The 60948-nt window shown below is 55.0% G+C and overlaps 2 protein-coding genes across 2 annotated transcripts in view; both read right to left on the bottom strand.

Moving 5' to 3' along the window:
* Positions 1 to 1163: 1163 nt before the first annotated feature.
* Positions 1164 to 26527, bottom strand: LOC134338663 (protein FAM83E-like). The gene is given in 7 exon segments (XM_063034670.1): positions 1164 to 1347; positions 1350 to 1446; positions 1865 to 2648; positions 9579 to 9703; positions 11283 to 11450; positions 24115 to 24795; positions 26244 to 26527. Coding segments are annotated over 6 exon segments (1704 nt in total). The 5' UTR covers positions 24607 to 24795; positions 26244 to 26527; the 3' UTR covers positions 1164 to 1309.
* A 31581-nt stretch (positions 26528 to 58108) lies between these two features.
* Positions 58109 to 60948, bottom strand: part of LOC134338992 (basic proline-rich protein-like) — a 7009-nt gene continuing 4169 nt past the window's right edge. The window contains exons 3-8 of the mRNA XM_063035213.1: positions 60349 to 60534; positions 60198 to 60282; positions 59607 to 59741; positions 59207 to 59341; positions 58815 to 58949; positions 58109 to 58297 (exon numbers count right to left, since the gene is read on the bottom strand). Of these exons, the coding sequence (XP_062891283.1) occupies positions 58109 to 58297; positions 58815 to 58949; positions 59207 to 59341; positions 59607 to 59741; positions 60198 to 60282; positions 60349 to 60534 (865 nt within the window). The remainder of the gene's footprint in view (positions 58298 to 58814; positions 58950 to 59206; positions 59342 to 59606; positions 59742 to 60197; positions 60283 to 60348; positions 60535 to 60948) is intronic.

The following is a 60948-nucleotide window of genomic DNA, read 5'->3' as shown; positions in this document are numbered from 1 at the left end:
ATTTAAACACACCATCTCTCTGAATTTACACTCACATCTTCACTTGTTCAGATGCTCACACTTGCTCACTCTCATAGTGAGCGCACTCACACTCCCATGGTCAGATCACATTTCTTTTCCCCTTGGAATTTCCAATTTATTTCAAACTGTAAAAAGATTTAAAAGTATATCATGCACAGTTCCCATCTCCATATCCCTGTGTCAAACCCAAACCAGGAGCAGCGTGTACAGTTCCCGTCTCCATATCCCCCTGGGTCAGACCCACACCGGGAGCACCGTACACAGTTCCCGTCTCCATATCCCCCTGGGTCAGACCCACACCGGGAGCACCGTACACAGTTCCCGTCTCCATATCCCCCTGGGTCAGACTCACATCGGGAGCACCGTGCACAGTTCCCGTCTCTGTATCCCCTTGGGTCAGACCCACACCGGGAGCACCGTACACAGTTCCCATCTCCGATTCCTGGGTCAGACCCACACCGGGAGCACCGTACACAGTTCCCATCTCCGATTCCTGGGTCAGACCCACACCAGGAGCACCGTACACAGTTCCCATCTCCGATTCCTGGGTCAGACCCACACCGGGAGCAGCATGCACAGTTCCCGTCTCTGTATCCCCTTGGGTCAGACCCATACTGGGAGCACCGTACACAGTTCCCATCTCCGATTCCTGGGTCAGACCCACACCGGGAGCACCGTACACAGTTCCCATCTCCGATTCCTGGGTCAGAACCACACCGGGAGCACCGTACACAGTTCCCATCTCCGATTCCTGGGTCAGACCCATACTGGGAGCACCGTACACAGTTCCCATCTCCGATTCCTGGGTCAGACCCACACCAGAAGCACCATGCACATTTCCTGTCTCCATATCCCTGGGTCAGACTCACATCGGGAGCAGCGTGCACAGTCCCGTCTCCGTATCCCAGGGTCAGACCCACACCAGGAGACTGTGCGTGGTTCCCGTTCTTGGATCTTGTAGGCCGCACCCATGTTCTCTGCTTGTGTTCCACCCAACCTTTTGACACCCACCCTGTTGCCCCTGAGTGGGGATTTCCCATGTAAACATCGACCTGTCACGTCACATTATGTTTGCGGGGGGCATGGTGGACGGAGGGCAGCACCTTTCCCCTTCTGACCTCCCACCTTCCCAGCACTCGGACCGTGCGGTGATCCCGCCAAATCCTCACAGTCCGCACTCTGTTGCTCCAGCTGTGCAGGAGGTCCTGGGAGACGAAGGCGGTCTCCTCCCTCTGCTACCGGACGTTCAGCCCGCTGGCTCTTCGCCCTTGCAGTCTCCTGCCGGCGGCTAGGGTAGAAGTTCCTTGGCTCCCGCACCGGCAGGGGCTGAGTTTCTCTTCCCTCCTCCTCCTCCTCTTCCTTCTGTACCCGCCGGTGCCTCATCAGAGTAGCCGCAGGTGTCGGGAGCGCTTTCTTCACGCGTGTCTGAGAGTGGGGTTGAATGTGGATGGAGAGGCAATTAGATACTGTGGCAAACTGTTTGCCCGCTGGGGACTCACGGTGCTCTCTCACCTCCCCTCGTGCATGTACCCACACTCGAAGCTCCCCTCTGCATTCCCCTCCACACATTCCTCACCCCCTCCACCCCCCACCCCCTTCTGCTCCTGAGCCCAGCACCCCTCGCACACTCATTCTGAATTTCCGGGCTGCCGTGCCGTCTTCTGTCCCTACATTTCCCTCCATTCCGCCCCCCCCACCGCGCAATCCTTCAGTGCCCTTCCCCCCCTCCTCTCCCTAACCTTTCCCACTCTCTCTGCCTCTGGCCTTCCCAAGCCCTCTTCACTCTTTTTTCTCCTCTCCCTCCCTCACCCCCTCTCACCAGTCCCTGCCCCTCCTCACCCACCTTGGCCTCCTCCCCCAGTTCCAGAGGGTCCACGGACGAGACTCTGCCCAGGCTAGGTGCCCCTGACAGTTGGCTCAGGGCACTGAGGTCCCACAGCGACCGGCTGCTCTTCGACCTGTTTTCCATCGTCGTCCTAGCCCGCCGCAGGTTGCGTAGGATGTCGCTGAGCGCGGGAGAGACCCCTGGACGGCTGAGGGGCGGGCGGTGACCAGCTAGGGGGGCCCTCGGAGGTGGGAGGGGCTCCGGATGCACTGTCCGGCGAGACGCCACGCGGTGAGCAAAGGGGGAGAGATTTCCAAGACTTACGGGATTCTGTAGGGGCCCGGAATTTCTGAGAGGCCCAGTGGGGAGAGTGACAGAAATCCCAGAGTCCACTGGATTCCCAGGCATCCCCGGGGGGTGGGGAAACTGACTTCCTGCGGTCCCAGTCTTTACAAATGCTGCAGGGATAAATGGGGAGGGATTTCCCAGGCTCGTTGGAATCCAGAGGGCCCCAGAACTTCCAGGAGACCCAGGGAGGAGAGAGGAGGGATTCCTGAGTGTCCCATTGAGAAGGGCTTCCCGGGGAAGGAGAGAGGAGGGATTCCTGAGTGTCCCATTGAGAAGGGCTTCCCGGGGGAGGAGCGAGGAGGGATTCCTGAGTGTCCCATTGAGAAGGGCTTCCCGGGGGAGGGGCCAAGATGAGGCGTACAGGGTGCGGAACTCGCAGTCGAACGCATCAACCACCTGGCCGGTCAGGAGGGTGGCGAGGTGTCGATGGAGGCGAGCATCTGTCCAGGTGAAACTGTAGGAGCCGGAGGGAGAGTGAGGGGGAGAGGAGGGAGAGAGTGAGAGAGAGGGAGGGAGGGGGGAGAGGGTGAGGGAATGGGAAGATTGAGAGGGAGAGGTGGAGAGAGAGGGAGGAGGGGAGAGGGGGGAGAGAGGAGGAGGGGGAGGGAGTGAGAGGGAGGAGAGAGGGAGTGAGGGAATGGGGAGATTGAGAGGGAGGGGGAGAGAGAGGGAGGAGAGGGGACGAGAAGGGGAGAGAGGAGTGAGGGGTGAAGGGGAGGAAGGAGGGAGGGGGATGGGAGATTAGTTGGACATTTCGATGATCTGGTGCCTCCCAGCACACCTCTAGAGTCTCTGCTGACCCCTCACTTGCCCACTTCCTTCCTCCCTCCTCTCCCATTCCCCCAGTCCCCAATGTAGCTCCATCCCTCTAACCCCCTCACAACCTCATCCCTCTGTCTTCCCCAAATTCTCCATCTGTCCATCTTCAGTCCTCCCTATTCTTCTCACATCCTCTCCCCACACCCATCCATCACCACTGCTTTAAACCTTCCTCCTCTCCTTTCCCTCCCCCATCCCTCACTCAATCTCCTCTGCCCCCCCGCACCCTCTCCTCCCCATCTCCTCCCCCTTCTTTCCTTCCTGTAGTCACTCTCTTCCCTCCCACAGTCCCACCTCATCTCCCTCACCTGTAGGACCCCGTCACCACCTTCCCTCCCACAGTCCCACCTCATCTCCCTCACCCGTAGGACCCCATCCCCACCTTCCCTCCCACAGTCCCGTCCCATCTCCCTCACCTGTAGGACTCCGTCACCACCTTCCCTCTCACAGTCCCACCTCCCTCACCTGTAGGTCCCATCACCACCTTCCCTCCCACAGTCCCACCTCATCTCCCTCACCTGTAGGATCCCGTCACCACCTTCCCTCCCATAGACCCACCGCATTTCCCTCACCTGTAGGACCCGTCACCACCTTCCCTCCCACAGTCCCATCCCATCTCCCTCACCCGTAGGACCCGTCACCACCTTCCCTCCCACAGTCCCACCTCATCTCCCTCACCTGTAGGTCCCGTCACCACCTTCCCTCCCATAGATCCACCTCATCTCCCTCACCTGTAGGTCCCGTCACCACCTTCCCTCCCACAGTCCCGTCCCATTTCCCTCACCCTTAGGACCCGTCACCACCTTCCCTCCCACAGTCCCGTCCCATCTCCCTCACCTGTAGGACCCCGTCACCACCTTCCCTCCCACAGTCCCGTCCCATCTCCCTCACCTGTAGGACCCCGTCACCACCTTCCCTCCCCCTACAGTCCTGTCCCATCTCCCTCACCCGTAGGACCCCGTCACCACCTTCCCTCCCCCAGTCCTGTCCCATCTCCCTCACCCGTAGGACCCCGTCACCACCTTCCCTCCTGCAGTCCCACCTCATCTCCCTCACCTGTAGGACCACATCACCACCTTCCCTCCCACAGTCCCACCTCCCTCACCTGTAGGTCCCCATCACCACCTTCCCTCCCACAGTCCCATCTCATCTCCCTCACCTGTAGGTCCCGTCACCACCTTCCCTCCCACAGACCCACCTCATCTCCCTCACCTGTAGGTCCCGTCACCACCTTCCCTCCCACAGTCCCGTCCCATTTCCCTCACCTGTAGGACCCGTCACCACCTTCCCTCCCACAGTCCCGTCCCATCTCCCTCACCTGTAGGACCACATCACCACCTTCCCTCCCACAGTCCCACCGCATCTCCCTCACCTGTAGGTCCCGTCACCACCTTCCCTCCCACAGTCCCGTCCCATTTCCCTCACCCGTAGGACCCGTCACCACCCTTCCCTCCCACAGTCCCGTCCCATCTCCCTCACCTGTAGGACCCCGTCACCACCTTCCCTCCCCCAGTCCAGTCCCATCTCCCTCACCCGTAGGACCCCGTCACCACCTTCCCTCCTACAGTCCCACCTCCTCTCCCTCACCTGTAGGACCACATCACCACCTTCCCTCCCACAGTCCCACCTCCCTCACCTGTAGGTCCCCATCACCACCTTCCCTCCCACAGTCCCATCTCATCTCCCTCACCTGTAGGTCCCGTCACCACCTTCCCTCCCACAGACCCACCTCATCTCCCTCACCCGTAGGACACCGTCACCACCTTCCCTCCTACAGTCCCGTTCCATCTCCCTCACCTGTAGGACCACATCACCACCTTCCCTCCCACAGTCCCACCTCCCTCACCTGTAGGTCCCCATGACCACCTTCCCTCTCACAGTCCCATCTCATCTCCCTCACCTGTAGGATCCCGTCACCACCTTCCCTCCCATAGACCCACCGCATTTCCCTCACCTGTAGGTCCCCGTCACCACCTTCCCTCCCACAGTCCCGTCCCATTTCCCTCACCCGTAGGACCCGTCACCACCTTCCCTCCCACAGTCCCGTCCCATTTCCCTCACCCGTAGGACCCGTCACCACCCTTCCCTCCCACAGTCCCGTCCCATCTCCCTCACCTGTAGGACCCCGTCACCACCTTCCCTCCCCCAGTCCTGTCCCATCTCCCTCACCCGTAGGACCCCGTCACCACCTTCCCTCCTACAGTCCCACCTCATCTCCCTCACCTGTAGGACCACATCACCACCTTCCCTCCCACAGTCCCATCTCATCTCCCTCACCCGTAGGACCCCGTCACCACCTTCCCTCCTACAGTCCCGTCCCATCTCCCTCACCTGTAGGACCACATCACCACCTTCCCTCCCACAGTCCCACCTCCCTCACCTGTAGGTCCCCATCACCACCTTCCCTCCCACAGTCCCATCTCATCTCCCTCACCTGTAGGTCCCGTCACCACCTTCCCTCCTACAGTCCCGTCCCATCTCCCTCACCTGTAGGATCCCGTCACCACCTTCCCTGCTACAGTCCCACCTCATCTCCCTCACCTGTAGGACCCCATCACCACCTTCCCTCCCACAGTCCCACCTCCCTCACCTGTAGGTCCCCATCACCACCTTCCCTCCCACAGCCCCATCTCATCTCCCTCACCTGTAGGACTCCGTCACCACCTTCCCTCCCACAGTCCCACCTCCCTCACCTGTAGGTCCCCATCACCACCTTCCCTCCCACAGTCCCACCGCATCTCCCTCACCTGTAGGACCCCATCACCACCTTCCCTCCCACAGTCCCACCTCATCTCCCTCACCTGTAGGTCCCGTCACCACCTTCCCTCCCATAGATCCACCTCATCTCCCTCACCTGTAGGTCCCCATCACCACCTTCCCTCCCACAGTCCCACCGCATCTCCCTCACCTGTAGGTCCCCATCACCACCTTCCCTCCCACAGTCCCACCGCATCTCCCTCACCTGTAGGACCCCATCACCACCTTCCCTCCCACAGTCCCACCTCCCTCACCTGTAGGTCCCGTCACCACCTTCCCTCCCACAGTCCCGTCCCATCTCCCTCACCTGTAGGACCCGTCACCACCTTCCCTCCCACAGTCCCACCTCATCTCCCTCACCTGTAGGTCCCCGTCACCACCTTCCCTCCCACAGTCCCACCTCATCTCCCTCACCTGTAGGACCCCGTCACCACCTTCCCCCCTACAGTCCCGTCCCATCTCCCTCACCTGTAGGACCCCATCACCACCTTCCCTCCCCCAGTCCCACCTTCCCTCCCTCAGTCCCACCTCATCTCCCTCACCTGTAGGACCCCGTCACCACCTTCCCCCCTACAGTCCCGTCCCATCTCCCTCACCTGTAGGACCCCATCACCACCTTCCCTCCCACAGTCCCATCTCATCTCCCTCACCCGTAGGACCCCGTCACCACCTTCCCTCCTACAGTCCCGTCCCATCTCCCTCACCTGTAGGACCACATCACCACCTTCCCTCCCACAGTCCCACCTCCCTCACCTGTAGGTCCCCATCACCACCTTCCCTCCCACAGTCCCATCTCATCTCCCTCACCTGTAGGTCCCGTCACCACCTTCCCTCCTACAGTCCCGTCCCATCTCCCTCACCTGTAGGATCCCGTCACCACCTTCCCTCCTACAGTCCCACCTCATCTCCCTCACCTGTAGGACCCCATCACCACCTTCCCTCCCACAGTCCCACCTCCCTCACCTGTAGGTCCCCATCACCACCTTCCCTCCCACAGTCCCATCTCATCTCCCTCACCTGTAGGACTCCGTCACCACCTTCCCTCCCACAGTCCCACCTCCCTCACCTGTAGGTCCCCATCACCACCTTCCCTCCCACAGTCCCACCGCATCTCCCTCACCTGTAGGTCCCGTCACCACCTTCCCTCCCATAGATCCACCTCATCTCCCTCACCTGTAGGTCCCCATCACCACCTTCCCTCCCACAGTCCCACCGCATCTCCCTCACCTGTAGGACCCCATCACCACCTTCCCTCCCACAGTCCCACCTCCCTCACCTGTAGGTCCCGTCACCACCTTCCCTCCCACAGTCCCGTCCCATCTCCCTCACCTGTAGGACCCGTCACCACCTTCCCTCCCACAGTCCCACCTCATCTCCCTCACCTGTAGGTCCCCGTCACCACCTTCCCTCCCACAGTCCCACCTCATCTCCCTCACCTGTAGGACCCCGTCACCACCTTCCCCCCTACAGTCCCGTCCCATCTCCCTCACCTGTAGGACCCCATCACCACCTTCCCTCCCCCAGTCCCACCTTCCCTCCCTCAGTCCCAACTCATCTCCCTCACCTGTAGGACCCCGTCACCACCTTCCCCCCTACAGTCCCGTCCCATCTCCCTCACCTGTAGGACCACATCACCACCTTCCCTCCCACAGTCCCACCTCCCTCACCTGTAGGTCCCCATCACCACCTTCCCTCCCACAGTCCCACCGCATCTCCCTCACCTGTAGGACCCCATCACCACCTTCCCTCCCACAGTCCCACCTCATCTCCCTCACCTGTAGGTCCCGTCACCACCTTCCCTCCCATAGATCCACCTCATCTCCCTCACCTGTAGGTCCCCATCACCACCTTCCCTCCCACAGTCCCACCGCATCTCCCTCACCTGTAGGACCCCATCACCACCTTCCCTCCCACAGTCCCACCTCCCTCACCTGTAGGTCCCGTCACCACCTTCCCTCCCACAGTCCCGTCCCATCTCCCTCACCTGTAGGACCCGTCACCACCTTCCCTCCCACAGTCCCACCTCATCTCCCTCACCTGTAGGTCCCCGTCACCACCTTCCCTCCCACAGTCCCACCTCATCTCCCTCACCTGTAGGACCCCGTCACCACCTTCCCCCCTACAGTCCCGTCCCATCTCCCTCACCTGTAGGACCCCATCACCACCTTCCCTCCCCCAGTCCCACCTTCCCTCCCTCAGTCCCACCTCATCTCCCTCACCTGTAGGACCCCGTCACCACCTTCCCCCCTACAGTCCCGTCCCATCTCCCTCACCTGTAGGACCCCATCACCACCTTCCCTCCCTCAGTCCCACCTCATCTCCCTCACCCGTAGGACCCCGTCACCACCTTCCCTCCCACAGTCCCACCTCATCTCCCTCACCCGTAGGACCCCGTCACCACCTTCCCTCCCACAGTCCCACCTCCCTCACCCGTAGGACCCCGTCACCACCTTCCCTCCTACAGTCCCGTTCCATCTCCCTCACCTGTAGGACCACATCACCACCTTCCCTCCCACAGTCCCACCTCCCTCACCTGTAGGTCCCCATCACCACCTTCCCTCTCACAGTCCCATCTCATCTCCCTCACCTGTAGGATCCCGTCACCACCTTCCCTCCCATAGACCCACCGCATTTCCCTCACCTGTAGGTCCCCGTCACCACCTTCCCTCCCACAGTCCCGTCCCATTTCCCTCACCCGTAGGACCCGTCACCACCTTCCCTCCCACAGTCCCGTCCCATTTCCCTCACCTGTAGGTCCCGTCACCACCCTTCCCTCCCATAGTCCCGTCCCATCTCCCTCACCTGTAGGACCCCGTCACCACCTTCCCTCCCCCAGTCCTGTCCCATCTCCCTCACCCGTAGGACCCCGTCACCACCTTCCCTCCTACAGTCCCACCTCATCTCCCTCACCTGTAGGACCACATCACCACCTTCCCTCCCACAGTCCCATCTCATCTCCCTCACCCGTAGGACCCCGTCACCACCTTCCCTCCTACAGTCCCGTCCCATCTCCCTCACCTGTAGGACCACATCACCACCTTCCCTCCCACAGTCCCACCTCCCTCACCTGTAGGTCCCCATCACCACCTTCCCTCCCACAGTCCCATCTCATCTCCCTCACCTGTAGGTCCCGTCACCACCTTCCCTCCTACAGTCCCGTCCCATCTCCCTCACCTGTAGGACCCCGTCACCACCTTCCCCCCTACAGTCCCGTCCCATCTCCCTCACCTGTAGGACCCCATCACCACCTTCCCTCCCCCAGTCCCACCTTCCCTCCCTCAGTCCCACCTCATCTCCCTCACCTGTAGGACCCCGTCACCACCTTCCCCCCTACAGTCCCGTCCCATCTCCCTCACCTGTAGGACCCCATCACCACCTTCCCTCCCTCAGTCCCACCTCATCTCCCTCACCTGTAGGACCCCGTCACCACCTTCCCCCCTACAGTCCCGTCCCATCTCCCTCACCTGTAGGACCCCGTCACCACCTTCCCTCCCACAGTCCCACCTCATCTCCCTCACCTGTAGGACCCCGTCACCACCTTCCCCCCTACAGTCCCGTCCCATCTCCCTCACCTGTAGGACCCCGTCACCACCTTCCCTCCCTCAGTCCCACCTCATCTCCCTCACCTGTAGGACCCCGTCACCACCTTCCCCCCTACAGTCCCGTCCCATCTCCCTCACCTGTAGGACCCCGTCACCACCTTCCCTCCCACAGTCCCACCTCATCTCCCTCACCTGTAGGACCCCGTCACCACCTTCCCTCCCCCAGTCCCACCTTCCCTCCCACAGTCCCACCTCATCTCCCTCACCTGTAGGACCCCGTCACCACCTTCTCTGCATCCACCAGCAGGAATCGCTCCTTCACTGACCCGTCCACGGTGAGGCCATTCCGGGAACAGAAGGAGCAGCCTGCTAGGACTCGCACCCGCATGTGCTGTGGGGAGTGCAAGGGGAAAAGGCGATTCATCTGGGCACACCATTGGAATCTACACCACCACCCCCCGCTTGCCTCCAACAGCCCCTCTCTCCCCATCTGCCTTACTCTGACTCAGTTCTCTCCCTCCACCTTCCCCTTTCTCCCTCCGCTGTTTTGCCAACACTCTTCCTTCACCAAGGTGTTACAGAGGGTCTCTCTGTGTGTACCAGGTTATATGTGCGTGTGTGAGTGTGAGCACGAGTGTGTGTGAGTGTGAGCACAAGTGTGTGTGAGCGTGAGTGCATGTGTGTGGGTGTCAGTGTGTGTGTGTGTGAGCGTGAGCGTGTGCGTGTGTGAGTGTGAGCACGAGTGTGTGTGAGTGTGTGTGTGGGTGTCAGTGTGTGTGTGTGTGAGCGTGAGCATGAGTGAATCTGTGTGAGCATCAGTATGTGTGTGAGTGTGAGTGCATGTGAGTGGACGTGAGCACGACTGTGAGTAACCACATGAGCATGAGCACGAGTGTGTGTAACAGCATGAGCGTGAGCACGAGTGAGTGTGTGTGAGCACGAGCATGAGTGTGTGTGTGAGTGTAAGTACAAGTGTGTGTGAGAGTGAGGGAGTGTGTGTGTGTCTGTGTGAGTGAGTGCAAGTACGAGTGTGTGTGAGCATGAGTGCATGCATGAACGAGTGCGAGCGTGTGCGCTTGTGTATCTGTGTGTATGTCAGTGTGTGTGTGTGTGTGTGTGTGTGTGTGTGTGTGTGTGTGTCCCAATACTCTTAGCTGAGCTCAGAGTCAGACACTCCCTGATAAGCCAGCACACACTATGCAAATATTGGATCTGTCCTCTGTCCCACACCCACACGTTGTCGTGCATCCAGTCCCATTGGTAAACTGTGAGCCACAGCCAAATCTGAAAAACCCTCACACCATTCACTGACACCCGCAGGAATCCTGAACCCCTTCCTGGCCCCGCGAGACAGAAGCCCCTCAAGAGGGGCTTGTCAGCCAGGAAGTGGAGTCACAGGTAGACAGGGACCCTGGGGAGTGTTGTAGAACAGAGGGACCCAGGGGTACAGGGCCATGGTTCCCTGAAAGTGGAGTCACAGGTAGACAGGGACCCTGGGGAGTGTTGTAGAACAGTGTGACCCAGGGGTACAGGGACACGGTTCCCTGAAAGTGGAGTCACAGGTAGACAGGGCGGTGAAGAAGACGTTTGCCACGCTAAGGGCACTGAGTACAGGAGTTGGGACGTTATGTTTCAGTTGTACAAGATGTTGGTGAGGCTGTACGGTTTTGGTCGCCCTGCTGCAGGAAAGATGCCATTCATGAGTACTGATTACTCAGCCCTGGGGAAAAAGTCTGTGCACATTTAGCCTATCTGTGCCCCTAATGGTTTTATGCATCTCTGTAAGGTCACTCCTCAGTCTCCTACACTCCAAGGAATAAAGTCCCAACCTGTCCAACCTCTCTCCGTAACTCAGTCCCCAAGCCCCAGTAACATCCTCGTAAATCTCCTCTGCATCCAACCTAGCTCAATGGCATCTTGACCATAATGTGATAGAAGTTAACTCCGACTCTGACATCTGCTGTCCTCACCTCCATCAGCCAGAGATTGGTGTTGGTAGCCTGAGCCATGGCCACGAACAGTGGGACGTTATGTTGGTCCAGCAGCACATAGACCGGAATCTTCCGCAGTCGGGAGGTGTCAACCAGGTCTAGGAAAATATCCACGTCTGTAAACTGGTCCATGACGATGGCGATGACCTGAGGTAGGGGAGTATGTGGAAATGGGGAGGCAGGAGAATGGGGAAGGGGAGGAAAAAGGAGTGGGGGAAGATGGGGAGAGGGGAACGTGGGGACGTGGGGATGGGGAGTGGGAACGTGGGGATGGGGAGTGGGGACGTAGGGCAGGGGGGGGAAGAGACAGGGAAGAGGGTGAGGACAGGGAAGGGGGTGAGGACAGGGAAGGGGAGGACAGGGAAGGGGGAGGGGGAGGACAGGGGAAGGGGGAGGACAGGGGGAGGGGGAGGACAGGGGGAGGGGAGGACAGGGGGTGGGGGAGGACAGGGGGAGGGGGAGGACAGGGGGAGGGGGAGGACAGGGAAGGGGGAGGACAGGGGGAGGGGGAGGACAGGGAGGAAAGCAAAATGAGGCACGATGCTAGGAGTCCTTCTCTCCTCTCTCTCTCGCCCAACATTACCTTCCTGAAACAGAACCTGTACATAGTACACTGAACTGTACATCCTACTCTGTGCGGCCTGACCAGAGTTCTTTTATAAAGTTACAACAGAAGATAGGGTTAAGCCCTACCACATTATAATCACTCTTTCCCCCCAATGCACACACACACCAAATGATAACGAGATTCTCACAGAGATGGAAATAGGCCCTTTGCCTTATCTGGTCCCTGCCAGACAGGATTACCACTTGTGCCAATATCATTTGCCTCGTTTGCCCCTTATCCCTCTAAACCTTTCCTATAATGCGCCTGTCCAAAGCTTTTCAAATGCTGTTAAAGTTCCAGCCTCAACCACTTCCTCTGGCAGCTCGTTCCATAGACAGACCCCCCTCTGGGTGACAAAGTTACCCCTCGGGTCCCTACTAAATCTCTCTAAACACAATACTCCACGTGCGGCCTCACCAACGTCTTGTACAACTGAAACATAACGTCCCAACTCCTGTACTCAGTGCCCTGACTGATGAAGGCCAGCGTGGCAAACGTCTTCTTCACCGCCCTGTCTACCTGTGACTCCACTTTCGGGGAACCATGTCCCTGTACCCCTGGGTCACACTGTTCTACAACACTCCCCGGGGTCTCTGTCTACCTGTGACTCCACTTTCAGGGAACCATGTCCCCGTACCCCTGGGTCGCTCTGTTCTACAACACTCCCCGGGGTCCCTGTCTACCTGTGACTCCACTTTCAGGGAACCATGTCCCCGTACCCCTGGGTCGCTCTGTTCTACAACACTCCCCGGGGTCCCTGTCTACCTGTGACTCCACTTTCAGGGAACCATGTCCCCGTACCCCTGGGTCACACCGTTCTACAACACTCCCCAGGGTCCCTGTCTACCCGTGACTCCACTTTCAGGGAACCATGTCCCCGTACCCCTGGGTCACACCGTTCTACAACACTCCCCAGGGTCCCTGTCTACCCGTGACTCCACTTTCAGGGAACCATGTCCCCGTACCCCTGGGTCACACTGTTCTACAACACTCCCCAGGGTCCCTGTCTACCCGAGACTCCACTTTCAGGGAACCATGTCCCCGTACCCCTGGGTCACACTGTTCTACAACACTCCCCAGGGTCCCTGTCTACCCGAGACTCCACTTTCAGGGAACCATGTCCCCGTACCCCTGGGTCACACTGTTCTACAACACTCCCCAGGGTCCCTGTCTACCCGTGACTCCACTTTCAGGGAACCATGTCCCCGTACCCCTGGGTCACACTGTTCTACAACACACCCCAGGGTCCCAGTCTACCCGAGACTCCACCTTCAGGGAACCATGTCCCCGTACCCCTGGGTCACTCTGTTCTACAACACTCCCCAGGGTCCCTGTCATTCACTGTGAAATTGCTATCTTGGTTTGTCTTCCTGAAACACAAGCCCTGACAATGATCACAATTACACTTCATTTGCCATTCCTTGGCCCACTTCCCCAGCTGACCAAAATCCCTCTATAAATGCTGAAAACCTTCTTCACTGTCTATGACTCTGCCGATTTCTGTGTCATCTACAAACCTGTGCATTCACATCCATATCATTAAAACATCAACCGTCCCAGCACGGAGCCCTGGCAAACAGGCCTTCAACCTCCCACAGTCAGCCTCCACTTTCCGCCATCAAACTGAATCTGAGGCTGTCACACATACAGAAAGGTGCTGGAAAAGGGCCGGGAACATCGGGAAGGATCCCACACACCCTGCTCATGGATTGTTTGTCCCACTCCCATCAGGGAGGAGGCTACCTAGCATCCACACCAGGACCTCCAGACTCCAAAACAGTTCCTTTCCCCAAGCAGTGAGGCTGATCAACACCTCCACCCAGTAACCCCCAACCACCACTACTTTATCACTTCCTGTCAGTCACCTTATGTACAGACACTCCAGTGTCTAGAGTCACTCTGGGAACATACAATCAATCTGTGTGTATAAGCTATCTTATATATCTATATTTATTGAGTTTTTAAAACATATATTATTTATTGCATTTAATTATTTTGTTCTCCTATACATTTGTGTATTGGAAATGACATTAAACTATCTTGAATTGTGTGTTTGATTAGCGACTTCTCTCTGGATTCCATGTTAACATCCCAGAACAGCCCACTCTTTAAAACATTTTCGGAGGTCCTACTGAAGTCCATGTAGACCTCGTCTACCGCCCTAGCCTCAGCGAGCTTCTTCGTTGCTTCTCCAAGGCTCCAGCACACATTCGAACTCAGTGAGGGACCCGGGAATGAGCAAGGAGAGGTGATACAGTTTGCAATGGAAGGTTGTACTTCAGGCTGGAGGCCTGTGGTCTCAACAGACAGATGCAATGTTGGCCTTCATTGTTTGGCAGATTAAATTTAAGAGCAGGGAGCAGAATTTAAACTGTCCAGGGTCCTGGTGAGGCTGCACCTGGGATACTGCGGTCTCCTTACTTTGAGGAAAGATAGGCTCAGAATTGGTTTATCATTTGAGATGCAGTGACAATTTTGTCCTGCGTACAGATCAGATCATTACACAGTGCATCGAGGTAGACCACGGGAAAACAATAACAGAGTGCAGAATAAAGTGTTACAGTTACAGAGAAAGGGCAGTGCAGGCAGACAATAAACTGCAAGGGTCACGACGAGGTAGATTGTGAGGTCAAGAGTTCATTTTATCGTACTGGGGGACCGTTCAATAGTCTGATAACAGCGGGGTAGAAGCTGTCCCCGTACTGGGGGACCGTTCAATAGTCTGATAACAGCGGGGTAGAAGCTGTCCTCGTACTGGGGGACCGTTCAATAGTCTGATAACAGCGGGGTAGAAGCTGTCCTCGTACTGGGGGACCGTTCAATAGTCTGATAACAGCGGGGTAGAAGCTGTCCTCGTACTGGGGGACCGTTCAATAGTCTGATAACAGCGGGGTAGAAGCTGTCCTCGTACTGGGGGACCGTTCAATAGTCTGATAACAGTGGGGTAGAAGCTGTGCTCGAGCCTGGTGGGACGTTTTCTCAGGCTTTTGTATCTTCTGCCCGACGGGGGTGGGGGGGGAGAGAATGTCCGGTGTGGGTGGGGGTATTTGATCACACTGTCTGTTTTACTGAGACAGTGGGAAGTGTAGACAGAGTCCATGGAGGGGAGGCTGGTTTCCGTGATGTGCTGAGCTGTGTCCACAACTCTCTGAGTCTCTTGTGGTCGGGGCAGAGAATGCAGCCTTGAAGGGCATGTTTAAGGTCAGTAAGGGAGGGGGAGAAACAATGTAAGAACTAGGAGCCAGAAATGGCTGCAACACCCGTACTCAACCTTTCTTTACCACCCTGTCTGCTTGTGGGGCCACTTTCGGTGGGCCCGAGACGCCTCTGTACATCAGCACTGTTAAGGGTTCGGCCATTTACTGTGTCCTGACCCTTTACGTTTCACCTCCCAAGCGGCAACACCTCACACTTGTCCAGATTAAACTGCGTCTACCATTTCTCTGCCCATAGCTGTAACTACATCCCAATCCCACTACTACTTAACATGCCCCCCCACTGCCAGTCCTGAGAAAACGCTGCCGGGTTGTTCCAATGATAGCTCATGCCCTCCAGGCCAAGCATTTTCGTCAAAGTTCAAAACGTGTTTATTATCAAAGTACAACCCTGAGGCAGCTATGAAACAAAGAAACCCAAATGGACCCATTAAAACAAGACGACTGTCAAACACCAATGTGTAGAAGGAAAACACAAATCATGCAAACAATAATCGTAAGCGAATAGTGTCTGAACAGAGAGAGCCCATCCCCGGACCCTCAGTTCAGTGCAGAGTCGAACTGCAAGCTGAATGGGCCCGTCGCTCGCCTCGGGCCCCGTCACCCTGACCTTTTCAATCTGACCCAGTGCTTCAACTGTTGAAACACTGGTACACCCTGCCACCTCCACTGGGCACGTACACAACCTGTCTGAATTGGCCGGGCACTTCAATCGCCCAAACATCGGCTTCAGTTGCATCGATACAAACGTGAGAACTTGGAGAAGCAGTCAGCCATTCGGCCCCTCAAGCCTGCCCCACCATTCAATAAGAAAATGACTGGTTTGGCCAGAGACTCAGCTTCACCTACCTTTTCCCCATAACCCTGAATTCCCTGCCAAGCAAGAATCTGTCCGTCTGTGTCTTAACATATTTAATGAGGCAGCCTCTACCGGTTGCCCGGGCAGAGAATTCACAGATTCTCTACTGTCGGAGAAAAGCCTCTCCTCATCTCTGAATCTGACTCACTGTCAGGTTCAATGTCACGAAACCTGTTGTAATGTGGCAGCAGTACAATGCAATACATAATCATAAAAACTATAAATTATAAGTGTATATATCTTTTAAAAAGTTAAATTAAATAAATATGCAAGAAGAGGGTAAAAGAAGTGGTATAGGAAGGCAGCATTCATGGACTGATGGACCGTCAGAAATCGGATGGCAGAGGGGAAGAAGCTGTTCCTGAATTGTGCCTTCTCCCTGATGGTCGCAATGGGAAGAAGGCTTGTACGCAAGGCCACAAAGGAGCAGAATTCGGCCATTTGGCCCGTCGAGTCTGCTTCACCATGTCATAATGACTGATCCATTTTCCCTCTCAGCCCCAGTCTCCCCGTGTCCCTTCAAGCCCTGACTAATCAAGAATCTACCTTAAAAATACCCAATGACTTGGCCTCCACAGCGGCCTGTGGCAACAAGTTCCACAGATTCACCAGCCTCTGGCAAAGGAAATTTCTCCTCATCTCCATTCTAAAAGGATGTCCCTCTATTCAGAAGCTGCCCCACCACAGGAATTGTCCTGGGTGATGGGGTCCTAAATGCCTTTTTCAGGCATTGCTCTTGAAGGTGTCCTGGACACTGGGGAGGTCAGTGCCCGTGATGGAGAGGACTGAGTTAACGTCTCTCTGCAGTTTATTTTGATTTTGTGCAGTAGCCCCCCACCCCCCACACCAGACGGTGGTGCAGCCAGTTACAATGCTCACACGGTACATCCGTAGAAATTTGCAAGCTTCTTTGCTGACATACCAAATCTCTTCAAACTCCAAATGAAATATAACCACTGTTCTGCCTTCTTTGTAACTGCATCAATATCCTGGGCCCAGGATAGATCCTCAGAGATCCTTTATCCTAAATTGATTCCCCTCAAACTTGAAGCTATGCCCCTGGTTCTAGTCTCACCCAGCAGTGGAAACTTTCCTGCCTCTACCTTATCCATCCCTTTCATAATTGTAATGTTTCGATAAGAGCCCCTCTCATTCTTCTGAATTCCAGCGAGAATAGTCCCAGGCGACTCAGTTTCTCCGCGTAGAGTAACCCCCTCATCTCCAGAATCAACCGGTGAATCTCATCTGCATGAGACTGGGACAGAGAGAAGAGGGGGGGAGGACAGGGGGGAGGGGAGCAGAGAGAGGAGGGGATGGGAGAGAGAGGGGAGGGGAAGAGAGCAGGGGAGTCGGGCAGAGAGAGAGGGGGGAGGGAGAGGTAGTGGGGGAGGGGGAGGGGAGAGGGAGGGGGAGAGGGGGAGGTGGTGGGGGAGAGGGAGGGGGCAGGGGGAGAGGGGGCAGAGGGAGTGGGGGAGGGGGAGAGGAGGGCAGAGGGAGGGGGAGGCAGAGTGAGAGAAGGAGAGATGAGTGACAGCGAAGTAGAGATTTGCCAGCGTGGTGGCAGAGTGCAGCTATGTATAATGTTGAAATTCCCTGCTAAGCCAGTGTTACAGGGGGAGTAGCTGGTGTCATTCCTGAAATGTTTGCGGGACAGGTAGGAGGAGATAGCTTCCACATTTTTTCTCACCACTCCCTGAGTCACATTGTTTGCAAAGTGGGGACGTGTGACTCAGGGAGTGGTGCATTTACAACTGGTTTCCCTATCAGACAGATTTAACCCTCTCATCCAACGCTCCCTGTCTGCACACTGTGCACAGGGGAAGCCCCATTCCTCCACTGGTGTGAACTCAATCCGTTTAGTGGGTTAAGACGTGGCTATATTTCATTAGGTGTCTGAGAAGACTTAGTATATCCCAAAAGAAACTGACAAATTTCTACCGATGTACAGTGGAAAGCATTCTAACTGTCTGGTCTGGAGGGGCCACTGCACAGGATCAGAAAAAGCTGCAGGAAGTTGTAAACTCAGCACCAGCCTCCCCAGCATCGAGCGCACCTTCAAAAGGTGTTGCCTCTAAAAGGCGGAATCCATCACGGAGGATGCCCATCACCCGGGACGTGCCCTCGTCTTACTGCTGCCGTCACAGGGGAGGTACAGGAGCAGCTTCATCCCCTCTGAGTGGACAATGAACCCACAAACTCTTCCTCAGTATTACTATGTTCTTTTTAGACTACTTATCTCTTTTAGTTTTATATATTTACATAATTAACCATATAACCATATAACAATTATGGAAACAGGCCATCTCGGCCCTTCTAGTCTAATTATTACTGTAGTTTATCATTTTATTATGTATTGAACTGTACAGTTGCAAAACAAGAAATTTCATGACATATATCAGTGATATTAAACCTAATTCTGATTCTAGGGAGGGCGAGAGGACTCAGGACCAGAGACCTAAATTTCAGTCCCTGACATCCCTTGGTGCTGGTAAGAGTTTGAAGGTGCAGGAAGGTAGGAAACCGCAGACAGTGTAGGACTCAGCCCAATGCATCAGGTCAGGAGGCATGGGATCCAGGAAAGCCTGGCTGTGTGGACTTGGAATGGCCTTGTCCACAGCAGGCAATAGGTGGAGCGTACTCCAGATCGGTGACCACAGGGATCTGTCCTGGGACCCCTACTCTGTGATTTTTTTATAAATGACTTGGATGAGGAAATGGAAGGGTGCATTAGTAAGTTTGCAGGTAAGATTGAATAGGTTCGGACTTTATTCCTTGGAATGTAGAAGATTGAGGGGAGGTTTGACAGAGGCTTACCAAGTTTTGTGGGGTATAGATATAAAAGCAAGCAAGCCTTTACTGTTGAGTTTGGCTGGGTTAAGAGCAAAGGATGAAAAGTGTAAAGGAAACATGAGGGGAAACTTCTTCACTCAGAGGGTGGTGAGAGTGTGGAATGAGCTGCATGTAAGTTCGATTTCAACGTTTAAGAGAAGCTTGGACAAGTAGATGGATGGCAGGGGTCTGGACGCCTAAAGACCTGGTGCAGGTCGATGGCAGCAGGCAGCTTAAATAGTTCGGCCTGTTTCTACACTGTACCTTTCTATGACTATGACACAAAAGTTGATGGTGTGGATAGTGTAGGTTACAATGGGACATTGACAGGATGCAGAGTTGGGCTGACAAGTGGCAGATGGAGTTCAATCTGGAAAAGTGTGAATAGATGCACCTTGTAAGATCGAATTTGAAGGCAGAGTACAGGGTGAACGGCAGGATTCTTAACAGTGTAGTGGATCAGGGGGATGTAGCACAGCTAGAGGTTCCTCAAAGTTGATGGGTGATTAAGAATGCGTATGGTGTGTTGGCCTTCATGAGTCAGGGGATTGAGTTCAAGAGCTGTGAGGTAATGTTGCAGCTCTGTAAAACTCTGGTTACACCACTCTTGGAGCATTGAGTTCAGTTCTGGTCACCTCATTTATAGGAAGGATGTGGAAGCTTTCGAGAGGGTGCAGAGGAGATTTACCAGGATCCTGCCTAGATTAGAGAGCGTGTCTTATGAAAAACAGTTGAGCGAGCTATAGCTTTTCTCTTTGGAGTGGAGGAGGATGAGAGGTGACTTGGTAGAAGACTACAAAATGATAAGAAGCATTTACAGAGTGGACAGCCAAAGTATTTCTACAACCATCAGGCACAGGAGCAGAATTAAGCCATCGTGTCTGTTCTGCCATTTCATCATGTCTGATCCATTTTCAATTCCATTTTAAATAGTCACCCCTCTATTCTGAGGCTATGCCCTCTGGTCTGAGACTCCCCCCTCTACAGAAAACATCCTCTGCACATTCACTGTCTAGGCCCTTCAATATTCGATAGGTCTCAATGAGATCCCCTCATATTCTTCTAAACTCCAGCAAGTACAGGCCCAGAGCCATCAAACACTCCTTATATGTTAACTCTTTCTTTCCCAGAATCATTCTTGTAAACCTTCTCTGGATCCTCTCCAATGCCAGCATATCCTTTCTCAGCTAACAATACTCCAAGTAAAGTCTCACCAGTGCCTTAAAAACTCTCAACATTACATCCTTGCTTTTATATTCCAGTTCTCTTGAAATGAATGCTAACATTGCATTTGTTTTCCTCACCACTGACTCAACACCTTTAGAGAATCCTGCACAAGGACTCCCAAATCCCTTCACACCTCAGACTTTTGAATGATTTCTTCTTTAGAAAATAGTGAACCCGTTTATTCCTTCTCCCAAAGTGTATAACCACACATTTCCTGACACTGTATTCCATCTGCCACTTCTTTGCCCATTCTCCTAATCTGTCATCTTCCTGCAGCCACTCTGCTTTCTCAACACTTACCTGCCCCTCCACCTTGTCCACCACCTGCCCCACAAAGCCATGCTAACTGCCCCTAGTTAAGCCGTGATTTTTCAGTTCTCCCCAAGTTCCTCAGAATCCACTCCAGTACCTTCCCCACCACTGACAGCAGATTTACTAGTCTACAATATTCGTCCCTGTTTCCCGTCGCGAACAATCGAGGGAGACACAGGAGATCGCAAATTAATTAATTAATGATTACTTTAGTGATACAGCATGGAGTCAGCCCTACCAGTTCTTTGAGCCACACCGTGCACCCCACAACTCTGATTTAACCTTAACTTGATCGGGGGACAACTTACAATGACCAATTAGCCTGGCTGGTACGGCTTTGGACTGTGGGAGGAAACCAGAGCACCCGGGGAAAATGCACGGATTCCACGGGGAGGGAATACAAATACTGCTCCCAGAACAGAATGGTGCCGGAATTGAACTGCGGAGCTCCGGAACGCCCTGAGCTGAAATAGTGTCCCGCTAACTGGGACACCGCTGTGGATGCATCAACACACAATCTGCAGACACTCGGTCTCTACAGTGTCTGCGTGATGAATTCCACAGATACACCACACTCCGGCTAAAGAAATCCCTCCTCATCTCCTTTCCAAATGGCCATCCTTCTCTGCTGAGACTGTGCTCGCCACTCGATCTGGGCCTTTCAATATTCAATAAGTTTCAAAAGATTACCTCTCATTCTTCTAAACTCCAGACAGCACCGGCCCAGAGCCATCACATGTTAACCTTTTCATTCCTGGGTTTGTTTTTGTCAACCTCCTCTGGAGCCCCTCCAATCCCAGTACAGTACATCCTTTCTTAGACAAAGGGCCTAAAACTGCCACAGTACTCCAGATGAGGCCTCACCAGTGCCCTCAGCATTACATCCTTGCTCTTGTATTCTAGACCTCACAAACGAATGCTAACATTGCATTTGCCTTCCTTACTCCAGCTTAGTCTGCAAATTAACTTTTGGGGAATTCTGCACAAGGACTCCCAAGTCCCTTTGCAATCAGATTTTTGAATTTTTGCCCTGTTCAAGAAATAGTCTACATCTTTATTCCTTCTCCCAAAGTGCATGACCATACACTTCCAACACTGTATTCCATCTTTGCCCCGTCCCCTAATTTGTCCTTCTATCGCCTCTTCACTTCCTCAAAACTATCTGCCCCCTATTTTTCTATCGTCTGCAAACTTGGCCACAAATCCATCAATTGCATCATCAAAATCATTAACATACAACGTAAAAAAAATCCGACCCCTTTGGATACCACAGGTCACAGGCAGGCAACCAGAATCTCTGGCGACGGTGGTGGAGGCAGATACGATCAGGTCTTTTAAGAGACTCCTGGACAGGTACATGGAGCTCAGAAAAATAGAGGGCTATGGGTAACCCTAGGTAATTTCTAAGGCAAGGACACGTTCGGCACAGCTTTGTGGGCCAAAGGGCCTGTATTGTGCTGTAGGTTTTCTATGTTTCTACTCCCACTCTTTGCCTCTTGCCAGTCAGCCAATCTTCTATCCATGCTAGTATCTTTCCTGCAATAACCATGGGCTATGCAGCCTCATGTGGGGCACGTTATGTGCAGAGTTTTGAGTCAAAACATTGGCAACTCCTTCCCATCTCACAGATGCTGATCGAACCCTTGAGCAGTTCATTTGTGGTTCTACACTCTATGTTCTAACTCCATGCACAAGTTTGCAGATGACACCACTGCGGTGGGTTGCATCTCAAAACATGATGTTGGAGAACAGGAAAGAGAGAGAGAGCTTAGTGACAGGGTGTCCTGACACAACCGTTCCCTCAAAACAAAAGTTCAAAGTAAATTTATTATCAAAGTGCCACCATTTACAACCTGAGACTCAGTCTCCTGTGGGTAAATACAAAAAACACCACAGGATCAGTGAAAGGCCACACCCAGGATGAACAACCAATGTGCAAAAGAAAACAAGCTGTGTAAACACAAAAGAGAAAGAAAATAATAGTAATAAAAAAAATACTGAGAACATGAGATGAGGAGTCCTTGAAGGTAAGTCCATAGGTTTGGGAACAGTTCAGTGAAGGGGCAAGGGAAGTTATCCCAGGCAACACACATCAAAGTTGCTGGTGAACGCAGCAGGCCAGGCAGCATCTCTAGGAAGAGGTACAGTCGACATTTCGGGCCGAGACCCTTCGTCAGGACTAACTGAAGGAGATTTGAAAGTGGGAGGGGGAGGAGGAGATCCAAAATGATAGGAGGAGACAGGAGGGGGAGGGATGGAGCCGAGAGCTGGACAGGTGATTGGCAAAAGGGATATGAGAGGATCATGGGACAGAAGGCCCAGGGAGAAAGACAAGGGGAGGGGGGGAAAAACCCAGAGGATGGGCAAGGGGTATAGTCAGAGGGACAGAGGGAGAAAAAGGAGAGTGAGAGAGAAAGAATATACACACACACACATATATATACACACACACATATATATACATACACACACACACACACACAATTAATAAATAACAGAAGATGGGGTATGAGGGGGAGGTGGAGCATTAAGGGAAGTTAGAGAAGTCAATGTTCATGCCATCAGGTTGGAGGCTACCCAAGATGGAATATAAGGTGTTGTTCCTCCAACCTGAGTGTGGCTTCATCTTTATAGTAGAGGAGGCCGTGGATAGACATATCAGAATGGGAATGGGACGTGGAATTAAAATGTGTGGCCACTGGGAGATCCTGCTTTCTCTGGCGGACAGAGCGTAGGTGTTCAGCAAAACGGTCTCCTAGTCTGCGTTGGGTCTCGCCAATGTACAGAAGGCCACATCGGGAGCACCGGACGCAGTATATCACCCCAGCCGACCCACAGGTGAAGTGTCGCCTCACCTGGAAGGACTGTCTGGGGCCCTGAATGGTGGTGAGGGAGGAAGTGTAAGTGTAAGGGGAAGTTATCCCCTCGGGTTCAAGAGCCTGGTTGAGGGGTAATAACTGTCCCTGAACCTGGTGGTGTGAGTCCTGAGGCTCCTGTACCTTCATCCTGATGGCAGCAGTGAGAAGAGAGCCTGGCCTGTGTGGTGAGGTTCTCTGATGGTGGATGCTGCTGTCCTGCGACAGGCTCAGTGCAGGGGAGGACTTTCCCCATGATGGACTGAGCCATACCATTACTATCAGTAGGGTTTGTATGAGATGGTCTTGACTCTGGGAGGGGAGCGTGCGGTGCACACACTCCTGTCTACATCAATGGGACTGAGGTCGAGATGGTTGAAATCTTCAAGTTCCCAACTGTGATATCACCAACAGACTGTCCTGGACTACCTGACCAACACCTCCACATTGTCAGGAGGCGAAAGAAATTCAGCATGTCCCTGTCGACCCTCACCGATTTTCAGCCATGCACCACAGAAAGCATCTGATCCGGATGCATCACGGCTCGGTACGGCAACTGCTCCGCCCGGGACCGCAGGAAACCGCAGAGAGTTGTGGACACAGCTCAGCACATCACGGAAACCAGCCTCCCCTCTGTCTACAGTTCACATACTGTGTCCTACACCTCACTCTGTCCGTCCTTGGTCCTAAAACCAGCAGCTTTACACACTTACCCTCCCTCTGCTCCATCAGAGCACTGGGGGGGGGGGCGGGGGGAGAGAGGGAATCCATCCCTCCCTCAGTTTCATTCCATTCCTCCACCTCCATCCCTCCTCCTGCACCACCCACTCCTCTGACTTCCCCTGTCCTTCCCCATTACCAATCCCCCCTCACCTCCAGCCCCTCCTCCCTCGCCCTCCCCGCTCACCTGTTGGGCGTTCTGTAACAGCCTTCTCACCAACTCCTTGATGGTGGGTGCTCCCTCGGCAGGAGGGTGGGTGTACACTGCAGCTCGAGTGATGCCCTTCCACAACCCCTCTTCCGGCCAGCCCAGCGCCAGGCTCGGCGGTGGCGCGTCCGAACGCACTGGCCAGTAGGTGAGGGACGAAGTGGCAGAGGAGGGGCTGGTCAAGTCCCTCCCATTGGGACCCTCTACCTGATCCTCGTCCTCCAGTGGCAGTGGGGTGTCTGACGGGCGGTAGGGACGGGCGCCGGCCTGCAGGCTGTGTGCCTCGGCAGCTGAGAGGAAAGGCCGTAGCCCCTCCTGTTCCAGGCAGCGGGCGAAGGCCAAAGGGCCGTCAGACAGCAGGGCCTCCAGCGCCCTGCGCTGCCCCTCACAGTACACAAACTGCGGCAGTGACTCTGACAGGCGGGGGTTCACATGCTCCTCGTCCAGGCACTGCACCTGGGAGGAGGCCATTTTGGAAACCTCTCCTTTTGGGTCCACACACGCTACCCTTCAGCTGCCGCTGCCCCTCCCTCCCCCTCAGGGGAGGGGAGGTCTGGATGACAACGATGGTGGGTTTCGCTACCCACTCAGTGAGCCTCAAGACCTTCGAGCTATCACCTTTCCTTCATTTCAGGGTGATTACTCCTCCTTGGATCAAAGCTGCTGGCGTGTGTAGGGGAAAGCGAAAATGAGAGAAGGTCAGGGTCTCGGTAACCCCGATAATCCCCGTCCTCCCATTCACACCCCTCCCTATCTCGGTAATCCCTACACTCCCCACCCTCCCGTTCACACTCCTCCATCACCCCCTCCCTATCTCTGTAACCCCGATAATCCCCGTCCTCCTGTTCACACCCCTCCCTATCTCTGAAACCCTGACACTCCCCCGTTCAAACCCCTCCCTCACCCCCTCCCTATCTCTGTAACCCCTACACTCCCCCTCCTGTTCAAACCCCTCCCTCACCCTCTCCCTATCTCTGTAACCCCTACTTTCTCCATACCCCACTCATCCTTTCTCCCTCTTACTGTCTTCCTCCCCTCCCTCTTTAATCCGTCTCCCCCTCTCCTACTCTCCTGCCCCCTCCCCATCCTCACGGCTCTCTCACCCAGGCTCCCATCTCTCCCCCTCGCTCTTCCCCGTGCTCTCTCTCCATCTCTCTTTCTCGCTGCCCACTCACTCCTGTCCTACTCCCCCTCTGAACTCCCTCTGTCATTCCCCCCTCCCACTCTCTCCTAACCTCCTCGTACAAGCCCCACATCCACCGGTGGTCAGCTCACCAAGCCTGGTCTCCGTCTCCCGACCTGTCCAGCTCCCCTCCCATATCTCCCCCACACTATTCCTCTCTCTACCCCACACTATTCCCCTTTCCTCCCTCACTATTCCCCTCTCTCCCCCTCACTATTCCCCTCTCTCCCCCTCACTATTCCCCCCCTCCCCCTCACTATTCCCCTTTCCTCCCTCACTATTCTCCTCTCTCCCCTCATTATTCCCCTCTCCCCCTCACTATTCTCCTTTCCCCCTCACTATTCTCCTCTCTCCCTCACTATTCCCGTCACCCCCTCACTATTCCCCTTTCCTCCCTCACTATTCCCCTTTCCCCCCTCACTATTCCCCTTTCCTCCCTCACTATTCCCCTCTCTCCCCCTCACTATTCCCCTCTCCCCCTCAATATTCCCCTCTCTCCCCCTCACTATTCCCTCTCCCTCACTATTCCCCTCTCTCCACCTCACTATTCCCCTTTCCCCCTCACTATTCCCCTCTCTCCCCCTCACTATTCCCCTCTCTCCCCCTCACTATTCCCCTAACTCTCACCCTCTCCTCCCCCCCACTGTATCCCTCTCACTCACTCCATCTTATCCTCCCTCACTTCCTCCTCTGTAACCCTTTCTCTCCTTCCATGTCTCTCTATCTCTCCCCCTCTCCCTCCCTTTCTTTCTGCTCCCTCTGTCTCTCTCTCTTTTCCCCTTTTCACTTCCAGTCCTCTCCCCCTCCATCCCTGTTTCTCTCTCTCTCCCCCCATCTTTCTCTCTCTCTCTCTCTCCTTCAGTCTCCATCTCTCTGCCCCCTCCCTCTCCCACCCAACAACCGAGGTAGGACAGCCTCGACTCACCTCGCACTCTCTCTCTCCGTCTGTATTTCACGGAACTGGAAAACCAGTCTGTCTTGTTCTGCCTCCAGTCCCTCCACGACAGGTGCCGGCAGGGGAGGGGAAACCTCCCTCCCTCTTCCTCCTCCACTAAACCTCTGCTCTTCCTCAAACGTGGGGGGGGGGATCAAATAAACATTGCAGACAAATCACCCCTCTCTCCCCCTTAGTCTGCAGAGAGACTTGTGCCTGCTGGACAAAACCCCATCCCCTGACGTCCCGGGATCACTCTCACACACACTCGCTGTCCAGGATGCTGGGAGAGGAGGGGAGGGGCATTTGGGGATAACTTCCCACCCCCATCTCACCCTCCTCCCTCAATAGCTCCCTCACTCCACAAACCGGCAGCTGGCAGGTTAAAGGTGCCTCTACTTAAAGGGGTGGTGCTCACACACCTGTGCGGCAGAAATAAAACAGGGCACGGTGGGAGAGGAGTGAGGATCTCTGTAACCCCTACACTCCCCGCTACTGTTCAGACCCTCCCTCACCCCTATCTCTGTAACCCCTAGACTCCCTCCTCCTGTTCAAACTCCTCCCTCACCCCCTCCCTATCTCTGTAACCCCGACACTCCCCCCTCCTGTTCAAACCACTCCCTCACCCCCTCCCTATCTCTGTAACCCCACACTCCCCCCTCCTGTTCAAACCCCTCCCTCACCCCCTCCCTATCTCTCTAACCCCTACACTCCCCCCTCCTGTTCAAACGCTTCCTTCACCCACTCACTATCTCTGTAACCCCTACACTCTCCCCTCCTGTACAAACCCCTCCCTTGCCCCCTCCCTATCTCTGTAACCCCTACACTCCCCCCTCCTGTTCAAACCCTCCCTCACCCCCTTGCAATCTCTGCAACCCCTACACTCCCCCCTCCTGTTCAAAACCCTGCCTCACCCCCTCCCTATCTCTGTAACCCCTACACTCCCCCCTCCTGTTCGAACCCTCCCTCACCCCTATCTCTGTAACCCCTACACTCCCCCCTCCTGTTCAAACCCTCCCTCACCCCCTCCCGATCTCTGTAACCCCTACACTCCCCCCTCCTGTTCAAAACCCTGCCTCACCCCTATCTCTGTAACCCCTACACTCCCCCCTCCTGTTCAAACCCTCCCTCACCCCTATCTCTGTAACCCCTACACTCCCTCCTCATGTTCAAATCCCTCCCTCACTCCCTCCCGATCTCTGTAACCCCTACACTCCCCCCTCCTGTTCAAAACCCTGCCTCACCCCTATCTCTGTAACCTCTACACTCTCTCCTCCTGTACAAACCCCTCCCTTGCCCCCTCCCTATCTCTGTAACACCTACACTCCCCGCTCCTGTTCAAACCCCTCCCTATCTCTGTAACCCTGACACTCCCCTCCTGTTCAAACTCCTCCCTCACCCCCTCCCTATCTCTGTAACCCCTCCACTCCCCCCTCCTGTTCAAACCCCTCCATCACCCACTTCCCATCTCTGTGACCCAGACACTCCCCCCTCCTGTTCAAATCCCTCCCTCACCCTTATCTCTGTAACCCATACACTCCCCCTCCTGTTCAAACCCCTCCCTATCTCTGTAACCCCTACACTCCCCACCCTCTTATTCAAACCCATCCCTCACCCCCTCCCTATCTCTGTAACCCCGACACTCCCCCCTCCTGTTCAAACCCCTCCATCACCCCCAACCTACCTCTGTAACCCGGACACTCCCCACCCTCCTGTTCAAACCCCTCCCTATCTCTGTGACCCAGACACTCCCCCCTCCTGTTCAAATCCCTCCCTCACCCCTATCTCTGTAACCCCTACACTCCCCATCCTGTTCAAACCCTCCCTCACCACCTCGCTATCTCTGTAACCCCAACACTCCCCCTCCTGTTCAAACCCTCCCTCACCCCCTCCCTATCTCTGTATCCCCTACATTCCCCCCTCCTGTTCAAACCCTCCCTCACCCCCTCCCTATCTCTGTAACCCCTACACTCCCCATCCTGTTCAAACCCTCCCTCACCCCCACCCTATCTCTGTAACCCCTACACTCCCCATCCTGTTCAAACCCTCCCTCACCCCCACCCTATCTCTGTAACCCCTACACTCCCCCTCCTGTTCAAACCCTCCCTCACCCCACCCTATCTCTGTAACCCCTACACTCCCCCCTCCTGTTCAAACTGCTCCCTCACCCCCTCCCTATCTCTATAACCACTACACTCCCTGTCCGTCTGTTCAAACCCCTCCCTCACCCCCTCCCTATCTCTGTAACCCCTACTCTCCCTGTCCGTCTGTCCAAACCCTCCCTCACCCCCTCCCTATCTCTATAACCCCTACACTCCCTCCTCCGGTTCAAACCCCTCCCTCACCCCCTCCCTATCCCTGTAACCCCTACACTCCCTGTCCGTCTGTTCAAACCCCTCCCTCACCCCCTCCCTATCTCTGTAACCCCTACTCTCCCCCTCCTGTTCAAAACCCTCCCTCACCCCTCCCTATCTCTGTAACCCCTACACTCCCTGTCCGTCTGTTCAAACCCCTCCCTCACACCCTCCCCATCTCTGTAACCCCTACACTCCCCCTCCTGTTCAAACCCCTCCGTCACCCCCTCCCTATCTCAGTAACCCCTACACTCCTCCATCCTGTTCAAACCCCTCCCTCACCCCTTCCCTATCTCTGTAACCACTACACTCCCTGTCCATCTGTTCGAACCCCTCCCTATCTCTGTAACACCTACACTCCCCCTCCTGTTCAAACCCTCCCTCACCCCCTCCCTATCTCTGTAACCCCTACAATCCCCCCTCCTGTTCAAACCCCTCCCTCACCCCCTCCCTATCTCTGTAACCCCTACACTCCCTGTCTGTCTGTTCAAACCCCTCCCTCACCCCCTCCCTATCTCTGTAACCCGGACACTCCCCCCTCCTGTTCCAATCCCTCCCTCACCCCCTCCCTATCTCTGTAACCCCTACACCCTCATCCTCCTGTTCAAACCCCTCCCTCACACCCTCCCTATCTCTGTAACCCCTACACTCCCCCCTCCTGTTCAAACCCCTCCCTCACCCCACCCTATCTCTGTAACCCCTACACTCCCCATCCTGTTCAAACTGCTCCCTCACCCCCTCCCTATCTCTATAACCACTACACTCCCTGTCTGTCTGTTAAAACCCCTCCCTCACCCCCTCCCTATCTCTGTAACCCCTACTCCCCCTGTCCGTCTGTCCAAACCCTCCCTCACCCCCTCCCTATCCCAGTAACCCCTACACTCCCTGTCCGTCTGTTCAAACCCCTCCCTCACCCCCTCCCTATCTCTGTAACCCCTACACTCCCCCCTCCTGTTCAAACCCCTCCATCACCCCCTTCCCATCTCTGTGACCCACACTCCCCCCTCCTGTTCAATTCCCTCCCTCACCCTTATCTCTGTAACCCATACACTCCCCCTCCTGTTCAAACCCCTCCCTATCTCTGTAACCCCTACACTCCCAACCCTCTTATTCAAACCCATCCCTCACCCCCTCCCTATCTCTGTAACCACGACACTCCCCCCTCCTGTTCAAACCCCTCCATCACCCCCAACCTACCTCTGTAACCCGGACACTCCCCACCCTCCTGTTCAAACCCCTCCCTATCTCTGTGACCCGGACACTCCACCCTCCTGTTCAAATCCCTCCCTCACCCCTATCTCTGTGACCCGGACACTCCCCCCTCCTGTTCAAATCCCTCCCTCACCCCCTCCCTATCTCTGTAACCCCTACACTCCACCTCCTGTTCAAACCTCTTCCTCACCCCCTCCCTATCTCTGTAACCCCTACACTCCCCATCCTGTTCAAACCCTCCCTCACCACCTCACTATCTCTGTAACCCCTACACTCCCCCTCCTGTTCAAACCCTCCCTCACCCCCTCCCTATCTCTGTATCACCCTCTCACCTCCCTATCTCTGTAACCCCCACTCCCTGCCCCTACATTCCCCCCTCCTGTTCAAACCCTCCCTCACCCCTTCGCTATCTCTGTAACCCCAACACTCCCCATCCTGTTCAAACCCTCCCTCACCCCCTCGCTATCTCTGTAACCCCTACACTCCCCCTCCTGTTCAAACCCTCCCTCACCCTACCCTATCTCTGTAACCCCTACACTCCCCCCTCCTGTTCAAACTGCTCCCTCACCCCCTCCCTATCTCTGTAACCCCTACACCCCTGTCCGTCTGTTCAAACCCCTCCCTCACCCCCTCCCTATCTCTGTAACCCCTACACTACCTGTCCGTCTGTTCAAACCCCTCCCTCACCCCCTCCTTATCTCTGTAACTCCTACACTCCCTGTCCGTCTGTTCAAACCCCTCCCTCACCCTCTCCCTATCTCTGTAACCCCTACACTCCCTGTCCGTTTGTTCAAACCCCTCCCTCACCCCCTCCTTATCTCTGTAACTTCTACACTCCCTGTCCGTCTGTTCAAACCCCTCCCTCACCCCCTCCCTATCTCTGTAACCCCTACACTCCCTGTCTGTCTGTTCAAACCCCTCCCTCACCCCCTCCCTATCTCTGTAACCCCTACACTCCCTGTCTGTTCAAACCCCTCCCTCACCCCCTCCCTATCTCTGTAACCCCTACACTCCCTGTCCGTCTGTTCAAACCCCTCCCTATCTCTGTAACCCCTACTCTCCCCCTCCTGTTCAAAACCCTCCCTCACCCCCTCCCTATCTCTGTAACCCCCACACTCCCTGTCCGTCTGTTCAAACCCCTCCCTCACCCCCTATCTCTGTAACCCGTACACTCCCCCCTCCTGTTCAAACCCCTCCCTCACCCCCTCCCTATCTCTGTAACCCTACACTCCCCCCTCCCTATCTCTGTAACCCCTACACTCCCTGTCCGTCTGTTCAAACCCCTCCCTCACCCCCTCCCTATCTCTGTAACCTCTACACTCCCTGTCCGTCTGTTCAAACCCCTCCCTCACCCCCTCCCTATCTCTGTAACCCCTACACTCCCTGTCTGTCTGTTCAAACCCCTCCCTCACCCCCTCCCTATCTCTTTAACCCCTACACTCCCTGTCCGTCTGTTCAAACTCCTCCCTCACCACCTCCCTATCTCTGTAACCCCTACACTCCCCCTCCTGTTCAAACCCCTCCCTCACCCCCTCCCTATCTCTGTAACCACTACACTCCCTGTCCGTCTGTTCAAACCCCTCCCTCACCCCCTCCCTATCTCTGTAACCCCTACACTCCCCCTCCTGTTCAAACCCCTCCCTCACCCCCTCCCTATCTCAGTAACCCCTACACTCTCCCCACCTGTTCAAACCCCTCCCTCACTCCCTCCGTATCTCTGTAACCACTACACTCCCTGTCCGTCTGTTCGAACCCCTCCCTATCTCTGTAACCCCTACACTCCCCCTCCCGTTCAAACCCTCCCTTACCCCCTCCCGGTCTCTGTAACCCCTACATTCCACCCTCCGGTTCAAACCCCTCCCTCACCCCCTCCCTATCTCTGTAACCCCTACAATCCCCCCTCCTGTTCAAACCCCTCCCTATCTCTGTAACCCCTACACTCCCAACCCTCTTATTCAAACCCATCCCTCACCCCCTCCCTATCTCTGTAACCACGACACTCCCCCCTCCTGTTCAAACCCCTCCATCACCCCCAACCTACCTCTGTAACCCGGACACTCCCCACCCTCCTGTTCAAACCCCTCCCTATCTCTGTGACCCGGACACTCCACCCTCCTGTTCAAATCCCTCCCTCACCCCTATCTCTGTGACCCGGACACTCCCCCCTCCTGTTCAAATCCCTCCCTCACCCCCTCCCTATCTCTGTAACCCCTACACTCCACCTCCTGTTCAAACCTCTTCCTCCCCATCCTGTCAAACCCTCCCTCACCACCTCACTATCTCTGTAACCCCTACACTCCCCCTCCTGTTCAAACCCTCCCTCACCCCCTCCCTATCTCTGTATCCCCTACATTCCCCCCTCCTGTTCAAACCCTCCCTCACCCCTTCGCTATCTCTGTAACCCCAACACTCCCCATCCTGTTCAAACCCTCCCTCACCCCCTCGCTATCTCTGTAACCCCTACACTCCCCCTCCTGTTCAAACCCTCCCTCACCCTACCCTATCTCTGTAACCCCTACACTCCCCCCTCCTGTTCAAACTGCTCCCTCACCCCCTCCCTATCTCTGTAACCCCTACACCCCTGTCCGTCTGTTCAAACCCCTCCCTCACCCCCTCCCTATCTCTGTAACCCCTACACTACCTGTCCGTCTGTTCAAACCCCTCCCTCACCCCCTCCTTATCTCTGTAACTCCTACACTCCCTGTCCGTCTGTTCAAACCCCTCCCTCACCCTCTCCCTATCTCTGTAACCCCTACACTCCCTGTCCGTCTGTTCAAACCCCTCCCTCACCCCCTCCTTATCTCTGTAACTTCTACACTCCCTGTCCGTCTGTTCAAACCCCTCCCTCACCCCCTCCCTATCTCTGTAACCCCTACACTCCCTGTCTGTCTGTTCAAACCCCTCCCTCACCCCCTCCCTATCTCTGTAACCCCTACACTCCCTGTCTGTTCAAACCCCTCCCTCACCCCCTCCCTATCTCTGTAACCCCTACACTCCCTGTCCGTCTGTTCAAACCCCTCCCTATCTCTGTAACCCCTACTCTCCCCCTCCTGTTCAAAACCCTCCCTCACCCCCTCCCTATCTCTGTAACCCCCACACTCCCTGTCCGTCTGTTCAAACCCCTCCCTCACCCCCTATCTCTGTAACCCGTACACTCCCCCCTCCTGTTCAAACCCCTCCCTCACCCCCTCCCTATCTCTGTAACCCTACACTCCCCCCTCCCTATCTCTGTAACCCCTACACTCCCTGTCCGTCTGTTCAAACCCCTCCCTCACCCCCTCCCTATCTCTGTAACCTCTACACTCCCTGTCCGTCTGTTCAAACCCCTCCCTCACCCCCTCCCTATCTCTGTAACCCCTACACTCCCTGTCTGTCTGTTCAAACCCCTCCCTCACCCCCTCCCTATCTCTTTAACCCCTACACTCCCTGTCCGTCTGTTCAAACTCCTCCCTCACCACCTCCCTATCTCTGTAACCCCTACACTCCCCCTCCTGTTCAAACCCCTCCCTCACCCCCTCCCTATCTCTGTAACCACTACACTCCCTGTCCGTCTGTTCAAACCCCTCCCTCACCCCCTCCCTATCTCTGTAACCCCTACACTCCCCCTCCTGTTCAAACCCCTCCCTCACCCCCTCCCTATCTCAGTAACCCCTACACTCTCCCCTCCTGTTCAAACCCCTCCCTCACTCCCTCCGTATCTCTGTAACCACTACACTCCCTGTCCGTCTGTTCGAACCCCTCCCTATCTCTGTAACCCCTACACTCCCCCTCCCGTTCAAACCCTCCCTTACCCCCTCCCGGTCTCTGTAACCCCTACATTCCACCCTCCGGTTCAAACCCCTCCCTCACCCCCGCCCTCTCTCTGTAACCCCTACACTCCCCCCTCCTGTTCAAACCCCTCCCTCACCCCCTCCCTATCTCTGTAACTCCTACACTCCCTGTCCGTCTGTTCAAACCCCTCCCTCACCCCCTCCCTATCTCTGTAACCCATACACCCCACTCCTGTTCAAACCCCTCCCTCCCCCCTCCCTATCTCTGTAACCCGGACACTCCCCCCTCCTGTTCCAATCCCTCCCTCACCCCCTCCCTATCTCTGTAACCCCGACACTCCCCCCTCCTGTTCAAACCCCTCCATCACCCCCTACCTACCTCTGTAACCCGGACACTCCCCCCTCCTGTTCAAATCCTTCCCTATCTCTATAACCTCTACACTCCCCCCTCCTGTTCAAATCCCTCCCTCACCCCTATCTCTGTAACACCCACTCCACCTCCTGTTCAAATCTCTTCCTCACCCCTCCCTATCTCTGTAACCCCTACACTCCCCATCCTCTTCAAACCCTCCCTCACCCCCTCGCTACCTCTATAACCCCTACACTCCCCATCCTGTTCAAACCCTCCCTCACCCCCTCCCTATCTCTGTAACCCCTACACTCCCCCTCCTGTTCAAACCCCTCCCTCACCCCCTCCCTATCTCTGTAACCACTACACTCCCTGTCTGTCTGTTCAAACCCCTCCCTCACCCCCTCCCTATCTCTGTAACCCCTACACTCCCCCCTGTTCAAACCCCTCCTTTACCCCCTCCCTATCTCTGTAACCCCTACACTCCCTGTCCGTCTGTTCAAACCCCTCCCTATCTCTGTAACCCCTACACTCCCTGTCTGTCTGTTCAAACCACTCCCTCACCCCCTCCCTATCTCTGTAACCCCTACACTCCCTCTCCGTCTGTTCAAACCACTCCCTCACCTCCTCCCTATCTCTGTAACCCCTACACTCCCCCTCCTGTTCAAACCACTCCCTATCTCTGTAACACCTAAACTCCCCCCTCCTGTTCAAACCCCTCCCTATCTCTGTAACCCCTACACTCCCCCCTCCTGTTCAAACCCCTCCATCACCCCCTTCCCATCTCTGTAACCCGGACATTCCACCCTCCTGTTCAAATCCCTCCCTCACCCCTATCTCTGTAACACCTACACTCCCCCTCCTGTTCAAACCCCTCCCTCATCCCCTCCCTATCTCTATAACCCCTACACTCCCTCCTCCTGTTCAAACCCGTCCCTATCTCTGTCACCCCTACAATCCCCACCCTCCTGTTCAAACCCATCCCTCACCCCCTCCCTATCTCTGTAACCCCGACACTCCCCCCTCCTGTTCAAACCCCTCCCTCACCCCTATCTCTGTAACCCCTACACTCCCTCCCCTGTTCAAACCCCTCCCTATCTCTATAACCTCTACACTCCCTCCTCCTGTTCAAACCCCTCCCTATCTCTGTGACGCGGACACTCCCCCCTCACCCCTATCTCTGTAACCCCCACACTCCACCCCCTGTTCAAATCTCTTCCTCACCCCCTCCCTATCTCTGTAACCCCTACACTCCCCATCCTGTTCAAACCCTCCCTCACCCCCTCGCTATCTCTGTAACCCCTACAGTCCCCCTCCTGTTCAAACCCTCCCTTACCCCCTCCCTATCTCTGTAACCCCTACACTACCCCTCCTGTTCAAACCCTCCCTTACCCCCTCCCTATCTCTGTAACCCCTACACTCTCCCCTCCTGTTCAAACCCCTCCCTCACCCCCTCCCTATCTCTGTAACCCCTACACTCCCTGTCCGTCTGTTCAAACCCCTCCCTCACCCCCTCCCTATCTCTTTAACCCCTACACTCCCTGTCCGTCTGTTCAATCTCCTCCCTCACCCCCCCTATCTCTGTAACCCCTACACTCCCCCTCCTGTTCAAACCCCTCCCTCACCCCCTCCCTATCTCTGTAACCCCTACACTCCCCCTCCTGTTCAAACCCCTCCCTCACCCCCTCCCTATCTCTGTAACCCCTACACTCTCCCCTCCTGTTCAAACCCCTCCCTCACCCTCTCCCTATCTCTGTAACCACTACACTCCCTGTCCGTCTGTTCGAACCCCTCCCTATCTTTGTAACCCCTACACTCCCCATCCTCTTCAAACCCTCCCTCACCCCCTCGCTACCTCTGTAACCCCTACACTCCCCATCCTGTTCAAACCCTCCCTCACCCCCTCGCGATCTCTGTAACCCCTACACTCCCCCTCCTGTTCAAACCCTCCCTTACGCCCTCCCTATCTCTGTAACCCCTACACTCCCCCTCCTGTTCAAACCCCTCCCTCACCCCCTCCCTATCTCTGTAACCCCTACACTCCCCCCGTTCAAACCCCTCCTTTACTCCCTCCCTATCTCTGTAACCCCTACACTCCCTGTCCGTCTGTTCAAACCCTTCCCTCACCCCCTCCCTATCTCTGTAACCCCTACACTCCCTCTCCGTCTGTTCAAACCACTCCCTCACCTCCTCCCTATCTCTGTAACCCCTACACTCCCCCTCCTGTTCAAACCACTCCCTATCTCTGTAACACCTAAACTCCCCCCTCCTGTTCAAACCCCTCCCTATCTCTGTAACCCCGACACCCCCCTCCTGTTCAAACCCCTCCCTCACCCCCTCCCTATCTCTGTAACCCCTACACTCCCCCCTCCTGTTCAAACCCCTCCATCACCCCCTTCCCATCTCTGTAACCCGGACATTCCACCCTCCTGTTCAAATCCCTCCCTCACCCCTATCTCTGTAACACCTACACTCCCCCTCCTGTTCAAACCCCTCCCTCATCCCCTCCCTATCTCTATAACCCCTACACTCCCTCCTCCTGTTCAAACCCGTCCCTATCTCTGTCACCCCTACAATCCCCACCCTCCTGTTCAAACCCATCCCTCACCCCCTACCTATCTCTGTAACCCCGACACTCCCCCCTCCTGTTCAATCCCCTCCCTCACCCCTATCTCTGTAACCCCTACACTCCCTCTCCTGTTCAAACCCCTCCCTATCTCTATAACCTCTACACTCCCTGCTCCTGTTCAAACCCCTCCCTATCTCTGTATCCCCTACACTCCCTCCTCCTGTTCAAACCCCTCCCTATCTCTGTAACCCCTACACTCCCCACCCTCCTGTTCAAACCCCTCCCTATCTCTGTGATGCGGACACTCCCCCCTCACCCCTATCTCTGTAACCCCCACACTCCACCCCCTGTTCAAATCTCTTCCTCACCCCCTCCCTATCTCTGTAACCCCTACACTCCCCATCCTGTTCAAACCCTCCCTCACCCCCTCGCTATCTCTGTAACCCCTACAGTCCCCATCCTGTTCAAACCCTCCCTCACCCCCTTGTTATCTCTGTAACCCCTACACTCCCCCTCCTGTTCAAACCCTCCCTTACCCCCTCCCTATCTCTGTAACCCCTACACTCCCCCCTCCTGTTCAAACCCTCCCTCACCCCCTCCCTATCTCTGTAACCCCAACACTCCCCACCATCCTGTTCAAACCCCTCCCTCTCCCTCTCCCTATCTCTGTAACCCCTACACTCCCCCCTCCTGTTGAAACCCTACCTCACCCCCTCCCTATCTCTGTAACCCCGACACTCCCCCTCCTGTTAAAACCCCTCCCTATCTCTGTAACCCCTACACTCCCTCCTCCTGTTCAAACCCCTCACTATCTCTGTAACCCGGACACTGCCCACCCTCCTGTTCAAATCCCTGCCTCACCCCCTCCCTATCTCTGTAACCCCTACACCCCCATCCTCCTGTTCAAACCCCTCCCTCACCCCCTTCCTACCTCTGTAACCCCTACACTCCCCATCCTGTTCAAACCCTCCCTCACCCCCTCGCTATCTCTGTAACCCCTACACTCCCCCTCCTGTTCAAACCCTCCCTCACCCCACCCTATCTCTGTAACCCCTACACTCCCCCCTCCTGTTCAAACTGCTCCCTCACCCCCTCCTTATCTCTGTAAACCCTACACTCCCTGTCCGTCTGTTCAAACCCCTCCCTCACACCTCCTATCTCTGTAACCCCTACACTCCCTGTCCATCTGTTCAAACCCCTCCCTCACCCCCTCCCTATCTCTGTAACCCCTACACTCCCTGTCCGTCTGTTCAAACCCTCCCTCACCCCCTCCCTATCTCTGTAACCCCTACACTCCCTGTCCGTCTGTTCAAACCCCTCCCTCACCCCCTCCCTATCACTGTAACCCCTACACTCCCTGTCCGTCTGTTCAAACCCCTCCCTCACCTCCTCCCTATCTCTGTAACCCATACACTCCCCCTCTTGGTCAAACCCCTCCCTCACCCCCTCCCTATCTCTGTAACCCCTACACTCCCCCTTCTTTTCAAACCCCTCCCTCACCCCTTCCCTATCTCTGTAACCCCTACACTCCCCCTTCTTTTCAAACCCCTCCCTCACCCCTTCCCCATCTTTGTAACCCCTACACTCCCCCCTCCGGTTCAAACTCCTCCCTCACCCCCTCCCTATCTCTGTAACCCCTACACTCCCCCCTCCTGTTCAAACCCCTCCCTCACCCCCTCCCTATCTCTGTAACCCTACACTCCCCCCTCCCTATCTCTGTAACCCCTACACTCCATGTCCGTCTGTTCAAACCCCTCCCTCACCTCCTCCCTATCTCTGTAACCCCTACACTCCCTGTCTGTCTGTTCAAACCCCTCCCTCACCCCCTCCCTATCTCTGTAACCCCTACACTCCCCCCTCCTGTTCACACCCCTCCCTATCTCTGTAACCCCTACACTCCCTGTCCGTCTGTTCAAACCCCTCCCTCACCCCTCCCTATCTCTGTAACCCCTACACTCCCTGTCCGTCTGTTCAAACCCCTCCCTCACCCCCTCCCTATCTCTGTAACCCCTACACTCCCCCATCCTGTTCAAACCCCTCCCTATCTCTGTAAAACCTACACCCCACTCCTGTTCAAACTCCTCCATATCTTTGTAACCCCTACACTCCCTGTCCGTCTGTTCAAACCCTCCCTCACTCCCTCCCTATCTCTGTAACCCCTACACTCCCCCCTCCTGTTCAAACCCCTCCCTCATCCCCTCCCTATCTCTGTAACCCCGACACCCCTCCTCCTGTTCAAACCCCTCCTTATCTCCGTAACCCTACACTCCCCCTTCCTGTTCCAACCCCTCCCTCACCTCCTCCCTATCTCTGTAACCCCGACACTCTCCCCTCCTGTTCAAACCCCTCTCTCACCCCTTACCTATCTCTGTAACCCCGACACTCCCCCCTCCTGTTCAAACCCCTCCATCACTCTCTCTCTATCTCTGTAACCCCGACACTCCCCCTCCTGTTCAAACCCCTCTCTTGTCCCCTCCCTATCTCTGTAACCCCTACACTCCCCCCTCCTGTTCAAACCCCTCCCTCACCCCCTCCCTATCTCTGTAACCCCTACACTCCCTGTCCGTCTGTTCAAACCCCTCCCTCACCTCCTCCCTATCTCTGTAACCCCTACACTCCCTGTCCGTCTGTTCAAACCCCTCCCTCACCCCCTCCCTATCTCTGTAACCCCGACACTCCCCCCTCCTGTTCACACCCCTCCCTCACCCCCTCCCTATCTCTGTAACCCTACACTCCCCTCTCCCTCACCCCCTCCCTATCTCTGTAACCCCTACACTCCCTTTCCGTCTGTTCAAACCCCTCCCTCACCCCCTCCCTATCTCTGTAACCCCTACACTCCCCCCTCCTGTTCAAACCCCTCCTTCACCCCCTCCCTATCTCTGTAACCCCTACACTCCCCATCCTCCTGTTCAAACCCCTCCCTCACCTCCTCCCTATCTCTGTAACCCCTACACTCCCTGTCCGTCTGTTCAAACCCTCACTCACCCCTCCCTATCTCTGTAACCACGACACCCCTCCTCCTGTTCAAACCCCTCCCTATCTCCGTAACCCTACACTCCCCCCTCCTGTTCAAACCCCTCCCTCACCTCCTCCCTATCTCTGTAACCCCGACACTCTCCCCTCCTGTTCAAACCCCTCTTTCACCCCTTACCTTTCTCTGTAACCCCGACACTCCCCCCTCCTGTTCAAACCCCTCCATCACTCTCTCTCTATCTCTGTAACCCCGACACTCCCCCTCCTGTTCAAACCCCTCTCTTGTCCCTGTAATCCTGTTGCACCCTTTCGCACCTTCTCTTTATCCCTGCCTGCTGTAGCTTGTTCTCTCCCCCCTCCTGCCCTCTGCTACGCTCTCCCCGTTCCACCACCCTCCCTTCTTTCAGTCTCTCATACTCTCTATCTCTCCGAGTTGGGCACTCTCTCTCTATTCTGTCCCTCTCGCCGTCCCTAGTTGCTCTCGTTCAGCACGCATGGTTCACTTCTCACCCTTTACTCTCTTAATAGCAGATGAAGGCCATTCGGCCCACCCAGTCTCATCATAGCTGATTTATTAACCTTTTCAACCCCCTCCTCCTGCTTTCACTTTTGATGTCCTGACGAATCAAGAACGTGTCAACCTCCACTTTAAATATACCCAATGACTTGGTCTCCATGGCTGCCTGTGGCAACGAAATCCACAGATTCACCAGCTCTGGCTGTAGAAATCCCTCCTCATCTCTGCTCCAAATGGACACCCATCTACTCTGAGGCTGTGCTCTCTCACCCTAGACTCCTCACGATAACAAACTTACTTTCCATATCCACTTTATCCAGGCCTTTCCATACTCGACAGGTTTCAATGAGATCCCTCCTCATTCTAAACTCCGAGTACAGGCCGAGAGCCATCAAACGCTCCTCAAACACGAACCCTTATTATTCCCAAAATCATTCTCGTGAATCTCCCCTGGACTCTCTCCAATACCACTACCATTTCTCAATAAAGGGGCACAAACCTGCTCACAATACTGCAAGTCAATCTGACCAAGGCGTTAGAAAAGCCTCAGGATTACATCTTTGCTTTTATATGAACGCAGAAGTTGCATCTGCCTTCAACACCACTGACTCAACCTGCAAGTTAATCTGCACATGTCTCTTCGCACCTCTGATTTTCCAACGTGTTCCCAATGAAGAAAATAGTCTACACTTCTATTCCTTCTCCCAAAGTGCATGACCATACACTTCCTGACACTATATTCCATCTGCCACATCCTTGCCCATTCTCTCTAATATGTACCTATCCCGGGGTGAGACCCACACCAGGAGCACAATGCACAATTCCTGCCTCCGTATCCCCAGGTCAGACCCAGTCCGGGAGAACCATGCACAGTTCCCGTCTCCATATCTCCCAGGGTCAGACCCACACCAGGAGTACCGTGCACAGTTCCCGTCTCCGTATTCCTGGGTTAGACCCACACCAGGAGCACCGTGCACAGTTCTCATCTCCGTATCCCTGTGTTAGTCCCACACCGGGAGCACTGTGCAGTTCCAGTCTCCGATCCCTGGGTCAGACCCACACAGGGAATGTCGTGCCCAATTCCCAACTTAGTATCCCTGTGTCAGACCAACACCAGGAGCCCTGTGCACTGTTTCCCATCTGCATATCCCTCTCTCAGACCCACACTGGGAGTACTGTACACAGTTCCCATCTTTATAACCCCCTGGGTCAGGCCCACATTGGAAATACCATGCACAGTTCCTGTCTCTGTATCTCTGGGTCATACCCACACCAGGAGCACCATGCATAATTCCCAGCACTGTAACCCCCTGGGTCAAATCCACACTGGGAGAACTGTGCACAGTTCCCGTCTCTGTATCCCTGGTTCAGACCCACACTGGGAGCACCGTGTATAGTTCCTGTCTCTCTATCCCAGAGTCAGACCCACAACGGGATAAAGTGCATTCTCCCTGTTTGGCTACGGGGTGGAGTGGGTGACTTGGTGGTTCTGTGACTGAAACAACATCACAAACTGTCCAAACAACTCTCCACCTTCCCCAAACAAAAGCCGGATATCAGTCTGGGAACCACCCTCCCACTAACTTGAACCTTCTGGGGAGGGTGCAGTGTTGGGCTCGGCACAACAATAGTTCGCCACAGACTGGACTGTTTCTGCACCGTAGAGCTCTATGACTCCATTCGTGTAGGTGTCTCACAGTCTCCTTGGCCCAGTGTCTGTCCTAGCCATAACTTACTCTGCAATTCTTTCCTTCTGCAGCACAATGTCCGTCCCCCTCCGCTCCCCGTGCACGATGTCCATCTCTCTCCATTCCCCATACACAATGTCCGTCTCTCTCCATTCCCCATACACAATGTCCATCTCCCTCCATTCCCCGTACACAATGTCCATCTCCCTCCATTCCCCGTACACAATGTCCATCTCCCTCCATTCCCCATACACAATGTCCATCTCCCTCCGTTCCCCATACACAATGTCCGTCTCTCTCCATTCCCCATACACAATGTCCGTCTCCCTCCATTCCCCGTACACAATGCCCATCTCCCTCCGTTCCCCGTACACAATGTCCATCTCCCTCCATTCCCCATACACAATGTCCATCTCCCTCCGTTCCCCATACACAATGTCCATCTCCCTCCATTCCCCGTACACCATGTCCATCTCCCTCCATTCCCCGTACACAATGTCCATCTCCCTCCATTCCCCGTACACAATGCCCATCTCCCTCCATTCCCCATACACAATGTCCATCTCCCTCCATTCCCCGTACACCATGTCCATCTCCCTCCATTCCCCGTACACAATGTCCATCTCCCTCCGTTCCCCGTTCACAATGTCCATCTCCCTCCATTCCCCGTACACCATGTCCATCTCCCTCCATTCCCCGTACACAATGTCCATCTCCCTCCATTCCCCGTACACCATGTCCATCTCCCTCCATTCCCCATACACAATGTCCATCTCCCTCCATTCCCCGTACAGAATGTCCATCTCCCTCCATTCCCCGTACACCATGTCCATCTCCCTCCATTCCCCGTACACCATGTCCATCTCCCTCCATTCCCCGTACACCATGTCCATCTCCCTCCATTCCCCGTACACAATGTCCATCTCCCTCCATTCCCCATACACCATGTCCATCTCCCTCCATTCCCCATACACAATGTCCATCTCCCTCCATTCCCCGTACAGAATGTCCATCTCCCTCCATTCCCCGTACACAATGTCCATCTCCCTCCATTCCCCGTACACCATGTCCATCTCCCTCCATTCCCCGTACACAATGTCCATCTCCCTCCGTTCCCCATACACAATGTCCATCTCCCTGCATTCCCCGTACACCATGTCCATCTCCCTCCATTCCCCGTACACCATGTCCATCTCCCTCCATTCCCCGTACACAATGTCCATCTCCCTCCATTCCCCGTACACCATGTCCATCTCCCTCCATTCCCCGTACACAATGTCCATCTCCCTCCATTCCCCGTACACCATGTCCATCTCCCTCCATTCCCCATACACAATGTCCATCTCCCTCCATTCCCCGTACAGAATGTCCATCTCCCTCCATTCCCCGTACACCATGTCCATCTCCCTCCATTCCCCGTACACCATGTCCATCTCCCTCCATTCCCCGTACACCATGTCCATCTCCCTCCATTCCCCGTACACAATGTCCATCTCCCTCCATTCCCCATACACCATGTCCATCTCCCTCCATTCCCCATACACAATGTCCATCTCCCTCCATTCCCCGTACAGAATGTCCATCTCCCTCCATTCCCCGTACACAATGTCCATCTCCCTCCATTCCCCGTACACCATGTCCATCTCCCTCCATTCCCCGTACACAATGTCCATCTCCCTCCGTTCCCCATACACAATGTCCATCTCCCTGCATTCCCCGTACACCATGTCCATCTCCCTCCATTCCCCGTACACCATGTCCATCTCCCTCCATTCCCCGTACACAATGTCCATCTCCCTCCATTCCCCATACACAATGTCCATCTCCCTCCATTCTCTCCGTGCTCTGCAAATCTATGTGTCTGTCAAAGAGCCGCTTGAACTGCTCTATTGTATCTGCCTCCACAGATTACAGACACCCACCACACTCCGAGTAAAAAAAAAATTGCCCCTCAGATCTCCTTTGAACTTGCCCCCTCTCACCTTAAACACACGTCCCCTGGTATTAGACATCTCCACCCTGGGGAAACAGATACCATCTGTCCGGACTATCTGTGCCTCTCAATGTTATAAACCTCAATCAGATCTCCCCTCAGCATCCGTCATTCCACAGAAAATAACTCAAATTTGTCCACCCTCTGCTTATAGTTCGAGCCCTCTAATCCAGGCAGCATCCTGGTGAACCTCTTCTGTACCCTCTCGAAATCCCCCCCCCCCTTCCTGTAACAGGGAGACCAGAACTGCATACCCTGCCTCATACAGCTGGATCCTGGACTTCCTGTCAGATCGCCGGCAGGTTGTAAGAGTGGGCTCCCTCACCTCCACCCCTCTGACTCTGAATACAGGAGCCCCTCAGGGCTGTGTACTGAGTCCCCTCCTTTACTCCCTGTATACCCAGGACTGTGTTGCCACTCACAGCTCCAATCTGCTAATTAAATTTGCCAACGACACTACATTGATTGGCCAAATCTCAAACAATAACAAGGTGGCCTACAGGGAAGAAGTCGTCTCTCTGACACAGTGGTGACAAGAAAACACCCTCTCCCACAATGTCACAAAAACAAAGGAGCTGGTTGAGGATTACAGGAGGAATGGAGACGGACTAACCCCTATTGACATCAATGGATCTGGGGTTGAGAGGGTGTCTGAAAAGAGGATGCTGTCCAAGTTGCATGCCATCTTGGACAATGTCTCCCATCCACTACATAATGTACTGGTTGGGCACAGGAGTACATTCAGCCAGAGACTCATTCCACCGAGATGCAACACAGAGCGTCATAGGAAGTCATTCCTGCCTGGCATAATTTACAGATTATTATTTAATTATTATGGTTTTGTATTGCTATATTTATACTCTATTCTTGGTTGGTGCAACTGTAACAAAACCCAATTTCCCTCAGGATCAATAAAGTATGACTATGACTAAACAGCTTCAATTTCCTCGGCATCCACATCACCAAGGATCTCACGTGGTCTGTACACACCAGCTGCGCGGTGAAAAAGGCCTCTTTCCAGCCCGTTGAGGAAGTTCAGTATGGGCCCCTAAATCCTGAGAACTTTCTACAGGGCACAATTGAGAGCATCCTGACTGGCTGCATCACTGCCTGGTATGGGAACTGTACCTCCCTCAATCGCAGGACTCTGCAGAGAGTGGTGCAGACAGCCCAGCACATCTGTAGATGTGAACTTCCCATGATTCAGGATATTTACAAGGACAGGTGTGTAAAAAGGGCCCAAAGGATCATTGGGGACCCGAGTCATCCCAACCACAATCTATTCCAGCTGCTTCCATCCGGGAAACGGTACCGCAGCATAGAAGCCAGGACCAACAGGCTCCAGGACAGCTTCTTCCACCAGGCCATCAGACTGATGAACTCACACTGATTTGAGTGTACTCTATATTACATTGACTGTTCTATTTATTATAAATTACTATGGTTGCACATTGCACATTTAGACAGAGACGTAACATAAAGATTTTTACTCCTCATATATGTGAAGGATGTAAAAAATAAAGTGAATTCAACTCAATACCCCGAGAACGGACGGACCAGAGTTTTATACGGCTGCAACGTGACTTCCCGACTCTCGTACTTGCCGTCTGCCTTCCTTCCAGCCATCTACTCGTGCGGCCACTTTCAGGGATTTGGGGACTTGAACATCAACACTTCCCTTTACATTTGACCCCCCCAAAGGGCAACACCTCACACTTGTCAGGGTTAAATTCCATCTGTCATTCCTCTCCCTCTTGCTGGGATTCAACCATTGCTCACCCTCCTGCTGGGATTTTCTCCCATGCCTCTCTCAGTTGGTTCAGTCCCATTTATGCCTCCCTGCTGGAATTCATCCCATTCCATTCCTATATGTTGGGGGTTATTCTATCCCTTCTCTCTGCTGTTAGAATTCACTTCCATTTCACTCCCTTCTGCTGGGAGTTGCTCCTATTCACCTCCCTCCATTTGGGGTTCAATTCCATTCTAATCCCTCCGACTGGGATTCACTCCATTCTGCCACATGCTGCTATGATTTCATCCCATTCCCCACTCCTGCTGGGATCCATTCAAATCCGCCTCCATCCTGCTGGGATTTCCTATTTCCCTCTCTCCTGCCCGGATTCATTTCCATTCCCTTATCCCCTGCTGGGATTCACTTGCATGCCCCGCTATCCTCCTCTTTCCCCCTCTCTCTCCTATCTATCCTCTCCCGCCCTGCTGGGATCTGGTTGCCTTCACCCAGCTTCCGGTCTCTGCCTCACTCAAAATGGACGCCAGCAAGCCCGCCTTTCCGTGCCTCATCTAAGATGGCGCCAGAATCACAGGATATGGCCGGCCCCGAGGGGAGAGGTCCTGCTGTCTTCCCCCTGCCCCCGGGGTTGTCCGCTTTCTGCATATTTCCCCGCTTCTTGCATTCTCCCCGACTGGTCTTCCGCCTGCTGGAAAATTCAGTTTCCTTTCCCCGCAATGAGCCACACGGTACAGCTCGGGGACGGCGATAACAGGCCTAGACTGCAGGGGCTGGACACAGTGAGCAATTAGACCCACAGGCGAAAGAGAAAGGGGAGGGGGAGGGAAGAGGTGTTAGGGGAGAGGAGGGAGGAGAGGGAGGAGGGGGAGGGGGGAGGAGGGGGGGGGGGGGAGGGGGAGGAGGGGGAGGGGGGGAGGAGGGGGAGGGGGGAGGAGGGGGAGGGGGAGGGGGAGGAGGGGGAGGGGGAGGGGGAGGAGGGGGAGGGAGAGGGAGGAGGGGGAGGAGGGAGAGGGAGGAGGGGGAGGGGGGAGGAGGGGGGAGGAGGGGGGAGGAGGGGGAGGGGGGGGGGGGAGGGGGAGGAGGGGGAGGGGGAGGGGGAGGGGGGGGAGGGGGAGGGGGGAGGAGGGGGAGGGGGAGGGGGGAGGGGGGAGGAGGGGGAGGGGGGAGGGGGGGAGGAGGGGGAGGGGGAGGGGGAGGAGGGGGAGGGGGGAGGGGGGAGGAGGGGGAGGGGGAGGGGGGAGGAGGGGGAGGAGGGGGAGGGGGAGGGGGGGAGGAGGGGGAGGGGGGAGGGGGGAGGAGGAGGGAGGGGGGGGGGGGGAGGGGGAGGGGGAGGAGGGGGAGGGGGAGGGGGGAGGAGGGGGAGGGGAGGAGGGGGGGGGGGAGGGGGAGGGGGAGGAGGGAGGGGGGAGGAGGGAGGAGGGGGAGGGAGGGAGGAGGAGGGGGGAGGAGGGGAGGGGGGAGGAGGGAGGAGGGGAGGAGGGAGGAGGGGAGGGGGGAGGAGAGAGGAGGGGGAGGAGGGAGGGGAGGGGGAGGAGGGAGGGGAGGGGGAGGAGGGAGGGGAAGGGGAGAGGAGGGGGGTGGGGAGGGGGTGGGGAGGAGGGGAGAAGGGAGGGGTGGGGGAGAGGGGAGGGGGTGGGGGGAGAGGGGAGGGGGTGGGGTGGGGGAGAGGAGGGGAGGCGGAGAGAGGGGGTGGGAGGGAGAGGAGGGGGTGGGGGGAGAGGAGGAGGAGGGGGTGGGGGAGAGGAGGGGGAGGGGGGAAGAGGGGGAGGGGGAGAGGAGGGGGTGGGGGGAGGGGGGAGAGGAGGAGGAGTGGGGAAGAGGGGGAGGGGGAGAGGAGGGGGTGGGGGGGAGGGGGGAGGGGGAGAGGAGGGGGTGGGGAGGGGGGAGAGGAGGGGGGTGGGGGAGAGGAGGGGGAGGGGAGAGGAGGGAGTGGGGGAGGGAGTCGGGACGGGGCGTGGGAGAGGGGGGCATACACGCGTTCCCCGCAGGACCAGTACGGCCGATTGGTCTCGGGGTCTCTGATTGGAGGAGACCCACGACCACGACTCTTTCTCTTTGTCGATTGGCCGCCACGTTCTGACCGCCGCCCCACTCCCCTTGATGTAAAGATGCGACCACTCCGCCCGCCCACCACTCCTATCCCGGCACAGCCAGCAATCCACCCATCGGCTTTCGGATGGGGAACAGCCCGCAGAGCCTCGGACACTCGGTGACCTTCAGCAGGAGCCCCCCGTCCAGTGAAGGCCGCCTCGGAGAGCCCTCGGTGCGGCTGCGGAGAGTTGCCGGCCTCCGACCGCGCTCCTGGCGGCCGCTGCCTGACGCCGCGGAGACCCCGGAGCCGGTGGTGGTTTACCAGAGGAAGAGCCGGCCGCCCGAGTCCGAGGCCCCGATGACTGGGAGGCCGACTCCCTCCTGAATGTACCGCGCTCCCTCACCCTTCCCTGCCCACCCTCCGTTCAGACGGTCACTGCCCATCCGTCCTCACTCTCCTCGAGCTGCTCAATCCTCTCCTCTCTCTCCTCCCCGCTGGCCAATTCCTCACCCCTCCATCGGAAACCCCCTCACCTCTCCCTTCCTCCACCCTGAGCTCCTCACCCCCCCCCCACGCCCTGCCCTCACCCCGTCCGGACTGGAAAGAAGTCGGATCAGAATCTAGAACCGACCATTATCTGGATCAGGAGCGGAGTGAGGATTGTTTGCTCTGGAATGCGACGGATTTGAATCAGGACGGACCGGGACCGGGAGATTCGAAAACGGGGTGTAACTGTTTTTGAAATGATCTGGAGTTCTAAATGGATTGGGATCGGGAATGATCCAGATCAGGATTTGGAATGAGAAATTACTCGGAATCAGGAGGTGGATTGAAATAAATCTGGGTGGGTTTTGAATCTGGAGTGGATCCATCCAGGAATGAACTGGACTGGGATCTGGAATCGGGAATTTACGGCTTGGGATCGCCAGGAGTTATCTGGTTTGGAAATGAGCTGGATGTAAATCAGCACCGATTGGATCGGCCAGGGGTTTTGACACCTGGAATGGAGTGCATCCGGAACAAAACCTGAACCTGGATCGCATTACCGGGACTATGGAATGGAGCCGGGATTTGTTTGCTGCTGGGTGACGGGGAGGTTGGTGATAAAACGCGGCCTGGATATTCGCCGCTGCTGTGATCAATACCGTGGCCTCCACCTCCCGCTCTCTCCCTGTCTCTCTGTGGGAGCACCACAGCGAGCTGTAGGACGAACGGGGAGTGGGGGCGGTGGGAGAGGGATGGGATCTGTGTGACAGAAGCTGCCTCCCCGTGTGTCAGCCCGCACATTCCCATCTCACAATCCTGGGTCGCTGAAGCCCCGGGGGGACAGCGGGACGGAACGGAAGTGGAAGCCAACAGAATTTGGGATTCCCAGCCCCTCTGCCCCTCACCTCCCACCCCACCGGCTCACTCGAACTCCGAATTTCATCGCGAACCCCCGTTTTGACATTCTTCTGTCTTTGGGGATGTCACTGTTAAAGGACTGTCCTTCAGTCGGTGAAATCACAATTCAAATTCCAGGACAGACATTGGGGTATTTAAGACTGAATCTGTAAAAGAAAACCTTTGTTCTGAACTTGTATTAATAATAAAGATTGAAATGTGATGCAGAGACCCGTCATTCGCATTCAAAGATTCAAAAAACTTTATTGTCATTCTAACCGTACATCAGCTCTGCAGGGCAGAATGAGACAGCGTTCCTCAGGGGCAGTGCAATCATAACATAACAAAAGCAACACTAAATAATAAACATAACAATAAATAGTAAAACACAACAGCCACATGTCAGTTAAATCAGTTATAAGTGTCCAGTGCAAGTTAAAAGTGTCCAAAGCAGAGTCAGGTGGAGCAGCTATTTAGCAGTCTGACTGCCTGTGGGAGGAAGCTGTTTAGTAGCCTTGTGGTTTTAGTTTTGATGCTCCTGTAACGTTTGCCTGATGGCAGAAGAACAAACAGTTCATGGAGAGGGTGTGAGGGGTCTTTAATGATGTACCGTGTCTTCTGGAGGGGTCTTGGACAGAAGGTAGGGAGACCCCAATAACCTTCTCTGCTCCCTAACCACCCTCTATAAGGCTTTTTTGTCGACAGCACTGCAGCTGGAGTACCAGATTGTGATGCAAAAGGTCAGCACACTCTCAACCACGCCTCTGTAGAATGTAGTTAAGATGTTAGTGGGGAGTGATGCTTGTTTAAGCTTCCTCAGAAAGTGCAATCTCTGCTGGGCCCGTTTCACGATCCCAGTGGTGTTCCTGGACCAGGTGAGATTGTCTGAGATCTGCACCCCAAGGAACTTGATGTTTTCCACTCTCTCCCCTGTGGAGCCGCTGATGCTGAGGGGTGTGTGCTCACGCTGAGACCGTCTGAAACCGACGATCATCTCCTTGGTTTTGGCGATATTAAGCATCAAGTTGTTATCCCTGCACCAGCTCTCTACGTGTCTGACCTCCTCCCTGTACATTGTTTCATCATTTTTGCTGATGAGCCCCACCACTGTGGTATCATCTGCAAATTTAATGATCAGGTTCTCCTTGAATCTGGCTGCACAGTCATGTGTTAGCAGTGTAAACAGCAATGGGCTAAGCACACAGCCTTGTGGGGATCCAGTGCTCAGTGTGATGGAGTCAGAGATGTTCCTGCCAACACGGACTGACTGTGGTCTCTCTGTCAAGAAATCCAGAATCCAGCGACACATGGCAGTGCTAAGGCCGAGCAGCGACAGTTTCTCCACTCGTCTCTGCGGGATGATGGTATTGAATGCTGAACTGAAATCAATGCACAGGATTCTGGCATAAGTGTCTTTGTTGTCCAAGTGAGAGAGAACTGTGTGTAGTGTGGTGGATATTGCGTTGTCCGTAGAGCGATTTGGACGATAAGCAAAATGCAGTCACCAGGAGTGGGTTTAAATATTCAGGCCTGATCTGGGTTTGAGTATCAGACAGCTAAACCCTCGTCCTCGTCCCCTCCCTCCCCTCTGTTCTCCCCTTTAAACCTCTACACTTCCTGTCCTCCTGTTCAAACCCCTCCCTCACCCCCTCCCAATCTCTGTAACCCCGACACTCCCCCCTCCTGTTCAAACCCCTCCCTCACCCCCTCCCTATCTCTGTAACCCCGACACTCCCCCTCCTGTTCAAACCCCTCCCTCACCCCCTCCCAATCTCTGTAACCCCTACACTCCCCCTCCTGTTCAAACCTCTCCCTCACCCCCCCCAATCTCTGTACCCCTACATTCCCCCCTGTTCAAACCCCTCCCTCACCCCTCCCTATCTCTGTAACCCCTCCCTCTCCCCCTCCTGTTCAAACCCCTCCCTATCTCTGTAACCCCTACACTCCCTACTCCTGTTCAAACCCCTCCCTCACCCCCTCCCTATCTCTGTAACCCCTACACTCCCTACTCCTGTTCAAACCCCTCCCTCAACCCCTCCATATCTCTCTAACCCCAACACCCCCCTCCTGTTCAAACCCCTTTCTCGCCCCCTCCCTTTCTCTGTAACCCCTCCCTCACCCCTCCTGTTCAATCCCCTCCCTCACTCCCTCCGTCTCTGTAACCCGACACTCCCCACTCCTGTTCAAACCCCTCCCTCACCCCCTCCCTATCTCTGTTACCCCTACACTCTCCCCTCCTGTTCAAACCCCTCTCTTGCCCCCTCCCTATCTCTGTAACCCCTCCCTCACTCCCTCCATCTCTGTAACCCTACACTCCCCCCTCCTGTTCAAACCCCTCCCTATCTCTGTAACCCTACACTCCCCCCTCCTGTTCAAACCACCTTTTGTCCCTGTAACCCTGTCTGGTATCTCAAATTCATCATTTCTCGCCCCTCTCTTTATCCCTACCTCCCGTACCTTGTTCTCTCCCGCTCCTGCCCCGTTCTACACGCTCCCCCCTTCCACCACCCTCTCTTGCCACACCCCCCCTCCCTTCTTTCAATTTCTCACACTCTCCATTGTTTTCAGTCTGAGAAGTTACAGAACCTGACGAAGTCCTGACGCAGGGTCTCAGCCTGAAACGTCAACTGTACCTCTTCCTATAGATGCTGCCTGGCCTGCTGCATTCCACCAGCATTTTGTCTGTGTTGCTTGAATTTCCAGCATCTGCAGATTTCCTCGTGTTTGCCTCTGTCCCTCCCTCTGCAATTGGATCCTGGACTTCCAAACCAGAAGACCACAATCTGTGTGGATTGGTGATGACAGACCCTCCTCACTGACGATCAACACTGGTGCACCTCAGGGGTGTGTGCTTAGCCCACTGCTCTGCTCTCTGTATACACATGACTGTATGGCTAGGCATAGCTCAAATACCATCTATAATACCATTGTTAGTAGAATCTCAGGTGGTGACAGGAGGGCGTACAGGAGTGAGATATGCCAACTAGTGGAGTGGTGCTGCAGCAACAACCTGGCACTCAACGTCAGTAAGACGAAAGAGCTGATTGTGGACTTCAGGAAGGGTAAGATGAAGGAACACACACCAATCCTCATAGAGGGATCAGAAGTGGAGAGAGTGAGCAGCTTCAAGTTCCTGGGTGTCAAGATCCCTGAGGATCTAACCTGATCCCTACATGTCGATGTAGTTATAAAGAAGGCAAGACAGTGGCTATACTTTATTAGGAGTTTGAAAAGATTTGGCATGTCAACAAATACACTCAAAAACTTCTATAGTTGTACTGTGGAGAGCATTCTGACAGGCTGCATCACTGTCTGGTATGGAGGGGCTACTGCACAGGACCAAAAGAAGCTGCAGAAGGTTGTAAATCTAGTCAGCTCCAGCTTGGGTACTAGACTGCAAAGTTCCCAGGACATCTTCAGGGAGCGGTGTCTCAGAAAGGCAGCGTCCATTACTAAGGACCTCCAGCACCCAGGGCAGCCCTTTTCACACTGTTACCATCAGGTAGGAGATACAGAAGCCTGAAGGCACACATTCAGCGATTCAGGAACAGCTTCTTCCCCTCTGCCATCCGATTCCTAAACGGACATTGAATCCTTCGACACTACCTCACTTTTTTAATAAATATTAATTCTGTCATTGCACAATTTTAAACCAATTTAATATACATAGATGGTAATTGATTTACTTTTTAATTTTTTCCCTTCTATATTATGTATTGCATTAAACTGCTGTTGCTAAGTTAACAAATTTCATGACACATGCCAGTGGTAATAAACCTGCATTTCCAGCATTTTGTGTGTGTTGCTCTGGATTTCCAATATCTGCAGAAACTCATGTGTAAATACCACGAAAATCAGCTTTTAGTGTGTACCCAGTGTGAAAATACCATGAAAATTAGCTTTTAGTTTCACTGTAGCAATATGTTGCAACAAAAAGTATATGTAAGTTGCAGGAAAGGATTAACAAAATACTCTCAGTTGCCACTTAATACCCAATAAAGTGGCAAATATTCGTGCTGTTCTGCTGCTGTAGCTCACCTCTTCAAGGTTTGGCGTGTTTTTGCAATCAGAGATGCTCTTCTGAACACCACCTTTGTAACTCGTGGTTACTAATTACTGTCACCCTCCTGGGAGCTTGAACCAGTCTCCTCTGACCTCTCTCACTAAACATGTGTTTTTGCCCATCAAACTGGTTTTGTGTTTTTTGCACCATTGACTGTGAGATCCAGAACAGGGATTCCCTGCCATTTTCATGCCATGGACCAATACCATTCAGCAAGGAGTCTGTGCACCCGAGGCTGGAAACCCTGCTCTAGCACGTGAAAATCCCAGGAGATGAGCAGTTTCTGAGATACTGTTTGGCACCAACAATCATTCCACTGTCAGAGTCACTTAGATCACATTTCTTCCCCATTCTGATGTTTGGTCTGAACAGCTGAACCTCTTGACCATCAACAAACATAAGAAATGCTGGTGAACGCAGCAGGCCGGGCAGCATCTCTAGGAAGAGGTACAGTCAATATTTCGGGCTGAGACCCTTCGTCAGGACTAACTGAAAGAAGAGATAGAAAGAGATTTGAAGGTGGGAGGGGGAGGGGGAGACCCAAAATGATAGGAGAAGACAGGAGGGGGAGGGATGGAGCCAAGAGCTGGAAGGTTGATTGGCAAAAGGGATACGAGGCTGGAGAAGGGAAAGGATCATGGGGCGGGAGGCCTGGGGAGAAAAAAAGGGGGAGGGAAGCCCAGAGGAAGATGGAGAGCAGGTAAGGAGTTATGGTGAGAGGGAGAGAGAGAGATAAATAAATAAATAAGGGATGGGGTACAAAGAAGAGGTGGGGCATTAGCGGAAGTTAGATAAGTCGATGTTCATGCCATCAGGTTGGAGGCTACCCAGATGGAATATAAGGTGTTGTTCCTCCAACCTGAGTGTGGCTTCATCTTTACAGTAGAGGAGGCCGTGGATAGACATGTCAGAATGGGAATGGGATGTGGAATTAAAATGTGTGGCCACTGTCTGCATTAAGCTGCTGCCACACGATTGTTGATTAGCATTAATGAGCAGGGGTACCTAATAAAGCAGAGAAACCTAACGTTGGTGAAGTTCCATGAACACCGAGAGCTGGGGTCAATGCCACAGCATCAAAGACCGAAGTCAGTCTGTCCGGAGGTGCAAAGGCAGCTGTCTGGTCCTCTGTTATTGGAGGCTTGTCTGTCTGTGAGTGGGATGAAAGGCACTTCTTGTGTCCGTCAAACATTGTGACAGAATGTTGGCCCCAGCATGTGTGGCGACGCCTGCAGGCTACTCATAGACCATAAGATTTAGGAGCAGAAGTAGGCCATTTGGCCCATTGAGTCTGCTCCATCCTTCAATCATGGACTGATCCAATTCTTCCAATCATCCCCACTCCCCTGCTTTCACCCCACACCCTTTGATGCCCTGGCTAATCAGGAACCTATCTATCTCTGCCTTAAATGCACCAATGACTTCCACAGCTGCTCATGGCAACAACCACCCTTTGACTAAAGTAATTTCTCCGCATCTCAGTTCTAAAAGGACGTCCTTAAATTCTGAAGTGGTATCCTCTTGTCCTAGAATCCTCTACCATGGGAAATAACTTTGCCATACCTAATCTGTTCAGGCCTTTTAACATTAGGAATGTTTCTATGAGATCACCCCTCATTCTCCTGAACTCTAGGGAATACAGCCGAAGAGCTGCCAGACGTTCCTCATACAGTAACCCTTTCATTCCTGAATCATTCTCGTGAATCTTCTCTGAACAATCTCCAATGTCAGTATACCCTTTCTAAAATAAGGAGCCCGAAACTACACACAATACTCGAAGTGTGGCCTCACAAGTGCCTTATAGAGCCTCAACATCACATCCCAACTCTTATATTCTATACCCCTGGAAATGAATGCCAACATTGCATTCGCCTTCTTCACAACCGACTCAACCTGGAGGTTAACCTTTAGGGTATCCTGCACAAGAACACCCAAGTCTCTTTGCATCTCTGCATTTTGAATTCTCTCCCCATCTAAATAATAGTCTGCCTGTTTATTTCTTCCACCAAAGTGCATGACCATACACTTTCCAGCATTGTATTTCATTTGCCACTTCTTTGCCTATTCCCCTAAAATATCTTAGTCTGTTTCCTCAACACTACCCACTCCTCCACATATCTTTGTATCATTGGCAAATTTAGCCACAAATCCATTAATACCGTAGCCCAAATCATTGATACACATCATAAAAAGCAGCAGTCCCAACACCGACCCCTGTGGAACTCCACTGGTAACCGGAAGCCAGCCAGAATAGGATCCCTTTATTCCCACTCTCTGTTTTCTGCTGACCAGCCAATGCTCCACTCATGCTAGTAACTCCCCTGTAATTCCATGGGCTCTTATCTTTCTAAGCAGCCTCATGTGAGACACCTTGCCAAAGACCTTCTGAAAATCCAAGTACACCATGTCTACTGCATCTCCTTTGTCTACCCTGCTTGTAATTTCTTCAAAGAATCACAGTAGGTTAGTCAGAAAGGATTTTCCTTTCAGGAAACCATGCTGGCTTTGGCCTATCTTGTCATGTGCCTCCAGGTACTCTGTAATCTCATCCCTAACAATCGATTCCAACAATTTCCCAACCACTGATGTCAGGCTAACAGGTCTATAGTTTCCTTTCTGCTGCCTCCCACCCTTCTTAAATAGGGGAGTAACATTAGCAATTTTACAATCATTCAGTACAATGCCAGAATCTATCGATCCTTGAAAGATCATCATTAATACCTTCACAATCTCTCCAGCTACTTCCTTCAGAACCCGAGGGTGCATTCCATTAGGTCCAGGAGATTTATCCACCTTCAGACCATTAAGCTTCCTGAGCACCTTCTCAGACATAATTTTCACTGGACAAACTTTACTTCCCTGACACACTTGAATGTCCAGTATATTGCAGACGTCTTCCACTGTGAAGACTGATGCAAAATATGCATTCTGTTCCTCTGCCATCTCCTATCTTCAACTCCTTTACCCTTTATATACTTAAAAAAGCTTTTAGTATCTTCTTTGATATTAGTCACCACCTTCCTCTCATAGTTTATCTTTTCCTTCCTAATGACCTTCTTAGTTTCCTCTGCAAGTTTTTAAAACCTTCCCAATCCTCTCTCTTCTCACAAGCTCTGGCTCTTGCTTTAACTTTGGCTCTGACTTCACTTGTCAGCCACGATAGTGTCTTTCTTCCATTCGAAAATTTCTTCTTATCTGGAATATATCTGTCTTGCACTTCCCTCATTTGTCACAGAAACTCCAGCCATTGCTGCTCTTCTGTCTTTCCCGCAACTGTCCCTTTCCAGTCAACTTTGACCAGTTCCCCTCTCACACCATTGTAATCTCCTTTATTCCACTGAAATACCGACACATTGGATTTTATTTTTCCCCTCTCAAATTTCAATGTGAACTCGATCATATTGTGATCACTGTTCCCCAGGGGTTCCTTAACCCTAAACTGTCTTATCACCTCCAGATCATTGCACAACACCCAATCCAGCACAGCCGATCTCCTGGTGGGCTCAATAACAGGCTGCTCTAAAAAGCCATCCTTTACACATTCTACAAATTCTCTCTATTGAAGTCCAGCACTGGCCTGGTTTTCCCAATCCACTTTCATATTAAAATCCCCAACGATTATCATGACATTTCCTTTCTGACATGCTTTTTCGATCTCCTGCTGCAACTTGTAATCTACATCCTGGCTGCTGTTTGGAAGCCTGTATACAACTGCCACTCGGGTCCTTTTAATCTCGCCACTTCTTAACTCAACCCGTAGAGACTCTAGACCCTCCAATCCCATGTCATTTCTTTCCAATGATTAAATATAATTTCTTATACACAGAGCCACACCACCCCCTCTGCCTACTAACCTATCTTTCTGATATACTATACTGTATACCCTTGGACATTCAGCTCCCAATGGCAGCCATCCTTTAGCCAAGTTTCAGAGATGGTCACATCATATTTGCCAATCTGTAGCTGAATTTCAAGGTCATCCATTTTATTCCTTATGCCTCGTGCATTCAAGTACAACACTCTCAGTCCAGTATTTGTTACTTTCTGTTTTAACTGCACCATGTCTCTATTGCCCTGTAACTCCTGCCACTGGCTGTGATTAAGCTTCATCTCCTGCCTGTTCTTTCTATAATTTCTGTGGCATGCTACCTTTGATTTATTTCTGTTTCCCCCTTCCTCAGCCCATCACTCTGGTTCCCACCCCCCTGCCAAATTAGTTTAAACCCTCCCTAACAGCTCTATTAAATCTGCCTGCTAGGATATTGGACCCCTTTGGGTTCAGGTGTAACCTGTCCTTTTTGTGTAGGTTGTAAAGTGGGCTGAAGGGCCTGTATTGTGCTGTAGGTTTTCTGTTTCTATGAATCTGAATCCCTCCCCGCTACACCAGTCTTATGCCTGATCTATTCTTGCACTCGCTAGCATGTGGCACAGGCAGCAATCCTGAGATTACTACCCTAGAGGTCCTGCCTTTCAGCTTCCTACCAAACTCCCTGAATTCCCTCTTCAGGACCTCTTCCCTTTTTCTACCTAAATCATTAGTACCAACATGTAGCAAGACCTCTGGCCTCCCTTCAGAATACTCTGCACCCGATCTGAGATATCCCGTACCCTGGCACCTGGGAGGCAACACACCTCTATCAGGCTGACCGACCCTCCTGTCTGTTTCCCTCACTATGGAATCCCCTGTGACTACCGTATTCGTCATCTTCATCTCTCCCTTCTGCACCACGGAACCAGGCTCAGTGCCAGAGACCCGATCGCTGTGGGCGTCCTCTGTCAGGTCACCCTCCTCAACAAAATCTAGAATGAGATAATGATCACCCGGGAGGACGGCCACGGGGGCGGTCTCCGCTGTCTGGGGTAATGATCACCCGGGGGCAGTCTCCGCTGTCTGGGGTAATGATCACCCGGGGGGACGGCCACGGGGGCGGTCTCCGCTGTCTGGGGTAATGATCACCTGGGGGGACGGCCACGGGGGCGGTCTCCGCTGTCTGGGGTAATGATCACCGAGGGGGACGGCCACCGGGGCGGTCTCCGCTGTCTGGGGTAATGATCACCGAGGGGGACGGCCACGGGGGCGGTCTCCGCTGTCTGGGGTAATGATCACCGAGGGGGACGGCCACCGGGGCGGTCTCCGCTGTCTGGGGTAATGATCACCGAGGGGGACGGCCACGGGGGCGGTCTCCGCTGTCTGGGGTAATGATCACCGAGGGGGACGGCCACGGGGGCGGTCTCCGCTGTCTGGGGTAATGATCACCGAGGGGGACGGCCACTGGGGCGGTCTCCGCTGTCTGGGGTAATGATCACCGAGGGGGACGGCCACAGGGGGCGGTCTCCGCTGTCTGGGGTAATGATCACCGAGGGGGACGGCCACGGGGTCGGTCTCCGCTGTCTGGGGTAATGATCACTGAGGGGGACGGCCACTGGGGCGGTCTCCGCTGTCTGGGGTAATGATCACCGAGGGGGACGGCCACGGGGGGCGGTCTCCGCTGTCTGGGGTAATGATCACCGAGGGGGACGGCCACGGGGGCAGTCTCCGCTGTCTGGGGTAATGATCACCCGGGGGGACAGCCACAGGGGCGGTCTCCGCTGTCTGGGGTAATGATCACCCGGGGGGACAGCCACAGGGGCGGTCTCCGCTGTCTGGGGTAATGATCACCCGGGGGGACGGCCACGGGGGCGGTCTCCACTGTCTGGGGTAATGATCACTCGGGGGTACGGCCACGGGGGCGGTCTCCGCTGTCTGGGGTAATGATCACCCGGGGGGACTGCCACAGGGGCGGTTTCCGCTGTCTGGGGTAATGATCACCGAGGGGAATGGCCACTGGGGCGCTCTCCGCTGTCTGGGGTAATGATCACCGAGGGGGATGGCCACGGGGGCGGTCTCCGCTGTCTGGGGTAATGATCACCGAGGGGGACGGCCACAGGGGCGGTCTCCGCTGTCTGGAGTAATGATCACCGAGGGCGACGGCCACAGGGGGCGGTCTCCGCTGTCTGGGGTAATGATCACCGAGGGAGACGGCCAGAGGGGCGGTCTCCGCTGTCTGGGGTAATGATCACCGAGGGGGACGGCCACAGGGGCGGTCTCCGCTGTCTGGGGTAATGATCACCCGGGGGGGGACGGCCACAGGGGCGGTCTCCGCTGTCTGGGGTAATGATCACCGAGGGGGACGGCCTCCGCTGTCTGGGATGATGACTACCGAGGGGGACGGCCACAGGGGCGGTCTCCGCTGTCTGGGGTAATGATCACCCGGGGGGGACGGCCACAGGGGCGGTCTCCGCTGTCTGGGGTAATGATCACCGAGGGGGACGGCCACAGGGGCGGTCTCCGCTGTCTGGGATAATGATCACCGAGGCGGGCGGCCACGGGGGGCGGTCTCCGCTGTCTGGGGTAATGATCACCGAGGGGGACGGCCACAGGGGCGGTCTCCGCTGTCTGGGGTAATGATCACCCGGGGGGACAGCCACGGGGGCGGTCTCCGCTGTCTGGGGTAATGATCACCCGGGGGGACAGCCACAGGGGCGGTCCTGGGGTAATGATCACTGATCACCCGGGGGGACTGCCACAGGGGCGGTTTCCGCTGTCTGGGGTAATGATCACCGAGGGGGATGGCCACTGGGGCGCTCTCCGCTGTCTGGGGTAATGATCACCGAGGGGGATGGCCACGGGGGCGGTCTCCGCTGTCTGGGGTAATGATCACCGAGGGGGACGGCCACAGGGGCGGTCTCCGCTGTCTGGAGTAATGATCACCGAGGGCGACGGCCACAGGGGGCGGTCTCCGCTGTCTGGGGTAATGATCACCGAGGGAGACGGCCAGAGGGGCGGTCTCCGCTGTCTGGGGTAATGATCACCGAGGGGGACGGCCACAGGGGCGGTCTCCGCTGTCTGGGGTAATGATCACCCGGGGGGGACGGCCACAGGGGCGGTCTCCGCTGTCTGGGGTAATGATCACCGAGGGGGACGGCCTCCGCTGTCTGGGATGATGACTACCGAGGGGGACGGCCACAGGGGCGGTCTCCGCTGTCTGGGGTAATGATCACCCGGGGGGGACGGCCACAGGGGCGGTCTCCGCTGTCTGGGGTAATGATCACCGAGGGGGACGGCCACAGGGGCGGTCTCCGCTGTCTGGGATAATGATCACCGAGGGAGACGGCCAGAGGGGCGGTCTCCGCTGTCTGGGGTAATGATCACCGAGGGGGACGGCCACAGGGGCGGTCTCCGCTGTCTGGGGTAATGATCACCCGGGAGGACGGCCACGGGGGCGGTCTCCGCTGTCTGGGGTAATGATCACCCGAGGGGACGGCCACAGGGGCGGTCTCCGCTGTCTGGGGTAATGATCACCGAGGGGGACGGCCACAGGGGGCGGTCTCCGCTGTCTGGGGTAATGATCACCGAGGGGGACGGCCAGAGGGGCGGTCTCCGCTGTCTGGGGTAATGACTACTGAGGCGGACGGCCACGAGGGCGGTCTCCGCTGTCTGGGATGATGATCACCCGGGGCGGACGGCCACGGGGGCGGTCTCCGCTGTCTGGGGTAATGATCACCCGGGGGGACGGCCAGAGGGGCGGTCTCCGCTGTCTGGGGTAATGATCACCCGGGGCGGACGGCCACGGGGGCGGTCTCCGCTGTCTGGGGTAATGATCACCGAGGGGGACGGCCACAGGGGCGGTCTCCGCTGTCTGGGGTAATGATCACCCGGGGGGACGGCCACAGTGGCGGTCTCCGCTGTCTGGGGTAATGATCACCGAGGGGGACGGCCACAGGGGCGGTCTCCGCTGTCTGGGGTAATGATCAGCCGGGGGGACGGCCACAGGGGCGGTCTCCGCTGTCTGGGGTAATGATCACCGAGGGGGATGGCCACTGGGGCGGTCTCCGCTGTCTGGGGTAATGATCACCGAGGGGGACGGCCACGGGGGGCTGTCTCCGCTGTCTGGGGTAATGATCACCGAGGGGGACGGCCACGGGGGCGGTCTCCGCTGTCTGGGGTAATGATCACCCGGGGGGACGGCCAGAGGGGCGGTCTCCGCTGTCTGGGGTAATGAT

The sequence above is a fragment of the Mobula hypostoma genome, chromosome 28 (genome assembly GCF_963921235.1).
Source record: "Mobula hypostoma chromosome 28, sMobHyp1.1, whole genome shotgun sequence".
In the NCBI taxonomy this organism is placed as follows: domain Eukaryota; kingdom Metazoa; phylum Chordata; class Chondrichthyes; order Myliobatiformes; family Myliobatidae; genus Mobula; species Mobula hypostoma.
This window is presented reverse-complemented; position numbering and strand designations above follow the sequence as displayed.